The sequence below is a fragment of the Benincasa hispida genome, chromosome 5 (assembly GCF_009727055.1).
Source record: "Benincasa hispida cultivar B227 chromosome 5, ASM972705v1, whole genome shotgun sequence".
Classification (NCBI taxonomy): Eukaryota; Viridiplantae; Streptophyta; class Magnoliopsida; order Cucurbitales; family Cucurbitaceae; genus Benincasa; species Benincasa hispida.
In genome coordinates this window covers 6,860,853-6,932,941 of record NC_052353.1, presented here as the reverse complement: position 1 = coordinate 6,932,941, position 72,089 = coordinate 6,860,853, and the positions used below count along the sequence as shown (strand labels likewise).

At 38.8% G+C, this 72,089-nt stretch overlaps 3 protein-coding genes and 1 long non-coding RNA gene across 8 annotated transcripts; 2 read left to right on the top strand and 2 right to left on the bottom strand.

Annotated features, from left to right (window-relative positions):
- Positions 1-21,908: 21,908 nt before the first annotated feature.
- On the top strand, positions 21,909-24,451 carry LOC120077731 (chloroplast stem-loop binding protein of 41 kDa a, chloroplastic-like). The gene is given in 7 exon segments (XM_039031702.1): positions 21,909-22,402; positions 22,518-22,639; positions 23,260-23,280; positions 23,282-23,360; positions 23,491-23,629; positions 23,722-23,999; positions 24,141-24,451. Coding segments are annotated over 7 exon segments (1,203 nt in total). The 5' UTR covers positions 21,909-22,021; the 3' UTR covers positions 24,324-24,451.
- Positions 24,452-24,631: 180 nt separating this feature from the next.
- Positions 24,632-35,287, bottom strand: LOC120077732 (DAR GTPase 3, chloroplastic). Of its 5 annotated transcripts, none has more exons than XM_039031704.1 (10): positions 34,672-35,284; positions 34,074-34,247; positions 33,756-33,893; positions 33,546-33,662; positions 26,883-27,026; positions 26,713-26,799; positions 26,024-26,139; positions 25,639-25,820; positions 25,352-25,409; positions 24,632-25,085 (listed from the first exon to the last, which is right to left on the bottom strand). In XM_039031704.1, exons 2-10 carry the CDS (start codon positions 34,218-34,220, stop codon positions 24,962-24,964), a joined length of 1,113 nt encoding a protein of 370 aa, XP_038887632.1. In that variant the 5' UTR covers positions 34,221-34,247; positions 34,672-35,284; the 3' UTR covers positions 24,632-24,961. The 5 variants fall into 5 exon arrangements, 4 of the variants coding, with proteins under 4 accessions (XP_038887632.1, XP_038887631.1, XP_038887634.1 ...); XM_039031703.1 differs by having other exon boundaries at positions 24,646-25,085; positions 34,074-34,199; positions 34,672-35,286; XR_005481831.1 differs by having other exon boundaries at positions 24,995-25,085; positions 25,643-25,820; positions 34,074-34,199; positions 34,672-35,287.
- A 20,485-nt stretch (positions 35,288-55,772) lies between these two features.
- Positions 55,773-57,695, top strand: LOC120077184. Its single transcript, XM_039031088.1, has 3 exons — positions 55,773-55,872; positions 56,583-56,949; positions 57,287-57,695. Exons 1-3 carry the CDS (start codon positions 55,773-55,775, stop codon positions 57,693-57,695), a joined length of 876 nt encoding a protein of 291 aa, XP_038887016.1.
- Positions 57,696-61,491: 3,796 nt separating this feature from the next.
- LOC120077525 lies at positions 61,492-63,556 on the bottom strand. The gene is made up of 4 exons (XR_005481767.1): positions 62,866-63,556; positions 62,678-62,744; positions 62,518-62,574; positions 61,492-61,669 (listed from the first exon to the last, which is right to left on the bottom strand). It is a non-coding gene; the product is annotated as an uncharacterized LOC120077525 (long non-coding RNA).
- Positions 63,557-72,089: the final 8,533 nt, after the last annotated feature.

Below are 72,089 nucleotides of genomic sequence, written 5' to 3'. Positions count from 1 at the left end.
TTGGTTGGAATAAAATATTAAATTTGTTTTAAATCTATCTATAAGGGACCTTTTGTCTAAGGTGGGTTCTGGCTAAGCTGGGGTTCTTAAGTTGACGGAAACGTAACATCCCTACCTGGGAACCTACCTGGAAAGATGAATTAGATAGATTTTCAACAAGCATGCGACGATTTGGTCAAAGACTCCGTTAAAGAGTTTAATGGATGATGATCAAAAAGTTTTTTAACTATCCAAGGTAAAAGTTACTCTTGGAAAAACCTAAAAGTCACTTAGTTAAAATCCTTAACCGTGTTTTTTCCACTCACTGAGTATTTTATAACCTAGGGTTTAACTTGGAAAATAGTTAGTTTTGATATGTTTGTAATTCCACTCACGTTTCTCCTTGTATGTTCACACCGTGAGATTCATGTTTGGCCTCATGGTACCTTGGGAGCATCCCCCTTCAGATAGTGTTTGCATGAGTCAATATCAAGGTGGACGGAGAGAGTGTTTATAGTAAATGGGTGAAGGGTGTATGTCAACACGTCCTATGGCCTCTATCATTGGTTCACATTGTGAGATCATTCTGTACTCCCTCATGGTGCCCTGGAAGCGTCCCCATTCGGATGGATGTTGTGCAGTTGGTCAAGATCAAGATGTGTTGGGAATGTCCTAGAACTCGAAGTTCGTGTTAAACATTCTATTTTATCAATAACAATGACTTGTTGATTTTGCATCTTATTTTGAAAATCCAATAAATGCATCCTTAGCTATAGTCTGAATGTTGTAACTTTATGTAATGATATAAACAGGATCAAGTTGATACTATATAGCCTAAATGGTCTAATAAGTATATGGATGAAATTGGGTATCTCATCCTAGCAACACTATTGGATGCGGCCCACTCTGAAGTTGTTACAAGAAGTTGTAAGGTGCTACAAACGATGTCATCCAAAAATTATTCATGTTAAGACATGAGAGTGGGGGCATCCTATGCAATGAGTTTGCATATAGACTGGACCACGAAAATAGTCACTTTTCTTTATAACGATCGTTTACTGTTAAAACTAACTATTTCATTTATTATATAACCTAGGTTAACTCGATCTCAATCTTGAGCTAGCTATGAACTCCTATTTATTCGAGATTATCAAACGGTGAGAGTAGTCCAACAGCACTGCTCAATAAACTTACCATTTTGGGGATAAGACCGGATGAATAGTTGGGGACATAGCCTTGCAAGATGGAATTCACTCCTACCCTATTTAAGGTTAGCCGATAGGTTGTTCTCTTAAGTACTGACTCCAGGTCTTGAAAAATCGAGGCCCCGCCATCTTATGATAGAGAAAGGATTTGATTCATAGAGATTATGAATCGGAATTGTTCATTAGAGGATCAGTAGGAACTTAAGAAACCAGATGTATTCACAGGGGTAAAATGGTATTTTTAACCTAGTTGTGATACGAACAACCGGTGAAGGGTTGACTTACTGATTATGGTTATTATGTGGACATAATATATCTACAGTGAGGGGATTTGACCTATGGGCTATAGTGGAGTGTCCCATTAGTTAACGAACGGGGGTTAGATCGGACTAATGAGTTTAGCCGATTAATCTCGAATTGTTAGAGCCCATGATCTGTAGGTCTCCGAGGTCGCCCTACTAGCTCGTAAATGGATAAACTTTAGGTAGCTTAAAAAATTAATTTGAAACGTTCAAATTAAATGGAACAAAAGAATATATATTTAAATATGATTTAAATATATGAAGATGATTATTGTGCAAAAACTAATTTAGTATTTGATATTAAACTAATTTATGAAATTAATTTAAGAAAATAAATTTTCAATTAAAATGGTTTTAAAATCATTTCATGTTTTAAAAGAAAAGTAAAAATCATTTTGCATGTTGCACAAAATGGAGAATGATTTTTTTCCATTACATTCATCTTCATGCTCACACAAAGGCCCATATCTTTTCTTCATTGATTCTCCAAGCATGAGCTGCAAGCCATGCCCTTCACTTCATTGCATGTTCATCTGCAATATATAAAGAAGATTGGAATCATTTGAGATGACTTAATGTAGAATTTTTTAGAGAAAAATTACTATGAAAAGAAACTGTTCTTCTTATCGGCTGCCGTGAGTTCTTCATTGTTCTTCACCTTTTCAAGTTGTTCTTGAGTCCCACAACTCTGCCTAAACTCCAAGAGGATAGTAGGGAAGGCTTTGAGGTTGTTCACGGTGATATCAAGAGAAGACTGCTGCTATACACTAGGTTTCTTGGAAAGTTCATCAAAAGTATGATCTTAAAACCCTGTTTATAGAAAAGCATGCTTTAGTTTCTGCCAAAATTAGTGAATTTGAATGCTAATGGATCCTTGATACTTCCACTGCATGTTATTTAACTCTTTCAAGGTAAACTCCAGAAATGGACAGGGTCACTTTAGGTTTTTCCTCAGTTGGATTTTTTCCCTTCGGATTGGCTTTTTGGGATGGACCTCTAGGGCTTAAAATGGTGGGTCACACTTACGGGAGATTTTTAAGTTAGTTAATGATCTCTTGGCCAAATTAATGATGGCTAGTCGTTATAGGAATAAGAGTTGTTCTGGTATTAATGACTAGTTGAGAACTTCTCAATTCAGAGGAGGGATAACTAACCTCCCTTCGGCGGCTTTTGTCCTAAACCTTTGAAGCGTCATTGTGAAACTAGATGTCATACAGGGTTCATATTAGTTTTGCTAAAACCTTATTGGATGTTGTTTAGTTTTACAACGGGTATTTTCTAAAAACTAACATAGGTCAATGTGTTTCTCTTTTCAGAAACTCGTTAGTATTTCCGTTTAGTGCTTTTAAAATGACCGATTACTAAAACGACCTCGATCCAACTACTCTCCAAAAGAGGAGACAAGACAGTAAATATGATTTATTAGTCTTAGAGACATGTTTGGTAGAGAATGATGATTATGCCTGGATCCTTGATTCGGGTGCTACCAATCATGTTAATTCTTCTTACTCAGGATTCAGTTCCCACAAATGTTACCACAGGGAGAGATGACTCTTCGAGTCCACTGGTGAGGTTGTTTCACTATTGTTGTAGGCAGGCTGAAGTTATTTGTTGACAAGAAACTTTATCTATTACTAGATAATGTTTTTGTAGTTTTTCATATTAAGAGGAACTTAATCTCGGTTTCTTGTCTCATTGAACAAGGCTTTACTGTCTCCTTTTCTGAGAATAAAATATTTATTTTAAAGAATGGAATGGAGATTGTTTATGGTTCAATGGAAAGTAACTTATATGTACTAAGGCGGTTAGTCATAAAAGCCTTGTATAACACTAAAATGTTTAGTATGGCAACAACAGCTAAAAGATCAAAGGTTTCTCCTAAGGAAAATGCCCATCTTTGGCTTCTAAGATTAGGTCACATCAACCTCAATAGGATTGAGAAGTTGGTGAAAAGTGGACTTCTAAAGAGTTTAGAAGAAAACTCCTTGCCGATATGTAAATCATGCCTCGAAGGCAAGATGACTAAACGATCTTTTACTGGAAAAGGTTACAGAGCCAAGGAAGCCTTGGAGCTTGTACATTCAGACCTCTATGGTTCGATGAATATTAGAACTCATGGTGGGCATAAATATTTCATCTCTTTCTTAGATTATTATTCAAGGTTCGGGTATTTTTACCTAATGCAACATAAGTCTGAAGCCCTTGATAAGTTCAAGGAGTATGAGGCTGAAGTTGAAAACTTGTTAGGTAAGAAGATAAAAGCACTATGATCTGGTCGTGGTAGAGAGTATATGGACCTCCAATTCTAGACATAGAACATGGGATTGCGACCCTTGGTACACCTCAGCAAAATGATATATCAGAAAGGAGAAACAGAACTGTAATGACCCTACTTTCCTACTTATTTCTAGGATGCTACTTCATGCATGCATAGGCTTACCCGTACATTTTTATTTTAAACAATCAAATAAAAGAGTCAAAATTTTATCTAATAGTGCTCAAATGAGTAAAGATAAGAAAACATAATTAAAGAATAATAATAAATAAAATAAAATAAAAATTTACCATTTGGGGTACCCCTAAACCCAACTTCAAAATGAAAAACAATTAAATAGTCAAATAATAAAATTATGAATTTTTGCATGAGAGTTTAAAACGCCTAACTCCTAAATCAGACTCCAAAACATGATATTAAGTGCGGAAGCACTCAGTCGTCCTAATGGCCAGGTCACGGATCTCTCTTGTCATGCATCGGTCTATCATTACCCTTACCTGAAAAATAGGAAAAAAAAAGGGTGAGTATAGAAGTATACTCAGTAAACAGCCCATTACTGGTCCCACTCAGTGATTTGTTAGTCTTTCCATAGGACCAAAATGCACTAGGGATCATAAGCATAGGCATAAGGGGCGAACCCGAAGGCACGCTTTCATAAGTAGTGACACAAAAATCACGGGCATAAACATAAATGGTAAGCCCAAAAAGAACACCGTACATAAGCATAAGGTGTGGGCCCGAAGGCTTACAGCATGCAATGTGTATAGCCCAATAGTAACACTAACAGTCACTAAAATCTTATGGACATAAGCATACAATCATGAATCCTAGAACTAACAGTCATTAAAATCTCAGACAAACATAAGCATGCAATCAAGGCCATGAATCAGCATCAAACTTTATCACAATTACCCATATTTCAAACTTCAGCACAGTTACATACGTACAGTGACATAAAATTTTTCCTTTTGACTAGCAGGCTTATCAAGATCTTAGGGCAATACCAGCAGTAAACCACTTACCTTGAAATTATGTTGAACAGTTAGCAACCAAACTCCAATAATCAACCAAATCCCTCTTTGACTCGAGTCAGACGCTCAAATTGCCCTAGAATAAACCAATTTAATGTTAAACCTTATAAACACAACCTATTCCCCCAAATTGCACAAAAAAAAACTCCAAACTACTCACCCAAAAGAATGCCGACATAAACAGTACTACACTGAGCTCCAAGGACAGAATCCAAAACAGTCTTAAGCCAAGCTTTCAACACTAAATTCCAAAATCCAGTAAATACCAGCATTCACCAAACCAACTGCGGAAATGAGATTTAAAATAGGACAACCAATATAGCTTACCAAAAAGCGCCCAACCAAACCTTGATGCTGCTGGAAAGTACCGACAAAATGTCTTGAAATCTTGAATTGAGCAACAACGCACCCTGAATTAACTTAAATCAGACAAAAAATTTGTAGCCATTCAGAACCCATTAACTTAAAAACAAAAAAATTAAATCTCACCAAAAACCACGTTCTTGGCAGAACCGGAACGGTCGGCGACTGTCGGATGCAAAACAAAGACGGAAGAAAGACAATCGAAGAAACCCGACGCGGCTGGAAACGGCAGCGTGGCTGGAAGCAGACGAATTTCGCGTAGCTGGAAGAAAACGAAACTTTGCGCATCTGGAATGACCGGCACCTTGCGTGATTGGAAACCCACGATCGAGCGGTAGACGACGGCGAGACGCGTTGGGCTGAGGCGTGAGGAGGTGGTGGTGGAGACGAAGAAGAACGCGAGGCAGCAAGGAGGAAGAAGAAGAGAAAAAGAAAAAGAATTCTTATTTTTTTCCTTTTGCACGAAACCCGAGGTCCCCTAAATCTCATTTATAACATTAATTCGCTTCTCCTTTTCCTAAATTAACTATTAACTCTCTCTTTTTTAAAAAAAAAAAAATAAATGTACAAATATTTGAGGCGTCACACTTTTCCCCCCTTAATAAACTTTCGTCCTCGAAAGTTCTAATCCTAGAAAAGCTTTGGATGTAGTGCTCTCATCTCATCCTCTCGCTCCCAAGTTGCTTCCTCAAACTGATAAATCTGCCATAGAACCTTCACTAGTGGCACCTCTTTGCTGCGCAAAACTTTTACCTCTCTGGCCACAACTTGCGCAGGCTTTTCCTTGTAACTCAAGTTTTCATTCAGCTGCAAGGTCTCAAAGTCCACCACATGAGATGGGTCCATTAAATACTTCCTCAATATGGAGACATGAAAGACATTATGGACCGCAGAGAGAGATGATCGCAAGGCCATACGGTAAGCCACAAAACCGACTCGCTCCAAGATCTCAAATGACCCTACAAAATGCGAATTTAGCTTACTTTTCTTCTCGAATCTCAGAATACCCTTCATCGGTGCCACTTTTAGGAACACTTTGTCAACAACCTTGAACTTCAGATCTTTATGCCTAACATCTACATAACTTTTCTATCTACTTTGCGCTACTAGCATTCTAGCCCTGATCTTCTGCATGGCTTCATTTATCAACTCTACTAACTTAGTTCCCACCAGTTTCCTCTCCCCAATCTCTCCCTAACAAATAGAAGATCTGCAACCTCTGCCGTAAAGAGCTTCAAATGGCGACATGCCAATATATTACTATAAGCAAACTCTGCCAAATGCAAGTGGGAGTTTCAACCCCCTAAAAATTCCAACGCACAAGCGCGCAACATGTCCTCCAACGTCTGATTTAAACGTTTTGCTTGTCCATCAGTTTAGGGGTGAAAAGTTCTACTGAAGTTCAACCGTGGCCCTAAAACTACCTAGAGGCTCTTCCAAAAACTAGAAGTGAAACAAGGGTTCTATTATCTCCTTATGTATAGTTGAGCACAATTGATACTGGCACATCATGTAATCCTATTATCTTCTTATGTATAGTTGAGCCTACTTACTTACCACGTACGTGGGATTTCTTGGAATAAAATATGCCACCTTAGTGAGTCTGTCTATCACCACCCAAATCACTGAGAAACCTTTTGTTGTCCTGGGCAAACCCATAATAAAATCCATTGCCACGCTTTCCCATTTCCATTCTAGCACATCCAATGGTTGTAGCAAGCTTGCTACCTTTTTCCTTGGGGCCTTCACCTGCTGACAAACTAAATATCTGCTGGCATAGTCAGCTATCTCCCTTTTCATATTGGGCCACCAGTAATACTGCTTCACATCTTGGTACATTTTGGTACTACCTGGGTGCATCGAGAATGGAGAGTTATGAGCTTCAACCAACAATTCCCCTTTCAGGCCACCATCTGCTGGGACGTACAACCATCCCTGATACAAAAGACCCTTGTCCACCGACATAGAAAATTCATTTGTCTGACCCAACACTACCTGACCACATTTCTGAACCTGGTCTGGATCACCCTGCTGTGCAATAATAATCCTCTGCCTCAAAGTTGGTTGCACTGTCAACTGAGCTAGTTGCAAAGTGACTTCCCTCACTACCACAACGATCTCTGCTCCAGATCTTTACATATTTGAACCTGCTTAGTGATCAAGGCGGCCGAATGAGCGACCTTTCAACTGAGGGCATCAGCAACCACATTCGCCTTACCTAGGTGGTAGAGAATCTCACAGTCGTAATCCTTTACTAACTCGAGCCACCTACGCTGCCTTATGTTTAACTCTTTCTAGGTGAAAAAGTATTTCAGACTCTTATGGTCAGTGAAAACTTGGATCTTTTCCCCATACAAGTAGTGCCTCCAAATCTTCAGGGCAAACATCACTGCTGCCAATTCCAAGTCATATGGTTTTTCAACTAGCGGGAGGCATAGGCAACCACTCTACCATGTTGCATAAGCATGCAACCCAAAACATTCTTAAAAGCATCACTGTAGATCACGAAGTTCTCGGAGTCGTCTAGTACGGTGAGAACCAGGGCTGAAACCAACCTCTGCTTGAGGTCCTAAAAACTGTCCTCACAAGCTTTACTCCAGACAAACAAAGCTCCCTTCCTAGTTAGTTGAGTCAATGGTGTGGTCATGCTAGAGAAATTCTCTACAAATCTATGATAGTACCCAGCCAATCCCAGGAAGTTGTGCACCTCACTGACCATTGTAAGGCGGGATCAATTAGTAACGGTCTAAATCTTAGCTGAATCCACTGAAACCTTGTCCTTCGACACCATGTGCCTAAGAAAGAACACCTTTCGTAGCCAGAACTCGCATTTAGAAAACTTTGCATACAGTTTGTTTTCTCTCAGTGTTCCTAGGACCTTCTGAAGATGTTCCTTGTGTTCCGCCTCTTCATGGAGTAGACAACAATGTCATCAATGAAAATGATTACAAAGGTTTCCAAGAAGTCCCTAAACACCCTGTTCATCAAATCCATGAATACCGCTGGAACATTTGTCAGACCAAAAGACATCACAATGAACTCGTAATGCCTGTATTTAGATCGGAACGTAGTCTTTAGGATATCGTTGTCCCTGATCCTCAGCTGATGGCAACCTAACTGTAGGTTAATCTTGGAAAATATAGTAGCACCCTGTAGCTGGTCAAACAGGTCATCGATTCTAGGAAGCAGGTACTTGTTTTTTATGGTCACCTTATTCAACTCCCTGTAGTCTATGCATAAACGTACCCATCCTTTTTCTTCACAAACAATACTGGTGCACCCCACGGAGAAACACTGGGTCGTATAAACCCTTTATCAAGCAGTTCCTACAATTGAACCTTCAGTTCTTTCAATTCCACTAGAGCCATTCTGTATGGTGCTTTGGATATAGGAATAGTGTCTGGCTCCAGTTCGATCGTAAAATCAATCTCCCTTAGTGGAGGCAGTCCTGGAAGTTCTTCCAAAAATACATCGGGATAATCTCTCACAACTGGCTCAGAGGTTAATGTAGTCTCGGTTTCTCTTGTATCAACTACGCTAGCCAAGATGCTGCAGACACCTTGATTTATTAACCTATTGGCCTTCACTGCTGAAATCACCTTGGGCAAAACTACTGTCCCAACCTCCTTGAACTTAAAACTGGCTTCCCAAGTGGGGTTAAAAATCACCTCCTTACGAGAACAGTCTATACTAGCATGGTTGGTAGCTAACCAATCCATGCCCAGAATTACGTCGAAATCACGCATGTTTAACACTATCAGAGTCACATCAAGGGTGCGGTTCGCTATTTCCAACTGACACGCTCTTATCTTTTCACTTGCTATCATAATCTCTTCTGACGGTGTAGACATTGATAAAACATAACCCAAGGGTTCCAAAACTAACATAGCATGCTTTATGAATAATGAAGAAATGAAAGAGTGAGATGAGCAAGAGTCAAACAATGCCAAGGCATAGTGCCCCAAGATTGGGAGTGTACCTGTCACTACTGTTCCTGAGTACTCAGTTTTCCAATGACTGGTGGCATAAACCTGACCCTGCTGCTGCTTTCGGTTTGAATTACCCTGGTGCGAACTCAGAGGCTAACCCTCTACATTTTCGAAACCACTACTAGGGCATTGGTCCGCCGTATGCCCTATCTGCTTACATCTGAAACAAGTCCCTATGCCAATCAGACAGTGTCTCTAATGACGCTTTCCGCATGACTTGCACATCGACCTTTCCCTCTAAATTCCTCCTGAAGTAGTAGCCTGCCACTGGGTGTGCCCTACTGACCTGCTTGTACTCTAGATCTTCTGCGGAGGTCCCGGAACTCTATCCCTGAAGGACAGCCCATGCATGCTGCCGCTCGGAAGGTTGCGGCGTAGGTGGGAGACTCTAGAGCTTGCACAATGCCTTGCACCTCATTCCGAAGTCCTTACACAAACTTTTCATCCCTCTTTACTCGATAGACACTAGATCAGGGGCGAAGCAAGATAATTTGTCAAACTCCTACTCATACTCTTCTATTGTCATGGTCCCCTGCTTCAAGTTTATGAACTCAGCCTGCTTGTTGTACCTCATATGAGCAGAGAAGTACTTCTCATAAAACCGCTCCTTGAACTGATCCCACGTGGCTTGGCCTCCACTGGCTTCTATCATTCTTTCAGCCGAGCGCCACCAGCACTTGGCATTATCGATGAGAACGAAAGTGGCACGCTGCAGCTTCTACTCCTCTGGACACCTCATGTACTGAAAAATCCCCTTAATAGTGGACAACCACAATTCTGCATTTGTGGGGTCTTTCAGAGACCCGTTAAACGTCGTGGGATCATACTTCTTAAAATCTCGTAGGTATCCAGCCTCCAAAGAAGGGCTTTCCACGGTCCAACTCGTGGCCCTATCTTGATTCTAAAACTGCGCCCTCGGTAACGGGACTGACGAAGATGGCGCCTGCTGTGGATGTGCGTGATGAGCTATCTGCTCAGCCACCATGCCCCTTAGTTGTCCTAACCATGGCCTGCGTGACGACGTTCCCATAGCTACAACCATAGTCGTATATTCTATTGGAATTTCTGAGGATGACGGTTCTGGAGGGGGAAAGTCGAAGCTCGAGGCCTGCTCCTTGGTCTAACCTCTGCCAAGTTGACCCAGAAGGGGTCACGAGATGGTGGGTCCACACCTCTTGGCTTTACACCGTCGGGTTCTTGCAGGCCAGGGTCCCGCTCCCCAACTACTTTCTTGCTTCGACTGCCCCTTCCTCTAGTTTGTGGCGCCATACCTGGTAACCACACACAACGCTTTAATACACGCTAGCAGGGTAAACCATCAAACGACTGCACAACAGGTAAGATTTCATATAAATTTCCCTAAAGGACTTTAAACAATATACTTGGTGATGACGAAAGATCCATTTGTGGCCATAAGGAACAGATTGGACTCACGATGTTAGTCAGTCTACAAAACCTAAAACTTAGGCTCTGATACCAACTGTAACGACCCTACTTTCCTACTTATTTCTAGGATTCTACTTCATGCATGCATAGGCTTAACCATACATTTTTCTTTTAAACAATCAAATAAAAGAGTCGAAATTTTATTTAATAGTGCTCAAATGAGCAAAGATAAGAAAACATCATTAAATAATAATAATAATAAATAAACTAAAACAAAAAAAAATAAAATATGAAAAACAATTAAATAGTCAAATAATAAAATTAATGAATTTTTGCATGAGAGTTTAAAACGCCCAACTCCTAAACCAAACACCAAAACATGATATTAAGTGCAGAAGCAGTCAGCCATCCTAATGGTCAGGTCACGGATCTCGCTTATCATGCACCGGTCTATCATTACCCTTACCTAAAAAATAGGGAAAGAAAAGGGTAAGTATAAAAGTATACTCAGTAAGCGGCCTACTACTGGGCCCACTCAGTGATCTATTTGTCTTTCCATTGGACCAAAATGCACAAGGGCATCATAGACATAGGCTAGGCATAGGCATAGGCATAAAGGGTGAACCCAAAGGCACGCTTTCATAAGTAGTGACACAAAGGTCATAGGCATAAACACAAGTGATGATCCCAAAAAAGACACCGTACATAAGCATAGGATGTGGGCCCAAAGGCTCACAATATGCGATATGCATAGCCCAATGGTACAACTAACAGTCACTAAAATATTATGGACATAAGCATACAATCATGAATCCTAGAACTAACAGTCATTAAAATTTCAGACAGACATAACCATGTAATCAAGGCCATGAATCAGCATCAAACTTTATCACAATTACCCATACTTCAAATTTCAGCACAGTTACATACATACAGTGACATAAGAATTTTCCTTCTGACTAGCAATCTTATCAAGATCTTAGGGCAATATCGGCAGTAAACTACTTACCTCAAAATTATACTGAACAATTACCAACCAAACACAGATAATCAACCAAATCCCTTTTTGACTCGAGTCAGACACTCGAATTGCCCTAGAATAAACCAATTTAATGTTAAACCTTATAAACACAACCTATTCCCCCAAATTGCACCAAAAAAAACTTCAAACCACTCATCCAAAAGAATGCCGATGTAAACAAAACTACACTAAGCTCCAAGGACGGAATCCAAAACAATCCTAAGCCAAGCTGAAATGTTTCAACACTAAATTCCAAAATCCAGTAAACATCAGCATTCACCAAACTAACTGGGGAAACGAGATTTAAAACAGGACAACTAATATAGCTTACCAAAAGGTGCCCAAGCGAACCTTGATGCTACTGGACAGAACCAACAAAATGTCTTGAAATCCTTAATTGAGCAACAATGCACCCTAAATTAACTTAAATCATACAAAAAATCGATAACCATTCAGAACCCATTAACTTAAAAACCAAAAACTTAAATCTCACCAAAACCAGGTTCTTGGTAGAATTAGAGCGGCGAACGAGAAACGGAGATGGAAGAAAAATGATCGAAGAAATCCGGTGCGGCTGGAAATGACGGCACGGCTGGAAGCAGACAAAACTCTGCGCAGCTGGAACGATCGGCACCTTGCGCGACTGGAGACCCACGATCGAGCAGTGGACGACGGCGAGACGCGCTGAGCTGAGGCACGAGGAGGCGGCGGCAGAGACGTACTGTGAAGGGAGAACGTGAGGCAACAAGGAGGAAGAAGAAGAGAAAAAGAAAAAGAATTCTTCTTTCTTTTCCTTTTGCATGCAACTCGAGGTCCCCCAAATCTCATTTATAACCCTAATTCCTTTTCCTTTTCCTAAATCAACTATTAACTCTCTCTTTTTTTCTTTTTTCTTTTTTTTTTTTAATAAATGTACAAATCTTTGAGGAGTCACAAGAACCTTGATGGACATGGTTCGGTCTATGATGAGTTATGCTCATCTTCCAGACTCGTTTTGGGGTTTTACAATGCAGACTGCATGTTATATCTTGAACAACGTTCCCTCGAAAAATGTTTATGAAACACCTTTTGAGTTATGGAGAGGCTGTAAAAGTAGTTTACACCACTTCAAGATTTGGGGCTTTTCGGCACATGTGCTAGTGACTAATCCAAAAAAGTTGGAACCACGTTCGAAGGTTTGCCTTTTTGTAGGCTACCCCAAGGAAATGAGAGGTGGATACTTCTATGATCCGAGTGAGAACAAAGTGATTTTTTTTACAAATGTTATCTTCTTAGAAGAAGACCACATGAGGGATCATAGGCCACGAAGTAAGCTCGTTTTACCTGAGATCTCTAGTGAGACTAAGACTGCTGAGGGTTCAACAAGAGTTTTTGAACAGGCCGACAGATCAACAAGAGTTGTTGAGGTCGGCACGTCTAGTCAACCAGCTCAAGAGTTGAGACTGCCTCGACGTAGTGGGAGGATTATGAACCCACTGGATCACTACATGGGTTTGACTGAAGCCCAAAACATCATTATGAATTATGGGGTCGAGGATCCGTTGTCTTTTAAGAAAGTAATGGGGGATGTTGACAAAGATGAATAGGTTAAAGCCATGAACTAGAAAATGGAGTTTATGTACTTCAATAACGTATAGGAGCTTGTTGATCCATCTGATGGGGTAAAACCTATTGGATGTAAGTGGATCTTTAAGCGAAAGAGAGGTGTAGATGGATAGGTGCAAACCTTTAAGGTAGGACTCGTGGCAAAGGGTTATACCAAGATTGGGGGAGTTGACTATAAGGAAACTTTCTCACCTATTGTCATGCTCAAGTCTATCCAGATTCTCCTGTCCATAGCCACATTTTATGATTATGAAATATAGAAAATGGACGTCAAGACTGCCTTTCTTAATGGTAATCTTAAGGAGACCATCTATATGACTCAACCAGAGGGGTTCATAGTTTCAGATCAAGAGCAAAGGGTTTGCAAGCTTAATAAGTCCATTTATATGTTGAAACAAGCATCTAGATCTTAGAACATCAGATTTGACATTGTTTTCAAGTTGTTTGGCTTTGATCAGAACGTTGATGAGCCTTGTGTTTACAAGAAGATCATCAACAGCTCAGTAGCTTTCCTGGTACTGTATGTGGATGATATCCTACTCATTGGGAATGATGTAGGGTATCTGACTGACATTAAGAATTGACTAACTGCCCAGCTCCAAATGAAAGATTTGGGTGAGGCACAATATGTTCTAACGATCCAGATCATTCAGGATCGTAAGAACAAAGGATTAGCCCTGTCTTATGCATCGTACATTGATTAAATGTCGATCAGGTACAAGATGCAGGATTCTAAAAGGGGTTTATTACCCTTCAGGCATGGAATTGTTTTGTCTAAGGATCAATGTCCTAAGACACCTCAAGAGGTTGAGGAAATGAGACAGATTCCCTATGCTTCTGTTGTAGGAAGCTTGATGTATGCAATGTTGTGTACCAAACTTGACATTTGCTATGCAGTATTTTTTTTCAGTCGGTATCAGTCCAATCCAAGATTTAATCACTGGACGATGGTCAAGACGATCCTCAAGTATCTTCGGAGAACGAGGTACTACATGCTCGTGTATGGAGATAAGGATCTGATCCTTACAGGATACACAGACTCTGAACTTTCAGACCGATCGAGATTCTCATAAATAGACATCGGGGTCAGTTTTCACTCTGAATGGAGGGGTTGTAGTATGGCGAAGCATCAAGCAAGGATGCATCGTAGACTCCATTATAGAAGCAAAATACGTAGCCGCTTGTGAAGCAGCTAAGGAAGTTGTTTGGCTGAGGAAATTCCTTTCAGATTTGGAAGTTGTTCCAAATATGGATTTGCCTATCACGCTTGATTGGCGAGGTTGGTGGCAAATTCAAAGGAGCCTCAGAGTCATTGTCGGGGTAAGCACATCGAATGGAAATATCACCTGATCAGGGAGATTTTGCATCGCAGTGATGTAATAGTCACGAAGATCGCATCGGAGCACAACGTTGTTGATCCCTTTACAAAGGCCCCCATGGCTAAAGTGTTCGAGGTTCACCTGGAAAGTCTAGGTCTGCGGGAATGCGGCATCTTGTCTAGGGCAATTGGGAGATGATACTAGGGTATGCCCTAGTTTATTGTATATTGTACATTAGTCTCTCGAGTCATTAGGAGAAGTGGGAGATTATTGGGATTGGTATCCTAATTCTCTTGAAGTCTCGTTATTTGTAAAGATACACATTGTTTGATGAATAAAATAATTGTTGTTTCATTCTGGCATTTACTCATATCCAATAAACAAAGCTCCTTGGTTATCTTATATAAACTTAAGCATGTATAAGTGATATACAAGTGGATCATGCCTTAAATGATAACCTAAATAGATCTGTAGTATAAGGATTAAAGTGGGATACCTGATCCTAGTGACACTACGGATACGGCCCGCTTTGTAGAGATTTACAAGTGTTATAAACTACTACAGATGGTAGATCCTGACCACTCATGTGGAGGCGTACAAGCAGAGGTGTCCTATACAAAGAGTTTGTATAAGACCGGACCACGAGAGGACTAGACTCTGTATATAACGCCGTTGATACTAGAGACTTACATCTCACTTAAATGACCATAGGTGACACGACCTCAATTCTGAGTGTTTTAGGAACTCCTACCTTTGAGGGTGGTCCTTTGATTAGTATGGGTGAAAGTGGCCAGATTGCAACTTAACATGCCTACCTTTTTGGGGACTAGTCTGATCTGGGAGCTGGGAACTTAATTCACAAGATGGAATTCACTCCTTTCCTAAAGCAGAGATAAGTAGAGAGATTGCTCCCTTAAGGGCTGATTCCGGAGCTTGAACATAGTAGCCACAACTTCTCTTTGGAAGAGAGGACTCAATCATAGTAGGACCATGACTTATATTCATTAGAGGGATCAGTGGTACTTAATGAGTTAGATGTAACTACAGGGGCATAACGGTTATTGGTTGAGTTGTACTTACGAGCGATCTGTGAAAGGTTGTCGCACTACTGATTGGTCAAGATGGACACATAATATATCTGTGGTAAAGAGAGTTCAGCTATCGATCTTCAGTGGAGTGCCAGCAATTAACGGATGGTGGATCCCATGACTAAAGAGTTTAGTCAGTTATTCACGTACCGTTGGAGCTTCGAACTACAGGTCCATAAGGTCCCCTTGGTAGCTCAATGGATTTAGTTGAGGATCAGTTCTTGGTGTTGATTTGAAATGTTCAAATTGACAAGAGGTAATTTGATTATATATGATATAATCAGTATGATGTATGAGATAAATCTAGTGGACGATTAATGTAAATGAGATTTATATTAAGTACCATGGAATAGAAAAAGAACTATGGTTTATATATTTCATGAGATGAAATATTAAAACTCTAGGTTATAAATATAGTATGATAAGTTGGTTATCATTTATATTTATAATAATATGAATTATTGGATAATTAAATCTTTTTCTCTAATAACCAATTGAGTGGAAGGTTATTGGTGGTTTCATGGTAACCGTGAGATAAAAGAAAAATTGTTTTCCTATTTTAGTAAGTTTTACAAATGTTGATTTTAAGATTTCTCTCTCGGAAAAGGAATCTCATAAAAGTTGTCAAATAAATATGATTTACTAAGCGACAGCTTGAGCGAGCTAGACGATCGTGTAGTATTTTGTAAGCGACAGACACAAAACTAAGTGATGAGCTAAACGATCGCTTAGCTTTTGCTAAACAATTGGGCATCAATCTATACGATAGGTTTCAGCCATCTCCCACCTGCTCAATCGTTTACACGATTGTTGTTTCCTCCTTCGTCTGCCTCAAACCAAGTCCACACAGAGTCCATCCTCTGGATTCTCACACCGAGAATACCAAGATAGCCTTTTTGGTGGTTTCATACTCAACGCGATGTCGTCGAGGTTCTGTGGAGGCCATTCGTTTTGCTGGGGTGTTCGTGACCGAGGCGATCGCTGAGTTTGAGTGTGCGGAGTTCATGCTGTGTAGCGGTCGTGTTGTTCGAGCGTTCGTGAGCAAGGAGACAAATATACAATTGTGCGTAGAGATTTCTCTTCTTGATCACTTGTAGTTTCATGTTATAATTTCTGTAATAAATGCATAACCATTTGTTTCTGTTTTGACCGTAATTAGTAATGTTCATACATGATTGTAATTTGGAATGATCTTTTCCGCTGCTCATGAAAATCCTCGTATTCGATTTCCTTCAATTACAAGGAGTTGTAAAGTGTTACAAACGAAGTGATCTTGATTCGTTCATGTGGTATCATGAGGAGTGTGGGCGTCCTGTGTAATTAGTTTGCATAAGAACGGATCAAGAAATTAGTCACTCTTACTTTATAACATTGTTTACTGTTTAAGATTGACTATTTCATAACGATGACCTAGGTAACTTAACCTTAATCCTAAGCTAACTATGAACTCATGTTTATTTGAGATTATCCTTAAATTTTCATAGGTGAGGGTTAACTCAGCAGTGCCGGCGCAATAAGTCTCCTATTTCAGGGGTAAGACCAGGTAGATAGTTGGGGACATAGAATGCAAGATGAAATTTACTCTTACCCACTTTTAGGGATAGTAGAGAGGTTGTTCCTTTAAGTACTGATTCCGGGTCTTGAACAAGGGGTCTTACCCTCTCATTGGCCTGAGAAAGACCCGGTTTGATGATTGAATCACAAACCAATTGTTCATTAGAGGATCAGTGGGACTTAAGGAACAAGAAGTAATCTCAAGGATAAAACAACGTTTGACCCAACCATTATTATGAATAACCTGTGAAGAATTAATTTACTAATCATGGTTATATCGAGTGGACACAATATATCTACAATGAGGGGAGTGCAATTACTGGTTTTAGTGGAGTGACCCAGTAGTTAACGAATGAAAGTTAATTCAATGTAAAGAGTTTAGCCAGTTAATCTAGGATCGTTGGAGCCCATGATCTGTAGGTCCATTAGGTCCCCCTACTAGCTCACAAATAGATTACCTTAGAATAGCATGATAAGTTGATTTGAAATGTTCAAATTTGAATTAAGGGAATTAGTAATTATATGTGATACAATTACATATTTAATTTTGGAATTAAACGTAATTAGAGAATCAATTAATATATAAATATGATTTAAATATTAATTTCATGAATAGAGATTCATGGTGGTAGATTTATTGACAAATTAATTTAATATTTGATATTAAATTAATAGAGTTAATTAAATTGTTTAATTAATTATTAATTATTAATTTTATTAGAAAATTAATTATTGAATTATTTTTTTGTAAAATTAATAAAATTTTAATTTTAATTAAAGAATTAAAATTGAAAATTGACTTTGATTTTGATTTTGATTTTGAAATTAAAATTCAAAATTCAAAACGGAAAAAATTGAAAATTTGGAAAAACCCATAAAGTGGGATTTTTTCACTCAACTTCAAAGCACCTTAATCACCATAATCCACTAAGTAGGTGGTGTCTTCATAGGATGAAGACTTCAAAGCATGGGTTGATAGTTTAAAATACAAAAGGGATTCAGCTGAAAAGGACATGCAATTGCTGAATTGTTGAGTTTTTGAAAGTTGAAGAAGTTGTTCTTCAACAAGCGGAAAAACCAAAAAACCTCTCCTCCAATTTTCCTAAGTTCAAGCTTGTTTTGAATCCCACAATTCAATCTAAGACTCCTAGAGAATAGTAAGAAAGCTCTAGTGGTGGTCCACGACTTCAATTGGAGAAGATTGCAGCTCAAATTTGTGTTTTTGAAGAGGATCTTCAAAGGTATATGTTGAAACCCTCTTAATACCCTATGAACATGCTTATTTTGATGTCAAAATTGAAGAATTAGAATGCTTATGATCCTGTTTTCTTCTATTGCATGTTTCTGTAAACCAACATTAAATGTGTTCCATCTACAATTAAAACAGGGTGAATGCAGTCGTGTTTGAAATATTTATCTTACTGCAGATCATATTCAAATGCTGAACCAAGATTTTCAATTTGTAAGGCTTCATCAAATTTAGGTAACTTCTTGTAGGATTCTTTTGGTGACCCCCAAACAAGCACTAACGCTTCTTCTCTTGCCCTTCACACTTTGTCGTAACTTAAACTCACACCATACTCTTGTTTTATATCTTTCACAATGCCCTTCGGTCTATATGAATGACTAACGTCTTCAAACTTCGACTTTATTACATGTCCGAGAACCCAACTAGAAGTTTTTCTATGATCATTAGTCAAATATTTCATTTCTACATGTGTAGACATTGATGTACTTAGAGATCTTAAATATTTCACAATTTTTCAATTTAATGGCTCGAAGTCTCTATTTATATTCTTCAACTAAGCATATCACTTTGTATAATGTTGTTGTTGACTTCTTCACCCTAAATTGAAAGTTACCTCTAATTGCTAACATAGATAACCGCATCTTTAAATCCTTCTTAGATATAAAATGTCACCAACTTGTACAAGACTAACCTGGCATGAAGATTGGGCTACTAGATGGATGCGAAAAGTCACGACCCGTTGCATGTGACGAGCCTCCATAGTCTTCGATGGTGGGTATTAATCTTGGGTTCTTCTCGATCATCCTTCTCCCTCCAAGACCAATCATTGAAATATTAACATTGATCTACATCATCCCCTAAGTTATGAGTCGCCAAATTACTAGGTGATGAAGTAAGTGATGGGTTAAAATATGTGGGGTAAAATGGGCTATCCGACTCCATCTTGTAATGTACTGACTTAGATGTTGAAGGGATTTCTTCAGTTCGTCGGATATATGAATTGTTTGGATGAAATCCTTGATTACTTGAATATTTTGGAAGCATAGATATGTAAAGAGGTATTACTGAGACCTCTTCCCATGTGAGGAATGTATGTAGATCTTCATCATTTAGAATTACAAATGCAAGGGTTTTGGATCTCAATTGAAGTATACATCTTATAACAAGATTATACTCATCTGAAATTATACCACTTATCCTATAAACTTCTGTCAAGAATTCATTATACGTCAACAAGGTGTACATGCATCTATCCTCAACGCATTGCCATATTTTTATATCAAGAGATGGATCAATCCTTCATCCATCTTCACTCATCATACTCGTTCATTACCATTTTCCTTCATCATCATAAGAACATTTAGTATCAAAATATGAGGCAAACAAGTTTTTGGCGCCATTGTCAAGGATTCTAGCAACGTAGCTAACCGGAGTTCGACTTTTGTATCATATTGCAGAAACTTTTGTATCATATTGTAGAAACTTTCAATCAAAGGAGTATTACAAGTTGAGCTTGAACTTGTGAACGTTTTATGAGCAGAGAGAACACTCTTAAACTCTCATACGACCCTGAAATTGAAATAATCTTCAAACAAAGAAAAAGATCAAATTGATGTCGAACGTTAAGCCAACAAAACCAACAACAACAAATGGTAAATGACCAAATTAATCAGTGGCTAAATAGCTAGCTAATGCTGCACTAAACCCGATTCTAATTGCAAACAACAGCACGCATCCAATGCATGAGTATGTGTCACCAGTGTTATATGACTTCTCACCTAAGATCATCTACCCAGTGCTTGACGGGACATGGATCGAAATGAAATCAATCATGCTTCAAATGCTACAGACAACAGGGTAGTTTTTGTAATTAATTTTGGATGAATTAATTTTTAGTGAATAAATTTTTGTGGTGGAGACTGTTTGGTGAATTAATTTGGTAGGTTGGTTGTTGAAATTGAGAGTGAGAATTTAATAAGGAACATAAGAGTAATTGTACAACCAAAATTTCTCATGCTTAAATCATTTTCATCATCAAGGGGGTTAAACTTTTTTTTTCCCAAAAATAGATCAAAAATACAAAACAAAACTTCAAAAAGATTATTTTTGTCAATTTTCCAAGAAGAAGCAGCTTTTTACTCGGCTCCTTTACCATAACTTATTTAAATCAAAATAAGTCGGACAACTCATTTGGTAAAAAAAAAGTTTAAGAGAGAAGCTAACCATTTTTATCATAATTTAACCATCTTCTCTCTTTAATTAATATGGTCGTCTGCATTATTATTTTTAAAATAATAAGATACAGGAAAATTTGGATACTCCCTTGGATGCACTTATCTCGATGCATTTTTTTTTTATTATTTTTTTTTTTTGGTAGAGATGTGGGGAGCGGCCTCCTTTTATTAGGTTTAAAATATCTTTGTCATTTTAAATTGATTTCAATTGAAAATATAAACAAAATGTAAATATCGATCAATATTTTTAGAAAAATTATAGAAAATAAAATATGCAAAAGAATATTTAATTGGGAAATAAATTAAACAAGTTAATATTTATTATTTATAATATATTAACTTAGTGATATTTTGATTTTTTTTTTATGTTTTATTAAATTATTTGTTGGGCTATAAATTTGGTTTCTATGGTTTAGAGAAAATTAAAATTTAGTCCTTACTTATAAGAACAACGGACCTCCACCCTCGTGACTTTGCTTTTGGAACCATCCCAAAAGATCTCATACCAATGGATATAATTATTCTTACTTATGTATCCATGATTATTCCCTTACTTAACTAATGTTGGGTTTTGTTCGCTCTCTTAACACTTATGATTTATAATTGGAATTTAGTTCCCACGGTTTGTTAAACATTCCGAATAGTTCTATTTATGAGAATTTTATCAAACTATTGGGACTATATATAGGGTTTTATCTAATCATCGGGACTAAATTATAATTTCTAAAACCATTGAAACTAAATTCTAACTTTATTCAAATCTTAGGAACTAAATTTATAATTTAACCTTGATTTTTTTATGATATAATAAAAATATTAATTCACTCCTCATTTTGATGTCAAATTCATGAAAATCTAGAATGGTTTATAAAACCGTCGACATGACAAAAATTTTAATGCCATGAATTCTAACTTAAATTAACTAATTTACGCAATGGTTAATAGTATACTACCTCTTTACCAATAAGTATACATTTCATGCTCATTATCATTGTTGTTTATTATCATTAGAAAATAATAGATCTTTTTCATCCCCTAATGTAAAATATGATGATTTGAACTTTCGATTTGGTTAATTTTTCAAAATTTTCTTTAAGAAAACAAATAATTTACTGTCACAAATCACAGGCAGAATTTAGAAAATGAGATTTCCCCCCCTTTTCTAACAAAATGCTCCACTGTCAAAATTTTAATGGCAGTGATCCAAAATCAAATTCTTAATATTCAAAATTCCAAACAGAAATTTTGACAAAATTTAATTTGATAAAACATGAATAAAATAAAGGAGCTAGCTTGAAACTTGCAAAGTGATATATTGGGCATGGCAAAATCATTGGCCGTGATCATATATCATCTATCTGGTAAACTAAAAGAGCAGGTTCTCATCTCACCACAGTCCACCTCAAAAATTCTTTGCTTCCATGGCTGCTCTTGCTTCCTCATCTTCCCTCTTCTCTTCTAAGCCCTCCATCCATCTTCCATCTTCCCTTTCTCCTTCTTTTCCTCCTCTCTCACTCTCTCCAATCTCTCACCCTTCTCCTCTTTCATCTTCTCTCTCCATTTCCCATTCGTTTCTCTCTTACCCTTCCTCTTTTAGACCCTCCAATGTCTGCTCCTTCAGTGTCAGGGCTAACTCTCTTGACAAGAAGGTCTTGATCGTCAACACAAACAGTGGTGGACATGCAGTCATTGGCTTCTATTTTGCTAAACAGCTTCTGGGTTCTGGCCATGAGGTCACAATTCTCACTGTCGGTGAAGAGAGTTCTGATAAGATGAAGAAACCCCCATTCAACAGATTCTCGGTTAGTGGTTAAAAGCTTCTCCTTTTGAAGGAGTTTTGTTCTGATATGGGGAACTCAAAATGAGTGGTGGTTAATTATCCCTTATCTGTGTGTTTTCTTTTGGGATGTTGTTTAGGAAATTGTGAGTGGTGGAGGCAAGACAGTATGGGGAGATCCAGCAGAAATTGGGAAGGTTGTGGCAGGAGCATCATTTGATGTGGTATTAGATAACAATGGCAAGGACATAGATACTGTGAGGTTTGTCACTTCATCATTTGCTGCTAAATCTGAATTTCTACTACTTTTTCTCATGCTTTCTGGTGGATTTTTTTTTTAAATTATATTTTTACAGTTCAGAATTTGATAGGTTTCTTGTTTTGTTGATATTGTTATGAAATCGATAAACAGAGAATGTAGAAAACGTAAAATAATAGAGAATCGACACACATTTTTACATGATTCACTAACAGTATGTTAATTACGACCACGAGAACAATTTTATTAGAGAAATGTTACAAAATATAAAATAGTAACACCTCTAAAGTTGGAGAGTTTATATAGCGTACTTTTTTAAATCCTAAGATTATAATCTAAACCGTAAATAATTAAATATGCAAAATATGAATTCAACTTAGGTTTCAAGGCATTCTGACATATATTAATCCACCTTTTAAGCATGACAATAAACATAAGTTTGCTTTTAAAAACAAAATCTCTTTGTGTATGGGGGATGGAATTCATATGCCTGAAAAACCAAATCATGAAGATTACGTTTTTTTTCCAGAGATTTCGATAAGTAAGGAGAGTTAAGCCTTAAATCAACTAGAATCATGCTAAAATTCTATCTAAGCTGCCATTTGACCTATATTTTGACATAGGCCTGTTATTGATTGGGCAAAGAGATGGTGTTAAGCAGTTTCTATTTATCAGCAGTGCTGGAATTTATAAGCCAACTGATGAGCCTCCCCATGTTGAAGGGGTAAACGTTACAGTTTCAATGTGATTCTATCACCATACATAATAAATAGATTTAGATTTAGATACATTTTCTCAGCCAAAAAGGCAGACACTTACAGAATGCTAATAATTCTAAACCATTACTATGACAGGATCCTGTTAAAGTCAATGCTGGTCATGTTGGCGTTGAAAAATATATTGCAGAGGTTTTCGGCAGCTGGGCTATCTTCCGTCCACAGTACATGATTGGATCTGGCAACAACAAAGATTGTGAAGAATGGTTCTTTGACCGTAAGAGAACATCGCTTTACAAACCTATAAAGTATTTAGACATTTCTAACTTTGATTAATGAGCTCATGGACTTGATAAATCCGCAATGCAGGAATCGTCCAGAATAGACGAGTTCCAATTCCAGGCTCCGGTATGCAGCTAACAAACATTGCACATGTCCGAGACTTGTCTTCTATGTTGACACTGGCTGTAGAGAAACCAGATGAAGCACACTCTAACATATTCAACTGTGTAAGCGATCGCGCCGTGACTCTTGATGGAATGGCCAAGCTATGTGCTCAAGCAGCAGGCTGCCTGGTTGACATTGTGCATTTTGATCCAAAAGCAGTTGGGGTTGATGCAAAGAAAGCTTTTCCTTTTAGGAATATGGTAAGTAAAATGGAATAGTTTCTTTGGGGTTTTGGGGTAAACATAGAAGATTCAGAATTTTGAGATGAGTGAAGATAAAAGTATACTCTAAAAAGAGTTTATTGTCAACTCTAAGACATTCGTACCTTTTGTTTTCTACAGCATTTCCATGCGGAGCCAAGGGCAGCCCAGGATATTTTAGGGTGGAAAAGTACCACAAATCTTCCTGAAGATTTGAAGGAGCGATTTGAAGAGTATGTGAAGATTGGTAGAGACAAAAAGCCTATAAAGTTTGAGTTAGATGATAAGATACTTGAGTCCCTAAAAGTTCCAGTAGCTGCTTGACCATTCTTCGGATAATTGTGCAGAACAATACTGTCCATATTACAGTACTTTAGCATATGTATTCTCATTTATTATTCTTCTACCAACTTACCCAAATGAAGTGATTCAAAGGTGAAGTTTTGTTGCCACATTTCTTATTTTTGCATTTACAGGAGAAACTAAAGAAAGTAGTACATCCCTTGCATATTCCCTGGCTCTCCTTCACTCTGCCAAACAAATGTGGAAGATGTACCAATTCTGATTCATTTCTAGTAAAATATATCCATCTTTTTTTCCAGAATTATAAAACGCGTATACAATATACAATGTGCAACACAGGAACAGCTGCAAAGAGATATATAGTTAAGCACTACAGAATTTATTTGGGATACAAATGTAGGTTAACCAAAAAGATAGTTTTAATTACACGAGTAATATAAAAACATATATTACATGATTAAAATGGCTTCACATATTAGTGACACTCCTTGCCATTCATGATCAAGGACCTCCAGTTTTGTGGTTCCCGCAACTCCGCAAGTTGAAAGCAATAAGCATCATGAATCTGCTTCTAATTCTCCACCAGGTGGCCTTTAGCATTTATAAAAGTTGTATAAGAGAAAAGCTGAAATTCTCCAAGAAACAATCATCCAACAGTATTATCTGGGAGGCCTCTCCAAAGCAGTCCAACCAAACTTTCCTTTGCGAAAATCTGATAAGATGCGGAAAGCTGCTTGATGACTGTCCCCGTTGAACAGTTGGAGTGCTAACTTTTGAATAAATCTGTCACCATCAATTTACTAGGAATTATTTATTGTTAGACTGCAAATATGTACTCGTTTTTCATACAGATAGAGTATTGAGTCGAAAATTCCATCCACAGGCAAAAGAAAGAACTTAAACTTAACCCAAGGTTGAGACAAGGTGGAAGGAGAGTAAAGAGAGGTAGAGATTTTCTTATCTAGTAATCAGGATCCTTCAAGCGTAAAATAATAATAATAATACTAATCTAGAAATGAAAAATTATTGACCAACATATGATAACGTACATGTGACCACATTGACCGCTTGCATCAACTTTGTATCGCTTTTGAAGTGATTCTATACCTGAAGATTTGCAAAAGCTAGTGTCACACATCAACAGTTATAAACAGACCGTTGTAGCAGGTAAAAGTGAACATCCTGAAACGTGACAGTTTTCCATCAAGCAATGAGTCAACTCAGTGAACATAAATGATTTGACTACCACGCAATAGTGCAGGAAATATTTCAGTCCCACCAAGAGAGATACTTGTACTCTTTAAATTTTCATGAGATCAAAATATTTGCATGGTACCTACTGACGGAAGCTTGGTAAGAATCTGTACAAGGATGGCAGCAACATCAGCAGCATTGTAGGACCTCTCTCCAATGTCATCGCAGATAGCAAGCTTTATTGCAGCTGTCTGGTCACTAATCCGCATTGGTATAATACCAGGAGAATCAAGCAACTCAAGATCTTTGCCAAAACGGACCCACCTTTTACAAGAGAATGGCAATAAGGAGACGGTTTAATCAAAGAACTCACTGAATCCTACTCGGAAGAAAATTCCATGCCATCTCTCAAAAAGCAATGAAAATGGCTTTACAACGGATCATCTCCCTCATTCCCAGCTTTTACATCTTAGTCAATATTATTGAGATAAACAAAAATAAAATTAAAAAAATTGGGGGTATCATACTTCAATTCTCTGGTGACACCTGGTCTTGGAGCTGCTGGACACATTCGTCGTTTCAGCAAGCGGTTGATCAGAGACGATTTTCCAACATTAGGATATCCAACTATTCCAGCACGAACCTATACAATAATCACTAAGGTTGGTTAGGGCACGTCCTGAAAATACTTCTGACCTACTATTAACTTTTTTTTTTTTTTAATGAAATAAAACTTTTAATTGATATAATAAAAAAATGCTAATTTTCAAAATAAAATGTCACATGAAACAAGAAACAAGTACAAGATAATTAAACACCTAGATTGAGAAAATAGAAGCGCTCCAATTCAGACAAATATCTTCAATAGAAAAATTAGCAAATAATTTAGAAAATAAAAGCGCTCTAATTCTGATTTACTATTAACTATTAAGGATAAACCCAATACAGCCCCATAATTTTCACTTATTGCTAAAGCACAGAAAAATATTAAATAGCGGCCACATGGTGCCTTAAGCAGTTATCCAAATAATCTTCTTCAATGATTCACTCAGGCTCAAGGCTAAATGTCTTTTGATGCTTCTATACGTCTGTTTATATTAAAATAGAACAAAAATCATTTATGATGTGCAGATGATTTGGCATAGAAAGAATTCTAGACATAAAAACCTTAAAAACAAGCTTAAGCATTAGAATTTAGTGAACTCATGTAACTAACCGCGCGAGGAAGTAGTCCTTTTGCTCTACGTTTGACATTGACATCTGCCGCTAATGTCTTGGCCAACCGCCCTAGCTTCATTGTGCCCTACAGTTGCCACATGAGAACATTATCGACTATTACAATGTCAAACTCCAAATGTTCAGAAAGAAAATCGCTTGTTTAGATACCATTCCAAGTTGCCCATTCGAAAATACTACTTTTATTCCCTGTCTCGTAAAATAAGCTGCCCAAGCATTCCGATCTGCTGAAGATATCATATCTTCTCTATTCAATACCAATATTCTTCTCCTATTACCAAGCCATGCATCCATCTAATCATGAAAATGATGAATAAATTATAAATAAAAGAAAAGATTATGGTCAGATAATCTTTGAGTGATGAAATAAAAAGCACTTCAGCCTTTAGTAAAAATATCAGTGTAGCATACACTAAAATGCAACGAGTTAAAGCAACTCTAATAGTTGTTGAACTATATCTACAATTTTGTTAAATTTCACTGCAGTCCCTGTTATCGTGCTAATTGTGTGTATCTTTACCCCTTTTCCTTATTACTTTGTTGTATATATCTTCTAAGCAGTTCACACATTGTTATACATTGCTTTAAATGCATTCTTTTACTCTCAGACAATGTGTGCGGAGAGCTTTTTCTCTTTTTCATAACAACTCATTTCTTTGTCTTCTCTTTATAGTACACACGTACTAGAGCTTCAGGTATTCTAGAAGCTTCAAACAAAGTGTCTTCCTCCAGCATAGTGTTCCATCTAGCACCTCTTCCTTCGATTGCCACCGAAAAGCTCTAAAAGCACGACTATAGTAATAATACAGAGAAGCCCTCCCTCTCTTTCAAGCTCTTTATCAAATCTCCCTCCCGCAGCACCTCTTGTTCAACGCGCTGCTATCCTAATTGCACTTTAACTTTACCATTCCCAACGAACAACCCTCTTTGATCCGCACAAAAACTGTTGAAAAATGCTGTTTTAGCCTTAAGGGCATTTTTGTCTTTTACTTGATGTCTACAGTTTTAGGGTTTCTGACGTGTGGCTATTTATATTTGTGGTTGGATATTGTGTAAGATGTATCAAAATTAATAAAAATTCTCTATCGTGGTTTTTTCTCCCTGACCTAGGGTTTTCCACGTAAATTCAGTTTTCTTTCTTCTACCCTTTATTTTTCAATATGGTACAAAGCAAGCTGATGAAACCTTAGCTGGCATAGAAGAAATTCAATCATCAACCTTAGGTGATGAGACTCCGGCGGAAAATTCACATAATGCTGAAATTAGGGTTGTTATCAATCATTACCTTCGGTCCCTTCTTGGCCCAATGCAGATTCATCCACAGACGTTTGGAGCAAAAGTAGCTGCCCAGCCTTGGTTTGTCCTCCGCCGTGCCCTAGCCAGTCGGCTTCTCGTTCGCGCAGCACCAACCAGTGCCAAGAATTCCAGTCGGCCCCATCCCTTCGATCGTGCAGCAATATCAACTTGGACAGTCGATCAGGCGGTCTCCTTCTCACCCGATCATTCAAGCTTCGCCGATCGGGGTTTTGACAGCCGATCAGCCGGTCGTTCAAGCCCCGCCGGCGCTGGGATCAGCCGCCAACTCTATAGCAATTCCCGGCGGCTTCCAGGTTTCAGCGCTGCCTCCTTCAACCTACCCAGCCACGTATCTGCCTGGTTCATCAAGCCAACCGCTGGTTCAACCGATCCAATCTTTTGTCCAGCTGGTTCATGCTTCTTCCATGCCTGCCAAAACATCTTTTTCAGGGGCCTATGGGGAGAAGCATCCCATGCCTACTCTGTTTCAAGTCGAGTCAGTGGGTTATGGCGGGACCATTGGATTTCAACAACAGTTGGCTAATTTGCAGCAACAGATTTCCGCACTCGGGGCAGCCTTAAGATCCACGGCAAGTCATCCAACTGATTCCCATTCAGATTTGTATTCTGGCCTTCTGTTATGTTCGGAAACCCCGGTAGCTACTTACCCTATTTTACCTATTACGAATATTATGTCTTGTTCTGTGGGAAACTCTGCAGCGATAACCATCGGAGAAAAACTTAATGGCCAGAATTATTTCTCTTTATCTCAATCTGTTAGAATGATCCTTGAAGGACGGCATAAGTTTGGGTATCTGACTGGGAGATACCAAGACCGAACCCTGGGGACCCTCAGGAGCGTATATGGAAGGGGGAGAATTCCCTCCTCCGCTCAATTCTGATAAACAACATAGAACCTCAAATTGGAAAGCCTCTGCTCAGGATATTTGGGAAGCTGTCCAGAAACTGTCTTCGAAAAGACAGAGCGCTTTACGACTTTATATATTGCAGAAACAAGTACATGAGTGCAAGCAAGGGATCATGGATGTAATGTCCTGTTTCAATAAACTGTCACTATTATGGCAAGAAATGGACCTGTGTCGTGAAGTTGTCTGGAATTGCCTAGTTGACAAAGTCCCAGTATTCGAAGATTGAGGAAGTTGATCGTGCCTATGATTTCCTGGCTGGCTTGAACTTGAGATTTGACACTGTCCGGAGCCGGATTTTGGGACAAAGACCGAAGTCGTCCCTAATGGAGGTGTGCTCGAAGTCAGATTAGAAGAGGATAGAACAAGTGCTATGAATGGTACAGTTGCTTCTAATATGGACTTTGTTGCGTTTGGGGTCAAGTCCTCTGGATCCGAGAGTGCCAAGTAGAATGGAAAATCTCCTCCAGTCTGTGAGCACTGGAAGAAACCGTGGCACACAAAATACCAATGCTAGAAATTACACGGTTGTCCACCAAATGGCAAGCGGCGCCCTCCGAATGACAAGTCTAAATCCAGTCGAGCCCTCGTTAGGTGAAAGTTGTTGATGGTGCTCCTCAATGCCAACTAGTTCTGTTGATCCAGGTACAATTGGGATCGGAAATATTGTTCAATCAGATACTCCTCAGCCCTTTAGTTTCTTTATTGAGGGGGATGAATCGTGGATTCTTGACTCGAGAGCAACTGATCATTTAACTGGATCATCTGATCAATTCATCTCCTATTATCCAAGCGTTGGAAATGAGAGAATACGAATCGCAGATGGGTCCTTTGCTCCTGTTGCTTGGAAATGTCACTTGTCTTTAATTCAGGGGCTGGTTTTATAGAATGTTTTGCATGTATCGAAGATCTCTTACAATTTGCTATCAATAAGTAAAATAACCTGAGATTTGAACTGCAAAGTTGTTTTCTCACTAGATGATATTTTGTTTCTCACTAGATGATGTTTTGTTTCAGGACCTGAGCTCGGGGAGGACGATTGACACTGCCCGACATGATAGGGAGCTCTATTTCCTTTTTGATGATGCTTCTTCTAGGAGTTTGTCTAGGACTAGCTTGTTATCTCCTCTTACTGTTTATGAGACTAACTATTTATTATGGCACTTTCGTCTTGGACATCCAAGCTTTCAATATATGAAATACTTGTTTCCCCATTTAGTTTGTAATGTGAATGTGTCTTCTTTATCTTGTAATGTTTGTATTCGTGCAAAGCAGCCCAGGGTCTCTTTTACTTCTCAACCTTATAAACCTTCCAACCTTTCCATTTGATACATAGTGATGTTTGGGGTCCATCTAATGTCACGACTGTGTTCGGTAAACGGTTCACCTTTATTGACGATCACACCCGTCTTACATGGGTGTTTCTCCTTACTGACAAATCTGAAGTGACGACGATGTTCCAACAATTCTACACTATCGTTCGAAACTCAGTTCAAAACTAAAATCGCCATTCTTCGAAGTGACAATGGATGAGAGTTTGTTAATCAGTCCCTTCGTGAGTTTTTGACTTCGAAGGGCATCGTCCATCAGAATTCCTGTGCTTATACCTCTCAGCAAAATGGGGTGGCTAAGTGGAAAACCACCACCTCATTGAAGTAGCCCGATCTCTCTTGATCCCTGCGTCCTTACTTTCGTATCTATGGGGGGATGCTATACTTAGTGCAGCTCATCTCATCAATCGAATGCCCTCCCGTATGCTTAAATTCCAAATACTCCTCGAGTGTTTTAAAGAGTCATTTTCGTCACTCGTCTTTTCCCGAATGTTCCCCTTAAGCTGTTTGGATGTACCGTCTTTGTTCATAGTCATGGTCCTCACCAGAGTAAGTTTGTTCCTCGGGCCCAAAAGTGTGTGTTTGTTGGGTATCCCATTCATCAACGGAGCTACAAGTGTTTTCAGCCTTCCTCTCGGAAGTACTTTGTCACCATGGATGCTACTTTTCTTGAAGACAAACCCTTTTTTCCCGTTAGTCCTCTTCAGGGGGAGACCGCTAATGAAGAGGCTAACACATCCACCTATTCTGTTCCTATAGATCTTTTTCTTGAGCCTATCCCTAAAACAAATGACCCTGTCCTTCCTACGAAACAGGTGCCCTGGATAACCTACTACAGAAAGAATCTTAGAAAGGAAATAGTTCCCCTTGTTGCTCCACCGGAAGTTGTCCAAGAGTCAGAACCGGAACCAGCTCAAGGTACCTCTGTTCCTGATGGTAATGAGTGTGTTGGGGGTGATGTGGTTGAAGGTGATGTAATGGACTCTGACGAAGTCAAGATTGGTGATGATAATGAGTTATTAGGTGATATACAGGAAACTGAAAACGTGCAACAGTCTAGTCAGATAAACAGGTTGAAGAAACTGGTGAGTATGATGCTACCCTTGATTTGCCAATTGCCTCACGAAAAGGAACTAGGTCCTGTACCAAACATTCTATGAAAAGCTTCTTATCCTACAGTAATTTATCTTCGAGATTTAAGGCCTTTACTACCAACCTGGATACTGTGATGATACCAGGCGATGTGCATAAGGCCATGGAAGTTCCTGAATGGCGAGCCGCGATTATGGAGGAAATGCATGCACTTGAGACAAATAGAACTTGAGATCTGATCGTTCTTCCTAAAGGCCATAAAACCGTGGGTGCAAGTGGGTGTTCACTGTCAAATACAAATCTGATGGGACTGTCGATAGATACAAGGCCAGGCTGGTTACAAAAAGGTTTACTCAGACATATGGGGTGGATTACTCAGAAATCTACTCTCTAGTGGCAAAACTTAACACGATTTGAGTTCTTCTCTCAGTTGCTGTTAACAAAGACTGGCCCTTACATCAGCTGGATGTAAAAAATGCTTTTCTGAATGGTAAGTTAGAAGAAGAGGTCTATATGAGCCCCCCCCAGGTTTTGATGCACGGTTTGATAATCGAGTTTGCAAATTAAAGAAATCTCTATGTGGCCTAAAGTAGTCTCCTAGAGCTTGGTTCGAGAGATTCACTACTTTCGTTAAGTCTCAGGGATTTGTTCAGGGGCATTCTAATCATACCTTGTTCACTAAGAGATCGACATCAGGGAAGGTGGTTGTTCTGATTGTCTATGTTGATGATATCATCTTGTCAGGCGACGATTCAGTTGAGATTGACAGGTTGAAACAGAGGATGGCAGATGAGTTTGAGAACAAAGATCTTGGCAACTTGAGATATTTTCTTGGGATGGAAGTAGCAAGATCAAAAGAAGAGATCTCCGTTTCTCAGAGGAAGTACACTCTGAACTTGTTGAAAGAAACAAGAATGACTGGGTGCAAAACCTGTAGACACGCCCGTGGAAGTTAATAGCAATCTGGTAGAGTCTGTCAAAGATGTCCCCATAAACAAAGAAAGGTATCAACGTCTTGTGGGGAAATTGATTTATCTTTCGCATACAAGACTTAATATATCATATGCAAGCTCCTTATGAGAGACACATGGAGGCTGTTACATGGATTCTGAGATATTTGAAGTCTACTCCTAGAAAAGGCTTAGTGTTCAAGAAGCATGACAAAAGATGCATTGAGGCCTACACAGACTCAGACTGGGCAGGTTCTGTTACAGATAGAAAGTCCACTTCGGGATACTGTACGTTTGTGTGGGGAAATTTGGTTACCTGGCGGAGTAAGAAGCAAGGTGTCGTTGCTAGAAGTAGCGCTGAAGCTGAATATAGAGCTATGAGCCTAGGAATTTGTGAAGAAATTTGATTGAAAAAGGTTTTGACGGATCTTCATCATGAAAGCCATGGTCCCATGAAACTTTACTACGATAATAAGGCTACCATTAATATCGCCAACAATCCTGTCCAACACGATAGAACCAAACATGTGGAGATTGACCGGCACTTCATCAAAGAGAAACTAGCAAAATTTGTATTCCCTATGTTCCGTCGAGTCAACAAATTGTTGATGTTCTCACTAAATGATTACCAAGACAGATTTTCAACACCTGTGTTAGCAAGTTGGGTCTTATTGATATCTACGCCCCAATTTGAGGGGGAGTGTTGAAAAATGTTGTTTTAGCCCTAAGAGCATTTTTGTCTTTTACTTGGTGTCTACAATTTTAGGGTTTCTAACGTGTGGTTATTTATATCTGTGGTTGGGTACTGTGTAAGATGTATCAAAATTAATAAAAATTCTCTATCATGGTTTTTTCTCCCTGACCTAGGGTTTTCCACGTAAATTCGGTTTTCTTTCTTCTACCCTTTATTTTTCAATAAAAACCACAGCCATTATCTACTAAACTACCCAGGCCCCCTCCCCCACACCCACCAATTTTCCTTTTCCTAACCTCACTCAGACCTTAGCCCAAAAACTTACAGCCTTCAGATTTTTCGTTACTTCTATGACAATATAGTGAGGGTAGTAATAGTTATGAATGTATACTAATCCAATTAAGAACTGAGAACAGTCATGTCCAATCTCCTAAACACTTCAATAATATAAACACATTAAAAAGAAATGGTGAATCAAGAGTATAATGAATGGAATGAACAAAATAAGAACTTGGATGCAAAACCTGTGGGTGACTTGTAGACAAGGGTATTCTAGCATCTCGAACTTCTATCACAACATCCATCAGCTTTAGTTGATGCTTCAGCTCTTTTTCTGTTTTTGCTATATGGCCAGGATACCACTACCGAGTTGCCAGCAAAAAATGTATATGTTCTTTAGCATATGCATCAACAAACTTGCCTTATTTTCTATACCAGAAAGAATTTTAGCATACCTGAACAGGACGCAATGTATTTGTCCAGTAATAAAGATCAGCTTCAAAATCAACCCAATCTCCCTCAAGTAGGTCGCTGTTAGATGTACCTTTGGGGCTCAAATCTCCAAAGAAATTTGATGTTTTTCCACCTACAATCTAAAACATTGTGCAATTTCACAACTTGGTTCAATTACTACTAAAAATAAGTTCTCTAAAAAAACAAGAACAATTGTGTAAGGCGTAAGCAGTATAAGAGAATGAAACTAAAGAAAAAGATAGCACCCAAAATTTATGGAATGAATTGAAAAATGAGAAGGCGATTTGAATGTGTGTTACCTGAATTGTGGGGTGCGACGAAGAAAGAGAAGTTGAAGGCGAGAGAGACGATGGGGATGGTCCGCTTCGGCAGTAAAAAAGGTGGGGCGAGATTGCAGGAGCGGTGGGGAGGCAGAGCCCTGAGAGCTGAATATGAAGAAGACTCATTGCTTGCAGTTGCAGTGAGTGTCAATGCTTAACCATACGAAGACCATTCGAGTATTTTAGAACAAATTAGTTGTACAAGCGCAGATAAGGTATGAAAGTTACAAGCTCGACTATATCTCAACTAGCAGTAGCTCAATGCAATTTTGATATAGATTAACTCCTTAGCCTCATCACTAAACAATTTCACTTATTTTCTCAATTTTTTCCTCGATTCGTTGTACAAACAAGGCAAAGAGGGAGTTTTTGGTAAAATAATATTTCTTCGCTAATAAGTTTTTAAGTTTTTAAAATTCATATATCCTATGCATCATAATCCAGACTGAATGCCTCCCGTCAGGCAGGAGCCTTTATAAAAGGAATTTTGCTAAAGTTAAAACTTCATTTAATAGAAGATACAATTGAAAATTCGATTCGACGGAAATAGAATGAGAGAAATTTTACTTAATACAACCTTGATCAGAGAGGACAACTCCACTGGCATTAACGGCAGTCGCAATGTCGACACGCTCAGCTATCAACAAATAAGCGCGGTCTCCGACCACCGACTTCAATTTACAAGCGGCTTCGTAGAGTTTACCGCCACCGCCTTCGCCGCTATTGAGCACCACGATACCAACCCACTTGGACACCGCCCTGTCGATCAAATCCAAAGCATCACCACCGCTCAAAACCTCTGCTGCATCTAATTGGGGCACCACACAGGGCACTTTAATCTCCAGGCGCTTGAACCCACTTGGGAAAAGAGTTCTAGGCTGTGGCTTTTCTGGGGTTTTAGGAATCGATTCGCTGGATTGAAATGGGTTCTGTGAAACTGAGTTTATGGGAAAACGGTGGTGCCGACGAAGGGAGGTCTTAAGAAGAGGAGTGTGAATTTGGAAGAAAGGAGTTAGATTTGAGGAAGAGAGGAGAGGAATGAATGAGGAAGACGGGAATGGTGGTGGAGGACTCTCATTTCCATGGGAATTGGAATGTGAAGCTTTCAGCTTGAGCTTTTGCGTATTAGCAAAACTTGATACCTTCAAACCAAAAAGAATATCATCTTATCCTTTTTCAAGTGGCAAAGCTACGCGCCCATTGAACACAAAAGATTACATTGTATTGTATGTATGGATGTTCTCCTATTTTTAATTAATTTTTATTTTATTTCGATACTGTCTTTTCATTTAATTTTGTTTAATAAAAGCTCCGTTATGTTGGGTTGCATGCCTTAAAACTCGCAGTTTGTAATTTTAAACATTTTCTATTATCAATAAAGATGTTATTGACATTTATTCAATAAAACTGTGATTAAACATGTAAATTGCACTTGTAAAGACTAAATCTAATAAACTAAAAATCTATGGTTATTATATGAATACTTGAACTTTATGTAGCAACATAAAGATGGATCAAGTTCGAGTAAATAGCCAAAACAGTCTATAATATATGAATAAGGTTGGGTGTTTTATTCTGGTAATACTATTGGATGCGACCCACTCTGTAGTTGTTATAATTTGTTGTAAAGTGCTATAAACGAAGTGATCCTGATTCATTCATGTAGTGACATGAGGAGCGAGGGCGTCCTATGCAATGAGTTTGCATAAGATCGGACCAAGAAATAAGTCACTCTTACTTTATAACGTTGTTTACTGTTTAAGACTGATTGTCGATGACCTAGGTAACTCAACCTTAATCCTGAGATAATTATGAACTCCTGTTTATTCGGGATTATTCTTAGATTTGCGTAGGTAAGGGTTGGCTCAATAGCGTCGGCTCAATAAGCCTCTTATTTCAGAGGTAAGGTAGATAGTTGGGGACATAGAGTGCAAGACAGAATTCACACCTACCCAATTTAGGGATACTAGAAAGGTTGTTCTTTTAAATACTGAAGTCAGGTCTTGAACAAAGGGCCACATCCTCTCATTGGTCCAAAAGGGACTTGGTTTAGTGATTAGATCGTAAAACAATTGTTCATTAAAGAATTAGTGGGACTTAAGGAGCAAGATGTAATTTTTGGGAAAAAACAACATTTGACCCAACCGATATTACGAACAACATGTGTGTAACGACCCAAATTTCCCACCCGCTTGCCCGCGCAGGACAGCATCACTCGTCACTCAGCTTCCATTTCCTTTAGTTGTGCCCTGCCGAGTTCACCAGCCATCAGCCCAATCCAAGCGTCGTCCACCAGTCCTGACACGGATAGTTCCGGTTGTCACTGGATCGGGATTGGTTCTGTCCGACCTTCCAGTTTGGGAGTGAGTTTCTGGTTCTTTTGGTAACCCTTTTTCATCAGTTGTTTTGGGCCAAAGCTATCCTTACCCCCGAAATTTTCTTCTTTTGGTGATTGATTTCAGAATCTAGTAGTGGTGAAGGAAGCTGCCAGGTAAAGGGAAAGTTCGTTGGGGCAGTTCGGTATCCTTAGGTAAGTGAATGCAGTTTCAATGCTTTTGTAGGTTGGGTTATGCTACTGTGTTTTATGTCAAACTGTTGTTATAATTGTGTGGCCAGGTTGAACGGTTCATCTGGAGTGTTGGGAGATCGTTCGAGTGTGTGGGTTTTGTTGTTTTCGTGCTTGTTTTGGATTTTCCTCGTTGTGTCAAACTTAAGTAAGCGGTTTACTAACGGTTTGCCCTTGAACTTAAGCATGCTTACCTTTGGTTCTGTTTGGAATGAAATATCTTGTATGTCTGTATATGGATGGATGAATCGTGAGCAGTTATGTAATCTTAGCATGATTTATGATGTTGGATGAATGTTTGTGTCTGTATGAGATTACAGTGACTATTAGTGTTGCCATTGGGCTATGCACATCGCATGTTGTGAGCCTTCGGGCCCACACCCTATGCTTATGTACGGTATCCTTTTGGGACCACCACTTATGTTTATGATTGTGCCCTTTGGGTTCACTACTTATGAAAGTGTGCCTTCGGGTTCGCCCATTATGCCTATGCCTATGCCTACGCCTACGCCTATGATGCCCTTGTGCACTTCTGTCCCAATGGAAAGGCTAACAAATCACTGAGTGGATCCAGTAGTGGGCCGCTTATTGAGTATACTTTTATACTCATCATTCTCCTTTCATGTTTTTTTTTTCAGGTAAGGGTAAAGATAGATCGGTGATGCGTTATTTTATTAAGTGGAGAATATGGATGATATGCGTTGATGGAATTACGTTGTGCACTCAAGTTACCCCAGCGAAATTCAAGTGTAAATTCCTCTGAGTTTCCTGGTAAGTCCAGGGTCGATCACAGGGACTTGTGAAAATAGTTTGCGTTAATAATTTTCTTATGAAACTTTGCAGTAACCGGTAAAATAAATAAGGTGGTTGGTATGTTGGTTGCGTTGATTGAAAATAAATTAAAAAAAAATGCGGCGGATTTGAGAAACGAAAGTTGCGTTGATAGATGCAATGAGTATGCGATGAATGAGTTGAGAAGATCTTTAGCTAACGTTACTTGAGAATGCGTCAGACTATGTGATCATGTTACTACCATGCATAGCAAGTCATTTTCCAATGTAAATGCGATACTCTTAAATCTAGGATGCGAGTGTTGCATGCAAAATGTCCATAGAGCTTATTCCTAAGTCTTTACTCTTGTCCTATGCGTTGATGCAAATGCATGAAAGGAAGGTGACCGCATACAATCATATCTTATTGCTAAGATGCCTGCGATGTGTTGATAACAAATAGTGCTCATCCCTACGCCTATCTTTCGTTTATGCGTTCTAATCTGGTTTTCCCAAACCTAGATTCTGACCTGACCTTCCCAAGTCTAGATCCTATCCTTAGACTACCCTTCCAAGTATCTCTAATAGACGAATGAAGCATATATAAACAAGATAATCACAAAGAATGAAGATTCCCTCGTTGTGCTAGCTAAATGCTTTTCAACCCATTCAACTAATTTAGCTACTCATGCGTGAATCACATAGAGTGAACAGATATAGAGAAAGAAATTCCATTCTTATAAATAAGTTAAGTACAAATGCTAATGGAAGTTTAAGGTAGAGAGCCTAGTAGCAATTCTTTGCTGACCAAGGCTTTTTACACTAGAATCACTATTCTGAACTAAAGATATTCCCGCTTCCACAGGAGTCGGCCCTTTCTCTGTCTTGGAGCTTCCGATGCTTTCCCAAGCTCACCGAAACGATCTACCGACACACCTTCTTCCTCACATCCACCTTAAAATGAAAGAAGACTATGGACAGAGACGCGAACTTGTAAAATAATGAAATAATCGACTGCTTAACCCCTTCTCTGAAGAATGAACTTGGTATTTATAGGGCATCAAAGGTGAAAGGCGGCTTCTCTCTCCTGGTTGTACAGATGGGACAACTTTAATTCCTGACTAATGTGTCGGATAATTGTCACCGATAAAGCTAGATGTACTTTGTGACAGTTATCGGCTGTCAACTTAATTTGGATCCGTCTGTCGTCAGCTTTCTGTCCCATCGATCTTAATTGTCCTTTCGTCTAGATGCGTCCACCATGTTGCAGTGATTCTTCTTGGGTGAATGTTTGCGAGCACGTTCAAGTAAAGTCTTACGGTGAAGTTGCGCTCGACCAATGTATTCCTATGATCGCATTCTTTGCATTGCGTTAACGCATTATTCTGCACAAAAATATAAAGATCAACTGCTCTAATGCATTGGACGCATGCGACCAAAATATTATAGAATTTATGCTTAATGGACGCAATTTAATATATTTCAGCAACGCAATCCAACATTGTTTAAGGATTTAGCACTGTGATAACGTGCATTTCTGCCCGTTATCACACCCTCAAATTTAAACAATGCTTGTTCTCAAGCATAAACTAAGGATTTCTTTAGCAAGTTAGCCGCAAAGTTCTTTCCTTAGATTTCTCAATGATACTTCGTTCAAATCCTATATGCAAGAATTTTCTTAAGTCTTATTCAAATCTCTTCCTAAAATACTTCTAAGACTTAGGGATTGCAAACTTATCTTTCAAAAGGATTTTACTTAATTCTAGAACATCGTATGATTTATTTTGGCTTGCCCCCACGGGTATCATGCAATCCAACTACGAGCAATGCACTCTTTCTCAAACTAAACTCATACCAACTTGGCAGTGGAATTGCGGTCATTTATTTATGCGTTGATCCTTGTGACTTACTTTTGTTTTGGCTTGCCCCCACGTGTGTTATGCGGACATTAAACTACGGGTAAGTGCCTTTCACAACTTAAATCTTATCAATATGGGTTCCCCATTTCGTTGACAGTGGAGTTGTTAATTTTTTTTTCTTTTTTGTAAGAAAAAACAGAAAATAGCAAGGTTGAAAATAAATACCTCGCCCCCAAATCTAAAATATAGCAATGTCCTCATCGCCAAAAGAAATTAAAATAAGTCATGTGATAGTCATAGAATGCGTTGTAAAGAGAGTTTGAAAGAAAGCTAGCAACTCCTAACTTCTAGAAATATTTCATGAGGTGACTATCTGAATATTTAAGTTGACTCTAGTATAGACGAAAGAGATAGAAGCATATTTTTCATCATTGAAATCATACTTGGTGAAGAACAACATGCGGTAAACTACTAAATTTATCTACTCGGCAAATGATTACGGTAATCAGGGAGGATGCGGTGATAAAACTTTGAAAATTAAAATGCAATATGATAGCGCAAAATTTGAAATAAAGATAAGGAAGAGTACACCCCCAAACTTTACGCTGTCGCCCGCATTGAGTATTGATACATCCATCCCTACGGCGATCTTTGCTTCTGTGGATTGCGGTGATGGAATCAGAATGTTTGCTTCTTCTTGTAGTATCTCTGCAATCCTGTGCCTTAATCCTTGTAAATAGACAAAGAAATGGTCAAATGATTTCAAAACAAAACAACAAATTTTTTTTTTAGAGAAAGATAAGTAAAACACAAATAGTAGTCACGTGACAAAGATTTAAATGTTCAAGAGTTGAGTAAAGGATAGTCTGGGTTTTTCAACTTTACGGAGGCTGTTTCTGGCTGAAAATCTCCTCCGCAATATGCTTTAATTCGTTGTCCATTAACTTTAAATGTTCAACTATTGTCCTGAGTGATTAGTTCCACTGCACTATGTGGAAATACCTCTTTGATGATGAAGGGACTGGACCAGCCTAATTTTAATTTTCCTCGGAAGAGCCGCATTGACATACCTCGCACTAGATTACCCTCTTAACCTGGACGGAATGGTGACTGCAGCAGTTACCAACCCTTTTACTGGCACTTATTACCTATTACCTGTTAAATAATACTCAAACCCTGAATATATACATATTAACTCAGAACTTAATACATTTACAACACAAGGTTTCGCAGCATTGTTTACACATGGATATTACAACCTAGTGAGCCTCATCAAGAGTACTAGTCACTAGACAGACACATGTGTACTAACTAATACAGGTCTTCAATTACGCTTCCTTCAACCTGTTTCTTTGAGTGGCAGAGCAGCAGCAGAATAGTCCTTTGGGAACTGACCACTACCTGAAAAAGAAAAACATTCGAAAACGTGAGCTAGAAGCCCAATGAGTGACTTAATAAAAATATAAATCTCATGCTTAAAATCGAAAGCTTGAGAATATAATACTGAAACTAGAGCATACCAAGCAAATGTGTACATAAAACCTTTAAAACCACCTTAACATCATTACTTCTCAGTTGAGAACAAGCATGCATCGCTCTAGCTCCCAACGTCTATTATCGGCTAAGAGACCCATACCTCCACCTCTCATTCAGACTTGTCTACGTGCTCATGGAGTTTTCTATGTACCGTCAACACCTTAAGTACATTTACTCAGATTCCTTCCTTACCTTTGGTATCCGGCTCACTCAAGCTATCAAGTTCTCGAAAAGCATTTAAAGAATAGTTCTCAAATATAGCATAGGAAACTCTTTAGGATACCTTCCATACCTTCAGTATCCCTTTCAGTATATCTAGGAATACTAACGCATATACTTTGACAATCGTAGGTATTTAAAGCATAGTACATCAAGCTTCATACGACCTTAGCTCTAACCCTAACGCATGCTTCCTACTTTGCAAAATAAGTTGGCTTAAATCATGTTGAACTAGATTGTAAAACTATTAGCATGCATTAGATATGGAAAACATACTTGGAAAAACTCATACATTAGTAACATCATGCATGGATAAACATTCATAGGCATTAGCAATTCCATACTATCCTTCTAGCCTAGAAGAAGATATGACTACCTTTATCCTTAGTTGAGAGTGAACTATCAAATCTAACTTTCAATGCCAACCTTAGTCGGGGAGAACCCTTTTGCTCAATCCCTCGACGTCGTATTACCTACGTGCACATGGTTATAACTGAGTACCGTCATACCTTAGGTACTTGACTAGGATACCTTCTCATTGTCCTTCAGTATCCTTAGGACACCTTCTCATTGTCCTTCAATATCCGTCATATAACTAGTCATAAACATCTAGTTGAAAGGATACCTTCTCATTGTCCTTCAATATCCTTAGGATACCTTCTCATTGTCCTTCAGTATCCGTCATATAACTAGTCATAAACATTTAGATGAACACTAAAGCTTAGTGCTCAAATCATCATACTAGTTCATCCATCATATTGGTTCATAAAAATGGAGTTACTTAAACATACTGAAAGTATTTAAACAAGATAACATATCTAAATCATGTCAATTCCATGGAAAACATGCTTTACTTAGCATGAGAAACAGTTTCACAAATATGTTGCTTGGCACATCATTTAAACACTTAGCATGAGAAATATTTTCAAAGAAATCATAGTTTCTAAACCATTAAAATAGTAAGTCATCATATGGTCACTCACAGCTCATTGGCCTCTTAATGGATTATACGTCTCTCCTAGCTCCTCTTGGCCTGAAAGGACATAATTCCCGGTTAAACTACTTAGAATTCTTAATAAAATACCTCAATCAATTCATTTATTAATAGAAGTTTCATCAACAAAGACAACTTTATTAGCGAGATCCCCATGAGCGAGGTCAGCGAGATCCTCTAAAGCGATATCAGCGAGATCCTCTAGAGCGATACTAGCGAGATCCTCTAGAACGAGATCGACGAGATCCTCTAGAGCGATACCAGCGAGATCCTCTAGAGCGAGATCAGCGATACCACCGATACTCACCTTACCAGCGATTCTCAGCCTAATTTCTAACGAGATTCCCTTCTAGAGCAAGATCCTTATCACAAAATTAGGGAGATTTCCTTTATTAGCGAGATCCTCATCACCAAAATCTCGCTATAATCTCCACGGTGAGCTGTTTGCTTGTTCCTCCCAAGCAGCTGTTTGCTTATATACATATTCTCTGTTACAAATTTAAAAATTCATAACTCAAAATCCAGACGTCTTTTAAAAAAACTTCCTTCTACAAACATGTTTAGAATTGAGTTATCAACATTACCTTAAAATTTAAGCTTAAAATTCCTCACCGTTTAATATAGAGATTCAAAACTTCATCGTTGGCCTCAATTCAAGCAACTGCCTGCTTGTTCAACAATTTCTAATTCAAACTACAAAATTATATAACTCGATTTCCAGGCCTCATCCTAAAAAGTTCCATTCTACAAAGTTGTTCATAACTGAGTTAAATATTACCTCAAATTTTTAGCTCAAAACGCTTCGTAATTCGTCTTGAAGTTTCAATTCTTCACTGATGGCCTAAATTCACTTGAGAAACGAACCCATCATTTTTATTTTGCCCCTTCGGTCTTATTCCGACGAGTTTTCCTTCCAGCAGCCCAGCCATAGAAAATAGACATACAGAGCTTTCGAATGCCACTGAAATTACACAAATAGCCTAAGTAATTTGTCCAAACCAACCCAATGAATTCGACCTTCTTGTTTATATTACCGCCCAAAATCCAGCATGAATCCTCCTTGTGCCACTTGGCTCACTATTGGTGATGAATGCTAGAATTTAGCAAAACTCCTTTTTCTAACTTCACTCACAATATTATTTCAGCACTACACCTTATTAGATGGCATGGTCTCATTCATATGCTTATTATGCATTCCATCATTAAACATGACCTTCCTTAGCCTTGTCAAGTTTTGTTCTACTTTTACACTTAGCTACCCAAGAGCCTATTTCTTCTTGCTTCCTTCTTCTACCCTTCCTAAGGCATGGCTTCATTTAGCTCATTAGAAGACATAACTTTACTTACTCTTACTTGAAGTAATTAGGGTTTGGGTTTTACAAATTCTTCCCCCCTAAAAGAATATTCGTCCTCGAAATTTGCTTGGACTTACTTATAACTAGAGTTTCATAACATTCTTTGATCGTAAACTTTACAACCTTCTTCTTTTCTTTCTTCTTCCCCCTTTTTACTATGCTCTCGCTGTGCTACTCTGATATTAACTTTGTTCATATTAAATAATACTAGTATGTATGAACAACTTGATCATCATAGTTCACTGCCTTGCCGAGTTTTGTCCTACTTTTACAATTAGCTACCTAAGAGCCTATTTCTTCTTGCTTCCTTCTTTTACCCTTCCGAAGGCATGGCTTCATTTAGCTCATTAGAAAAAATAACATTACTTACTCTTACTTGAAGTAATTAGGGTTTGGGTTTTATATGCAATCTTGAGTTGAAGAGTAAGACCTTCTGCCCGATTTAGAAGTTTCTAGCGCATATGCGTTTATCATGCCAACACTTGGTGTGCTCTTTATAAATCTTCGAATTCTCATATGCGTTGATCTTCCATTCTTCTACCTCGACCAGCTGCAGTTTTCGTGCTTCTCCTACTTTCTTTAGATAAAAATTTAGTTTCTTGACCGCCCACAATGCTTTATATTCCAGCTCCAAGGGTAAGTGACACGCTTTTTCGAATACCAATGCATAAGGGGACATACCTATAGGTGTTTTAAATGCGATCCGGTATGCCCATAATGCTTTATCAAGCTTCATTGCCCAATCCTTTCGTGATGGTTTGACTACCTTCTCAAGTATCAATTTAATTTCCCAATTGGACACTTCAGCTTGGCCATTTGTATGCGGATGGTATGCGGTGGCCACTTTATGGAGGATATTGTACTTACACAACAGCTCCTTTATATTGTGGTTGACAACGTGTGGTCCTTCATTACTTATGATGGCATGGGGAGTGCCAAAATGCGTGAAAATATTTTTCTTCAGGAACTGGGAGACTACTACCGCATCAGTTGCGGCGCATGCAATTGCCTCTACCAGCTTAGAGACATAGTCAACGGCTAATAGAATATAGTGCTTACCGTTTGAAGGAGGGAATGGTCCCATGAAATAAATCCTCCATAGTTCCAGCTTCAAGATAGTATTCATCGACATTACATTCTTCCATGAAATGTTACCAGTGCGCTAACACCGATCACATTTCATTGTGTAGCCAGCAACATCCTTAAATAACGAAGGCCAGAAGAATCCACTTTGTAAACTTTGGTTTCAGTACGTTGTCCACCAAAGTTCCCTCCATATGGCGAATCGTGGCATTGCGATAATATGCGTTGTTGCACAACATCTGGAACGCATAATCGAATGATTTGGTCTGCACCTCTTTTATACAGATTCGACTCATCCCAGTAATAGTGTCTACATTCACTTTTTAGCTTCTTCTATTGATGGTAGGTGTAATCTTTAGGAAATTGTTCACAGACAAATAATTAACGATGTCTGCATACCAAGACAGTTCTTCTATGCGAAACAGTTGCTCGTCCGGGAACACGACACTCACTTCAAATTCATTATGGTCAACCTCAGGATTTTCCAGTCTGAACAAGTGATCTGCAACTTGATTCTCTGTCCCCTTTCGATCAATTATCTCGATATCAAATTCTTGAAGGAGGAGAACCCATTTGATCAATCTTGGCTTTACGTCTTTCTTTGTCATCAAATATTTGATTGTCGAGTGATCAGTATGAATGAGTACCTTGGTTCCCAACAAGTATGCCCAAAATTTTTTCAATGCAAAGATCATAGTCAGAAGCTCTTTTTCAGTGGTGGTATAATTAATTTGAGCAGGGTTCAGAGTTTTACTCGTATATGCGATGAGGTGCAAAATTGTTTTCTTATTTTGCACAAATGTGGCTCTCATCGCATACCCGCTTGCGTCGCACATGATTTCGAACGGCAGTGTCCAATCCGGAGTAATTAAGATGGGTGTGGTAATTAGCGTATCCTTTAAAATTTGAAATACGTTGAGGCAATTGTTGTCAAATTCAAACTTTCTGTCTGCCTCTAGTAATGTACTCAATGGTCTTGTTATCTTAGAAAAGTCTTTGACGAATCTTCTGTAGAATCCAGCATGCCCCAAGAAGCTTCGTACTGCCTTCACGTTGGTTGGAGGTGGAAGCTTTTCAATTGCGTCACTCATTGCTTTGTCCACCTCCAACCCTTCTCGAGTGACCTTGTGTCCCAACACTATACCCTCTGTCACCATGAAGTGACATTTTTCCCAGTTGAGCAATAGGTTTGTCTCTTCACATCTTTTTAGAATTTTCTCCAGATTGGCCAGGAAGACTTCATAAGTGTTCCCATAAATGAAGAAGTCATCCATAAATATTTCTACTGAGTCCTCAAGATAATTTGAAAAGATCACCATCATGCACCTCTGGAACGTGCTTGACGCATTGCAGAGGTCGAACGGCTTGCGATGAAAAGCGAATGTCCCATATGGGCAAGTGAATGTGGTCTTGTCTTGGTCTTCAAGAGCTATCATGATCTGGTTGTACCCAGCGTATCCATCCAAGAAACAGTAAAAATCATTCCTTGTTAATCTATCCAACATTTGATCGATGAATGACAGAGGGAAGTGATCTTTCTTTGTGGCCACATTCAATTTGCGATAGTTCATACATATGCACCGTTCAGTGATGGTCCTCTGCGGTATTAATTCATTGTTCTCATTGGGGACTACCGTCATTCCGCCTTTCTTCGGCACATATTGCATGGGGCTGACCCATGTGCTATCTGCAATGGGATAGATAATGCCTGCATCCAGCCACTTGATAATCTCTTTTTTGACGACCTCTTTCATCGTAGGGTTAAGTCTGCGTTGATTCTCAATGGTTGCTTTGCGGTTTTCCTCAAGACGAATGTGGTGCATGCAGTATGCGGGGCTAATTCCTCTGATATCAGCGAGCGTCTAGCCGATTGCTCGCACATGCTTTTTGAAAATGCTCATTAACGGATTCTCTTGATCCGCATTAAGTGCAGAGGAAATTATCACTGGCAGCTTTTCATTCTACCCCAGAAATGTGTACTTCAGATGTGTTGGTAGGGTTTTTAGTTCAAGGGTTGGTGGCTCCATGAGAGAAGGTTGCATTATTTTTCTTTCTTCCTTCGGCTCTTCTTCTTGTGTTGCGATCGGTTCTTCATCCTTGTTTGTTTTTGCTAAGATCACATTGCAAGCAGCTACGGATGCGTCGACATCCTCTTCTTCATACTCTTCATCAGACTTTTCTTTTTCAATCAAATTCATGTCATCATCAGAATCTTGCAAGTCTTCCTCATCAAGAAATTTCATGGCACGAATTATATTAAATTTGAGCTTCTGTTCGTTTATGCTCAAAGTGATCTCGCCCTTGTGCACATCAATTTGAGCACGATCCATTGATAGGAAAGGTCGCCCCAAAACGATGGGCACATCTTTATCGGCCTCATAATCTAAGATGATAAAGTCAGCTGGTAAAATAAATTTATCAATCGTGATCAGCATGTCCTTCACCTTACCCTCTGGGATGAACCAGGGTTCTGTCGGCCAGTTAAAGAAGTCATGGATGTGGCCACAAGTTGCCCCACATTCAGTTGTCGAAAGATTGACAGCAGTATCAAATTTATGCTGGCCCCCAAGTCACACAAGGCTTGCCAAATATAGAGTCCTCCTATGGAGCAAGGAATAGTGAAGCTCCTAAGATCACTCATCTTCAGTGGGATAATAGATTTGGAACCTTGCGTTAGTGCCACCATGGAAAATTTTCAAAGCGCCTCTTTTCTTGGTTACCACATCCTTCAGAAACTTGGCATAGGCAGGACATTTCCTCAATCGCTTCACTGAAAGGAATATTAACATGTAATTGTTTTAACATAGATAAGAAGCATTGGTACTGTACCTCTTCGTTTTTCTTCTTTCTTAGCCTCTAAAGGAAAGGTGGTAACTGGACTTTCACAGTTTCTCGTTTCATTTGACATTGAGGTTGACGCAACCTCAAGTTCTACTGCTTCATTTTCTTTTTTTCTTCTTCTTACATTGCTGCAATCTCAGGTTCAACTGCGATGGAGGTTGATCTGTTCTGCTCCTTCTTTTCTCTCTCTTTACAGTCTTTCCACTACGCAATGTCACAACCTGACATTGCTCCTTACCTGAACCCCTGGGTTGCATGGAAGATCAATTGAAACTTGTTAGCGCCTTTTGCGGTCTACTTTTAGCTCATTTGCAATCTGGCCCATTTGCAATTCAAGATTGTGGATGGACGTAGCCCTGATTTTTGAAGCACCGCCTCATTTTTCTCTATATATTACTTCAATAGGCCTTCTTAGGGAAGAAGATTGCGTGGTTGTTGTGAGCTACTTGCTTGGTTACTCTGTTGACTGTTGCTGCATTGAAAGAACCCTGGTGGCCCTTCTTTTTGTGCCACAGATTGAAAATTTTGTTGTTGATTCTTCCAAGCAAAGTTTGGGTGGTTTTTCCACCCAGGGTTATAAGTGTTGGAAAAGAGGGTTGTTCTTTACAAAATATACAGACTGTGGGTTTTGTGGACAATCCACCATCGCATGACCATCACCGCAAGTCGCACACCTTGCGATGTTTTAACTTATTGCATTGATTTGCCCATCTTGCGGTGTTGGGCTGCTGATCGTCATTCCTTGAATCAAATTCATCATTGCGGTCATTTGGTTTTGCAATGAGACAATAATACCATTATTTGCGTCAGAATCTTTGAGTCTTAATCTCTAGTCGCTTCCCCTTCAGTCTTTATGATTCTTGGAGATGCGATCCAGGATATTCTTCGCCTCATCATAAGTCTTGTCAAGTAGACCACCAGCTGCTGCCGCATTGGCAGTGGACTGCGAAGCAGGATTCAAACCGTGGTAGAAAATTTTCATTTGAAGGCAGTCTGGCAGCCCATTATGCGGAGAATCTCGGGCCAACCTTTTAAACCTCACTCAGGCATCGCTGAGCGATTCATCCATATCTTGTTCAAAATTTTTAATAAGCTTCCTCCGTCTCGCATTCTTGGTAGGTGGGAAATACTTCTTCATAAACTTCTCCACCACTTGCTCCCAAGAAGTGATCTCTCCTGGTTCGAGAGATAAGCCCATTTCCTAGCCTGATCACAGAGAGAAAATGGGAACAACGTTAGTCGAACCTCCTCAACAGAGATATTCGGGACTACAAAAGTATTGCAGATTTCAATAAAACTTCGAAGATGGGCGTGCGGATCCTCGCCACGCCTTCCTCCGAATTGTTTTGCAACCTGGATCATCTGCAATATCACCGGTTTCATTTCAAATCTACTTTCGTCTAAGGCAGGCCTCATGATTCTCGGAGAGAAATCATAGGGGTTTAGCGATGCATAGTCCTTAATGAGCCTATTGCGATCGTTTGCCAATAGAATCGGATTTTCCATGACATTATTGTTGTTTGGTGCTTCATTCCTAGGCTACTCCGCCATCTCTTCTTTATCAAATTGTGGTTGCTGTTGGCGGTCTCATAGTCTCCTTTGAAATGTTATCTCAATCTCCGGGTCGTAGTTCGCTAGAGATTGAGAGTTTTGCAAAGAATTCACAAAAATTACCGTTAACAACTATTTTGTCGTAGTCCCCGGCAACAGCGCCAAAAATTTGATGCATTATTTTATTAAGTGGGGAATATGGTTGATACACGTTGATGGAATTATGTTGTGCACTCAAGTTTCCCCAGCGGAATTCAAGTGTAAATTCCTCTGAGTTTCCTGGTAAGTCCAGGGTCGATCACAAGGACTTGTGAAAATAGTTTGCGTTGGTAATTTTCTTATAAAACTTTGCGGTAACCGATAAAATAAATGAGGTGGTTGGTTTGTTGGTTGCGTTGATTGAAAATAAATAAAATAAATGCGGTGGATTTGAGAAACGAAAGTTGCGTTGATAGATGCAATGAGTATGCGATGAACGAGTTGAGAAGATCTTTAGTTAGCATTACTTGGGAATGCGTCAGACTATGTGATCATGTTACTACCATGCATAGCAAGTCATTTTCCAATGTAAATGCAATGCTCCTAAATCTAGGACGCAAGTGTTGCATGCAAAATGTCCATAGAGCTTATTCCTAAGTCTCTACTCTTGTCCTATGCGTTGATGCAAATACGTGAAAGCAAGGTGTATATAATCATATCTTATTGCTAAGATGCATGCAATGTGTTGATAACAAATAGTGCTCATCCCTAAGTGCCTATCTCTCGTTTATGCGTTCTAATCTGGTTTTTCCAAACCTAGATTCTGACCTGACATTTCCAAGTCTAGATCCTGTCCTTAGACTACCCTCCCGAGTATCTCTAATAGACGAATGAAGCATACGTAAACAAGATATTCGCAAAGAATGAAGATTCCCTCGTTGTGCTAGCTAAATGCTTCTCAACCCATTCAACTAATTTAGCTACTCATGCGTGAATCATAGAGAGTGAATAGATATAGAGAAAGAAATTCCATTCTTATAAATAAGTTAAGTACAAATGCTAATGGAAGTTTAAGATAGAGAGCCTAGTAGCAATTCCTTGCTGACCGAGGCTTTTTACACTGGAATCTCTATTCTAAACTAAAGATATTCCCACTTCCGCAGGAGTCGATGTAATGACCCGACCCCCTAGGACTTAGGTTAGGTCGTTACTAAAATAAATACATGCATAGGATTTGAAACGACGCTCAGTAATGTTGAAATAAATGCTAGATAGACAAGAGAAGTTCAAAAGAAATTTATTAAATGAAATTTTTTAAAACAATAATAAGGTACCCATAATTCGTAAAGACTATTAAAATACAAAAGTAACAATCCTTCATAATAAGTTTCAAACAGTAAAACTAGAAATTTAGGGTAAAATAAGAATTCTAAATTTCATGATGCGGAAGCGTAAAAACTAGTCCCAGTGGCTCGATCATGAATTTCGTTGCGTCATCGTCGGTGCATCTCTATCCTTACCTGAAACAACAACATAAGAAAGAATGATTATGAAATACTCAATAAGTAGCCCCACCACTGGGGTCAGGCTAGGCATCTATGTCCTCTAGATACCCGCATATGGCACATAATAACAGACAAGAGACTGAGTCCCATCCTATTGTAGTTAAGTATACACACAAACTGGTGAATCCCAAAGGAAACACAAAACTGGTGAATCCCGAAGGAAACACAAACTGGTGAATCCCGAAGGAAACACAAAACTGGTGAATCCCAAAAGAACACAAACTGGTGAATCCTGAAGGAAACACAAACTGGTGAATTCCGAAGGAAACACAACCTGGTGAATTCCGAAGGAAACACAACCTGGTGAATTCCGAAGGAAACACAACCTGGTGAATCCCAAAGGAAACACAAAACTGGTGAATCCCGAAGGAAACACAAACCGGTGAATCCCGAAGGAAACATAAACTGGTGAGCATCTAACTAATCAATAAGGATATTCACACAGTCTTAACGTGCTAAGATTCAACATTGTACAGTTCTAAAACATACATAAAAATCTTTGATACCATGGCTTCATCACATACACATAATTCTTAATAACATATTATACATCATCCATGTATAACTTACATCTTAAATCCAAAACATGCAAGTATGCCTCAACACCAGCAAATCAGACATCGACATATGAAAACACATACTATTACATACTAATGATCAAGTACTTAGGTGTGTATGTTAACAAATCAGAATTCGTGCCAGAACATACATTGATGCTAACATTTACCAAAACATACACTTATCATGCTAGCATACAACTAAAGCCTGGCCCGTGGGCAGTTCTAGTGGTAAGATTACTTACCTCAAATAAAGTCCAAAAGTTAAGTCAAGCGAACAAACTCCTTTCTAGCTTTCCACAACTTTTGAATGAGATCCTAGAACATGGACAAAAATCACTCTTAACCTTTAAGCCCAATTTTTAAACACTAAATCATTCCCAAATTACCAGCCCAACTTACCCAAAAGTGATTTGACTAAGATCACCTCAAAGTTCTAACACCAAAATTTTATTGGAATCAAACTCAAGTCGTTCGCGTCTAAATTCAAAATTTCTCCAAAACTTGAATCTAAAGTCCAAAGTGTAGTTTGTTCCAAATTGTCTTCAATCTCTCAAATAAATGCCTTAATCTAAGCAATTCAATAATAATGGTTAGAACCTCAAACAAATTCCAGCAACAACATTTTAATTCAATCCTTCCAATGCTTAATATACTTACCAAAATGTTGCTTGGTCCAAAATTAGTTTCAAACTCAAATCCGTTTACGAACCCAACTTAATTCTGCGCAATGCCTGACAACACACTTTGACCTTAAAATTCCTTCAATGCTTGAATCTATGGCCCAAACATAATGGGTGTTAACAATTTTAGCCAAAAACCAACTGAGTAACCAAAATCTTCAAGAAAAATTCTAAAAGACTCATATCTTACCCCAAACATCACCACAAGCTAAAATCCGACAAACAGCAGCGAAGGGAGGCAGTGACCGACGGAGATCGACGGCTGGGCTGGTGGCGTGCAAATAGTCAGTAGTGGAATTAAACGGATCGAGCGGCTCTCGACGGAATGTAGCGGAAGCCTTCAAATCTAGGCTCTCGGCGGAACGCAGCGGACGAGGTGTCTGCTCTGACCAGTTGGCGCGTTGAGGGGGCTTCGAATCGTCGACTGCTCGTCGGCGTCAGGTTCGACAAAAAACTGAGCTGTCGCCAACGGCTAGGTTTTCTCAAAGGGGGGGCGTGCGGTGAGGTTGAAGAAGAAGATTTTAAGTTTTGTTTATANNNATAAAACAAAAATGAAAAAGGAAATAAAATAAACTTTATTTTATTCCTTTTCTTATTCCACTTTATACCATTTAAATTTCTTTCCTTTTCCAAGAAAAATAAATTCTTGCCATAAATTTCCAAATTGAGTTTGACAATTGAAAAGAATTTGAATAATTTCCACGCCAACACTTAAATCCTTGCACTTATACTTTAATTCAAAAATTCCAAACGTGCCCTTCCACTAAGGATAATTACTAAAAAGGGAAAAATTAAATTATTATTAAATAAAAAGGCGCGGGATGTTACAGTCGACCCTCTCTCTGTCTTGGAGCTTCCAGTGCTTTCCCAAGCTCGCCGGAACGATCTACGGAACACCTTCTTCCTCGCATCCGCCTTAAAATGAAAGAAGACTATGGACAGAGACGCGAACTTGTAAAATAATGAAATAATCGACTGCTTAGCCCCTTCTCTGAAGAATGAACTTGGTATTTATAGGGCATCAAAGGTGAAAGGCGACGTCTCTCTCTTGGCTGTACAAATGGGATAGATTTAATTCCTTGATTTTATATATTATTTTATTTAACTGTTATTTATTCTAAAGAATGGTTAGGGGTACCCCGAACAGTAATTTTTTTTAGTTTTCTCTTCTTTGCTTATTTGAGCATTATTTAATTAAATAAAATTTGTATCTCTTTTATTTAATTATTCTTTGAGAAAATGTATTGTCAAGCCTATGCATGCATAAAGTAGCGTCCTAGAAACATACGAGAAATTTTGGTCGTTACAGTTGGTATCAGAGCCTAAGTTTTAGGTTTTGTAGACTGACTTTCATCGTGAGTCCAAACTGTTCCTTATGGCCACGAATGGATCTTTCGTCATTGGCATGTATGTCGTTTAAAGTTCTTTAGGGAAATATGTATGAAATCTTACCTATTATGCAGTCGTTTGATGGTTTACCCTGTTAGCATTTATTAAAGCGTTACGTGTGGTTATCAGGCATGGCACCACGAACTAGAGAAAGGGGCAGTCGAGGTAAGAAAGTTGTTGGGGAGCGGGACCCTGACATACAAGAATCTGAGGTGCAGAGCCAAGAAGTGTGGGACCTGCCACCTCGTGACCCTTTTGGGTTAACTTGGCAGAAGGTTAGACCAAGAAGCGGGCCACGAACTTCGACTATGCCCCTGCCAGGACTGTCATCCTCTGAAATTCCAGTAGAGTATATGGCCATGGCTGAAACTATTAGAAATGTCGTCACACAAGCCGTGGTAGGGCAGTTAAGGGATATGGTGGCTGAGCAAATAGCTCAGCATGCACAGTCGCAACAGGCGTCATCCTCGTCAATCCCGTTACCATAAGTTCAGAATCAAGATGGGGCCATGAACCAGACTGTGCCAGGCCCTTCCTTGGAGGCCGGATATCTATGGGACTTCAAGAAGTATGATCCCCCGATTTTTCAGTACATGAGGTGTCCAGAGAAGCAGAAGCTATAGTGTGCCACTTTTGTTCTCATCGATAATGCCAAGCGTTAGTGGCACTCAGCTGAGAGAATGATAGAAGTCAATGAGGGCCAAGCCACATGGAACCAGTTTAAGGAGCGGTTTTACGAGAAGTACTTCTCTACTCACGTGAGGTACAACAAGCAGACTGAGTTTATGAATTTGAAGGAGGATACCATGACAGTAGAGGAGTATAAGGAGGAGTTTGACAGGTTATCTTGCTTCGCCTTTGATCTGGCGTCTACTGAAGCAAAGAGGGCTGAAAAATTTGTGCAAGGGCTTCAGGACGGGGTGCGAGGTATTGTGAAAGTCTAAAGCCTCCCACATATGCTGTAGCATTCCGAGCCGCAACACGTGTAGGCTGTCCTTCAGGGATAGAGTTCCTGAAGTCCTTGACGGAGGAACCTACCTCAGGCCAGAAGAGAAGAGCTAAGCAAAAAGCTCCGGGACCTTCGCAAAAGGTTCAGAATACAAATAGGTCGTTAGAGCACGCCCAACACAAGCTACGGCTTCAGGAGAAGTTTGGAGGGAGAGACCAGTGTGCAAGTCATATGGGAAGCGTCATTGGGGACGTTGTCTGATTGGCATGGGGAATTGTTTCATATGTAAGCAGACAGGTCATACGGCGGGCCAATGCCTAGTAATGGTTCTGGAAGTGTAGGGGGTCAGCCCCCAAGTTTGCATCAGGGTAGTTCAAACTGACAGCAGCAATAGGGTTGGGTCTATGCCACCAGTCGTTGGGAAGCTGAGCATTTGAGAATGGTAATGACAGGTACGCTCCTAATCTTGGGGCACTATGCCTTGCATTATTTGACTTTAGCTCATCTCACTCTTTCATTTTGTCGTTGTTCGTAAAGCATGCTATGTTAGTTTTAGAACCCTTGGGTTATGTTTTATCAGTATTTACACCATCAGGGGAAATTATGATAGCAAGTGAAAAGATAAAAGTGTGTCAGTTAGAAATAGTGAATCACACTCTTGATGTGACTCTAATAGTGTTAGACATGCATGACTTTGATGTAATTCCAGACATGGATTGGTTGGTTGCCAACCATGCTAGTATAGACTGTTCTCGTAAGGAGGTGATTTTTAACCCCCCTAGGGAGGTCAGTTTTAAGTTCAAGAGGGCCAGGACGGTAGTTTTACCCAAGGTGATTTCAGCAGTAAAGGCCAAGAGGTTGATTAACCAAGGTGTCTAGAGTATCTTAGCTAGCATAGTTAACACAAGAGAAATCGAGATTGCTCTAACCTCTGAGCCAGTTATGAGAGAATATCCCGATGTGCTTCCAGAAGAACTTCCAGGGTTTCCTCCACCAAGGGAGATTGATTTTGCGATTGAGTTGGAGCCGGGCACTATTTTCATATCCAAAGCTCAGTACATAATGGCTCCGGCCGAATTGAAAGAATTGAAGGTCCAGTTGCAGGAACTGCTTGATAAAGGGTTCATACGACCCAGTGTTTCTCCGTGGGGTGCACCAGTGTTGTTTGTGAAGAAAAAGGATGGATCGTTACATTTGTGCATAGACTACAGGGAGTTGAATAAAGTGACAATCAAGAACAAGTACCCGCTTCCTAGGATAGATGACCTATTTGACTAGCTACAGGGTGCTACTGTATTTTCGAAGATTGACCTACGGTCAGGTTACCATCAATTGAGGATAAGAGACAGTGATATCTCGAAGACTGCGTTCCACTCCAGATACGGACATTACGAGTTCATTGTAATGTCTTTTGGTCTAACCAATGCTCCAACGGTATTCATGGATTTGATGAACTGGGTGTTCAGGGATTTCCTGGACACCTTTGTAATTGTTTTCATTGATGACATCTTGGTCTATTCCAAGATAGAGGTGGAACACGAGGAACATCTTCGGAAAGTCCTAGGAATGCTGAGGGAAAACAAAATGTATGCAAATTTTTCTAAGTGCAAACTACGAAAGATGTCCTTTCTTGAGCACGTGGTGTCGAAGGATGGGGTTTCAATGGATCCAGCTAAGATTGAGGCTATTACAAATTGACCCCGCCCTACAATGATCAGCGAGGTGTGCAGTTTCCTGGGGTTGGCTGGGTACTATCGTAGGTTTGTAGAGAATTTCTCTAGCATGGCCACACCAGTTCTCATGGTACCAGATGGGTCTAGGAATTTCGTGATCTACAGTGATGCTTCTAAGAAGGGTTTGGGTTGTGTGTTTATGCAGCATGGTAGAGTAGTCGTCTATACCTCCTGTCAATTGAAAAACCATGAGTGAAACTATCCTACTCACGACTTGGAACTAGCAGCGGTAGTGTTTGCTCTAAAGATCTGGAGGCACTACTTGTGTGGGGAAAGGATCCAGGTTTTCACCAACCACAAGAGTCTGAAATACTTTTTCACCCAGAAAGAGTTGAATATGAGGTAGCGCAGGTGGCTCGAGTTGGTAAAGGATTACGATTGTGAGATCCTCTACCACCCAGGTAAGGCGAATGTGGTGGCTGATGCCCTCAATCAGAAGACCGCTAATTCGCCGCCTTGATCACTAGGCAGGTTCAGTTGTGTAAGGATCTGAAACGAGCTAAGATTGTGGTGGCAGTGGGGGAAGTCACTTCGCAGCTAGCCCAATTGACAGTACGACCAACCTTGAGGCAGAGGATTATTGTAGCACAACAGGGTGATCTGGACTTTGTGCAAAAGTGTCTTCAGGTAGGGTCAGGCCAAGCCAGTGGATTTTTCGTATAAGTGGACCAGGGCCTCCTGTATTAGAGGCGATTATGCGTACCTGTAGATGATGGCCTGAAAAGGGAATTGTTGATAGAAGCTCACAACTCCCCATTCTCGATGCATTTAGGCAGTACCAAAATGTACCAAGATTTAAAGCGGCATTGCTAAAAGGGAGATAGCTGACTATGTCAGCAAATGTTTAGTCTGTCAATAGGTGAAGGCCCTAAGGTAGAAGATAGCAGGCTTGCTACAGTCAATGGATGTGTCAGAATGGAAGTGGAAGAACGTGTCCATGGATTTTATTACGAGTTTGCACAGTACAGCGAAGAGATTTGGGTTCTGATAGACCGACTCACCAAGGTGGCGCATTTCATTCGAGGGAAGCCCACGTACGCGGTGAGTAAGTGGACTCAGTTATATATAAAGGAGATAGTAAGATTGCATGGGGTGCCAGTGTCAATTGTGTCCGACAGGGACCCTCGTTTCACCTTCAGTTTTTGGAAGAGCCTCCAGGCAGGCCTTAAGGATGCGGTTAAACTTCAATACAGGCTTCCAGCCCTAGACGGATGGGCAAACAAAATGTTTGAATCAGACGTTTGGAGGACATGTTGCGCGCTTGTGCATTGAAGTTCTCAAGAAGTTAGAACCCCCACTTGAATTTGGCAGAGTTTGCTTATAATAATAGCTATCAGGCCACCATTAGCATGTCGCCATTTGAAGCTCTTTACGGAAGAGGTTGCAGGTCACCTGTTTGCTAGGGTGAGATTGGGGAGAGGAAACTGATGGGAACTGAGTTAGTAGAGTTGACAAATGAAGCCATGCAGAAAATCAGGGCTCAAATGCTAGCAGCACAAAGTAGACAAAAAAGTTACGCTAATGTCAGGCATAAAGATCTTGAGTTCGAGGCAAATGACAAAGTGTTCCTGAAAGTGGCGCCAATGAAGGTGTCCTGAGATTCGAAAAGAAGGGTAAGCTAAGTCCGTGTTTTGTAGGGTCATTTAAGATCTTAGAGCGAGTCGGCCCTGTGGCTTACCGTTTGGCTTTGCCACCGTCTCTCTCCGCAGTTCATCATGTTTTTCATGTCTCCATGCTGAGGAAGTATTTAACGGACTCGTCTAATATGGTGAACTTTGAGCCCTTGCAGCTGAATGAAAACTTAAGTTACGAAGAGAAGCCTACGCAAATTATGGTCAGGGAGGTGAAATTTTTGCGCAATAGGGAGGTGCCGCTGATGAAGGTGTTGTGGCAAAACCATCAGCTTGAGGAAGCAACTTGGGAGCGAGAGGACGAGATGAGAACACTGCATCTAGAGCTCTTCCAGGACTAGAACTATCAAGGACAAAAGTTTCTTAAGGAGGGAAGGTTGTAACGTCCCGAAATCTAGGTAAGATTTAAATTAATTCGTGGAATTCATCGTTTCTTTTAATTGAAGGCCAAAATTTAGGAATTAAATATTTTATTAGTGGTTTGAGTTTTTTGGGAAAAAGAATTGGGTCTTGTTATTTTTCTTTATTTATTTTTGGTTATATTCATTTATTTTACGTTTTTCCTTTTCCTAAAAAGAAGTAGGGTTAAAGGTTCAGTTATTTTTAAAAAGGGGGACCTCGGGAAGCATGCACTAGAGAAAAAAAAAAAAAAGAAATCTTCTCCTTCTCCTTCTCCCAGCCAATGCCACCTCTCCAAGTTTTTTTCCCAATCGGTCTTCTTCTTCTAGCCATGCGAGGAGCCTGCCGTAGGTCTCAACCACTCACAGCCACGCTTCAGTTTCGTTCAACGTTCACCGCAGGTCCAGCCACTCACAACCGTGCTTCGGTTTCATTCGACGTCTACCATAAGTCCAACCACGCCTCCGTTTGTTTGACGATCGTCGGGCGTCAGGCCACTCCCTCCCCTTAGTTTCGTACATCCCACTGTAGGTCCTAGCCGCTTGCCCGCACAGGACAGCGTCGCTTGTCACTCGGCATTCGTCTCCTCTAGTCGCGCCCTGTCAAGTTCGCCAGCCGCAAATCCAATCGAAGCGCCATCCACTAGTCTTGAAGCGGACAGTTTCGATTGTCGCCCGATCAGGGTTGGTTCCGTCCGACCTTCCAGTTTGGGGGTGAGTTTTTGTCATCAATTGTTTTGGGCCAAAGCTATCCTTACCCTTGAAATTTTCTTCTTTTGGTGGTTAATTTCATAATCTAGTAGTGGTGAAGGAAGCTGCCAGGCAAAATGAAAGTCCGTTGGGGCAGTTCGGTATCCTTAGGTAAGTGGATGCAATTTCAATGCTTTTGTAGGTTGGGTTATGCTACTATATTTTGTGTCAAACTGTTGTTATAATTGTGTGGCCAGGTTGGACAGTTCATTTGGAGTGTTGGGAGATCGTTCGAGTGTGTGGGTTTCATTGTTTTCATGCTCATTTTGGATTTTCCTCGTTGTGTCAAACTTATGTTTATGATTGTGCCCTCTGGGGTCACTACTTATGAAAACATGCCTCAGGTTCGCCCTTTATGCCTATGCCTATGCTTGCGCCTATGATGCCCTTGTGCACTTCTGTCCCAATGGAAAGGCTAATAGATCACTGAGTGGGCCCAGTAGTGGACCGCTTACTGAGTATACTTTTATACTCATCATTCTTCTTTCATGTTTTTTTTAGGTAAGGGTAAAGATAGACCAGCGCATGATAAGAAAGATCTTTCATCTGGCCATTTGGATGGATTATATATTCCGCACTTAGGTTTCATGTACTAGTGTCTGGTTTAGGAGTTAGGCATTTTGAAGTCTTATGAAATATTTCTTGATTTTATTTATTATTTTATTTAAAAGTTATTTATTCTAAAGAATGGTTAGGGGTACCCCGAACGATATTTTTTTTTAAAGTTTTCTCTTCTTTGCTTATTTGAGCATTATTTAATTAAATAAAAAATTAATCTCTTTTATTTAATTATTCTTTGAGAAAAGTATTGCCAAGCCTATGCATGCATTAAGTAACGTCTTAGAAACATACTAGAAACTTGGATCGTTACAATGTGAAGGGTCGACTTACTGATTATGGTTAAATCAAGTAGACAAAAATATATCTACAGTGAGAATAGTGCAATTACTAGGCTATAGTTGTGTGTCTTGGTAATATTGATTAATTTGGTTTAAAGAGTTTAGCCAATTACTCTCAAATTGTTAGAGTTCATAATCTATAGGTTCATAAGGTCCCTCTACTCAAATTAGGGTTTGGATAATTATATTCGATATAATTAAACGTTCAATTTTGTTGAAATTAAACGTAATCAGAGAGTTTAAAATATTTAAATGTTGATTTAAATATTAATTACATAAATAAGATTCATATATGAAATAGGTGTTTTATTAATTTAATATTTGATATTAAATTATTAATTAATTAATTAATTAATTTTGTTTAGTTAATTATTTGATTTAAATAAATTTCAATTTGAGAGATTGAATTTTACATTATATTTAATTTAACTGTAAATTAAATATTGAAAATTGAAAATTGGATTTACTGGCTTTAATGGGAAAATCAAATTCAAAACAAGTTTGAAGTGGATTATTCCACATTTGAACACCTATCCTATTTGGTTGGTGGCCTTTGATATGTCAATCAACATTCTCTCTCAATGGTTGCATGTATTTGATACATAAAAGAGCTGAAATTTCAAAAATGAAAGTGAAGAGGTTGCTGGAATTTATGAAATTCTGCAGATATTCTCACTCTCTATGAAAACCCTCTTTGTTCCATGCTCAGTTCTCTTCTATTCTGAGTTCTACCGCTCAAATCTAAGTTGGATAATAGTAGAGAAGATCTCTCGATAGTTCACTGTTGATTTGGAGGTCAAATTTGTGGGGAAAAGCTTGGATTTAGTGGATTTCTTCAAAGGTATAAGTTATTGAAACCCTCTTCTTTGTATTTTTATGCATACTTTTAGAACTCAAATTAAATGATGAAAATATGAATTTTTTGAAACTATATGATTATTATAATTCTAATTTAATTAATGTTGTAAGACACCTGTGTTTGAAGAACAAATAGATTGGAAAGTAGAATAATCTACTATGAGGTCAAGGGAAAATCAAAAGTACCGATGGGCTCATTGTCCCTACATAGAACCAAAATTGTTAGAACAAATCAGACGTGCATACGTATCGGATGTTCGAAATGTAATGGAAAGCACTTTGGACCCTGTCTGACTCCCTCAAGGAATTGTGTCGAATGTGGAAAAAGGGGACATCTTCAAAAGAACTGCATGCTCTACCAAAAGAAAAATAAGGACAAACAGAAACAGGTAAGTAGAAGTGATCTACCCCAAAGAGATACATTTCTAGATAAACAACCCCATGGATTCCAAATGATGAAGAAGCTAGGGATACATATGAAGAAAATTCAAATAAAGGAAGGACCTAGTCACAAAGCGAGTGATGTTATGTTATTGACTGACGATGATTCTAAGGACAAGATGGAGAATTTGTCGAAAGAAGATACAAACCTTCAAAACACTTTTTGTTTCTTTTGCTTACAACCAAGACATTCCTTGAAAGAATGTGTTTGGAAACTAGAAGAAACATATGGAATAACACGAAAAGGAAAAGACAAAATAGAAAAGTGATAAAGAAATAATGAATGAAAACTTATAAGTATGTATATAAAATGTAACATATTGAAATAAAAGGTGTGTAAAAGGTAGTTGTTAAGAATAATGAAATTTCTAGAGTTTAATCTTATCTTGACTAATCTTGTATAGAAAACATGTTGAGGAATGGACGACGAAGAAACCAATCCAGCACCTGTAGATCAAGTAGAGGTAATGAAAGTGAAGCCAGATATTCTCAAGAACAAGTTATGTCAGAAGAACACTATCTGGATAGGTTTGCACAACGGTTGACGAAGAATTTAGGTGCCATGCAAATAAATCCTAAAAAAAATTGGGATTGAACGACTTAAATCCCTAGGAGCAGGTATGTAACGACCTGACCCCTTAAGACTCAAGTTAGGCCGTTACTAAATACATGCATGCATGGAACTTAGAACGACACCCTTTTATGGTGAAATAAATGCTAAATATATAAGGTAAATTCAAAAGTCCTTCATTAAATTCAAATATTAAAAACAAACAATAGGGTACCCATAAATCATAAATGATAATAAATAAGTCTGAAAACAATTCTCAGTAAGTTTCAAACATCAAAACTGAAAATTGAAAAAAACATGAAAAGAAATATAAATCTCATGAGAGGAAGCATAAAACTGGTCCCAGTAGCTCGATCACGAATTGCGCTAATCAATCGCCGATGCATCTCTACCCTTACCTGAAACAACAACATGAGAAAGGATGAGTATAAAATACTCAGTAAGAAACTCCACTACTAGGGTCAGGCTAGACATCTATGTCCTCTAGATGTCTACCTCTGGTAGAACATATAAACTGCTCTAGTCCTCATGAGACACATACATACATGAAAATCTGATTTCTATCCTACTGTAGTTGAGTATGATCATTATCTCTAATAAGTCCCGTAGGACCCACAACCTCTGGTGAATCCTGAAGGAAACATAACCTATGGTGAATCCTGAAGGAAACACAACCTATGGTGAATCCCGAAGAAAACACAACCTTTGGTGAATCCTGAAGGAAACACAACCTTTGGTGAATCCCGAAGGAAACACAAATCCTAGCGAGGAAACACAAACCCTAGCGAATCCCGAAGAAAACACAACCCCTGGTGAATCCCGAAGGAAACACAACCTTTGGTGAATCCTGAAGGAAACACAATATCTGGTGAATCCCAAAGGAAACACAACATCTAGTGGGCATCTAACTAATCAGTAAGGACACTATCATAGTCTCAACATCACAAGTATCATAACATGGTCCTATAACATACATATACACCTCAACATCATGGCTCTACAACATACATACATGCCTCAATATCCTTATATCAAATATAACCTCATGGAATTAAGTATCATCTCATGCTAGCATGCAAGTATCTACGTGCACAAATAAATCTTTCAGATCCTCATACAAGAACATACATCAGTCATACTATACTATCCTTCTATCACACTATTGTTCTGTTATAATATTCATCTATCATGCTAGCATATATCTAGTGTCTGGCCCGTGGACAGTTCCAGTAGTAAGATTACTTACCTCTAATCGCAAACTCTAGAAACTAGCAAACTCAACCTCTTCCTTGCCCAACGAAATCTTGAATCAAACCAAAGTAACAAACAAGTAAATACGAAATTTCAATCTCTAAGCACAGTTTCAAAATCACCAATCCTAAACCAAAAGCTTCTCAACAACTTACCAAAAACCCACAGGATCAAACTTAAATCACCCAAAACAAAGACTCCAGGAAACCTCAAGATCCAAACCTAACATCCAAACATCATGACAATTTATTTTAGGCCGCAATCCATGGTTCAATCAAACTTAAATCGAGTCATTCATAAATGTACAACATGCTCAACAACCCACATGAGTTTAGAGCCTTACCCTTCACCAAGATTCATCGACTACACCTTAATCGGTTGGACGACAACTTCAACAACCTAAAATTTTGTCCTAACATCCAAAATATGACGAATACCAATAAATCAAGGTCAAACTCTAGTGATTGTTCAAAATCCTCAAGAAATCCAATCAAAACAAAGTGGACCCGACGAGGTAGGGACGACGGCAACCGGCAATGGTGCGGCTGGATCTGGTGAGATGAAGCAGATCTGGGCTGGACGGATCTGGTCAGTGGCGGTAGACCCATGATTGACGGATCTGACGCATGACTAACAGACAAGACAACGCCCTCGACTGGGCAGTGCAATAGTGAACGGAGGACTGTTGCTCGGGTTGGCACTCGTGAATGGAAAAGCGAGGAGGCGCGGGCTTCGACTGGGTGAGGGAGTGGCTGGCGCTGAAGTCAGAGCTGGTGAAATTCGGATCTGGCGCGGCGGGGGCTAACAGCGCCGGTGGCTTCAAAACGCAGACGAAGAGTGGCGCACTGCTTCGGATGGACGCGCAGCGGTCTGAGGCGTCGATTGGGAGCGGTGCGACGTCGACTCTTCATAACCGGAAGAAGAAGACTGGAGGCTGATTAAGGCTTGACAGCGAGGAAGAAAAATTTTGAGGGAGGAGGGTGTCGACGACTGGAAGAAGAAGGGAAGGGAACAGAAAGAAAAAGGAAAATAAAATAAAATAATATATATTTATTTTATTTTATTCTTTTCCTATTCCACTTTGTTCTATTAAATTTCTTTCCTTCCAAAATGAAATTAATTCCTGTCATTAATTTTCAAATTGAATAATTTCAACGTCAATAATTAAATTCCTGCAATTACACTTAAGTCTAAAAATTCCAAAAAGCCCTTAAATTATAAAAATGACTGAAATTACATAAATAATAAAATTTCGGGGTGTTACAAGGTACCTTTGAGGGAACTACAGATCCAACAGATGCTGAAGCCTAGATTACCTAGATTGAAAAATGCTTCAAAGTTATGGGTTGTCTAGAAGATCAAAAGGTAACTCTAGCAACCTTTTTATTCCAAAGATGAGACGAAGATTGGTGGAGAATAATAGAGAATAGAAGAAGAGAAGATAATGAACCAACATGGATAGAATTTTGCAAAGCTTTTTATGAAAAATTCTATCCATGTTCATTTCATGATGCGAAATGAAATAAATTTCTATACCTTACACAAGAAAACTTAATAGTAACTGAATATGAACAAAAGTATACTGAACTGTCACGATATGCCCTAAATGTTATTAAAGATAAAAACGAGTATTGTAAGAGATTGGAAGTAGGGCTAAGACAAGAGATTTGGACTCGATAACTGCAAGTGTCGCTTGGGAAGAATTCTCAAGGTTGGTGGAAGCAATAATGAGAGTAGAAAAGAGTTTGACGATGGGGGAAAATGGAGAAGGAGGTGGCTCAACAAGAAAACAAATAGGAAAGGAAGGAAACGGGAAGTTTGTTCCAGGAGTAGCAAACAAAGGAACATTTAGAAAGAAAGGTGCTTCACGATTTGTTTCAGGAAGCACTAGTCAATGCTACTCCAAAATCAGTTGCTAGTTATACTAGGAGACCTTGGTGCTCCAAATGTAATAGGTATAACTGAGGGTAATCGTGCTCGGAGAAAACAAATGTCTTTTATAACCATGGACAAACTAGACACTTCATAAGGGAATGTCCACAAATGGCATCTGGGAATGAAAAGACCACTTCCCAGACGAATAATCAAGAGATTGGACCATCGGTGGAAGATAGAAAACAACCGGAGGAATTAAAGAAGAAGGGAATAGTTGAACCACCTCGACACAAGGGAAGTTGTATACCATGACCCAATTAGAACAAGAACTGGGAAGTAGGGATAAAACCCCAGAATTGTAAAATGTTATGTAAAAATCTCGTAAGCTTTTATGGTTGAATATTAAAACTTTTCTTATGTCTTAAGTAAAATTTCGAGGACAAAGTTTTTTTGAGGGTCGACTTGTGATATCTCGACTTTGGTAAGATACAGAGCTTAAGAATAAATTTATATTTGAAGCTGAAGGGTAAAATTTTGGCTAAGTAAAACTCTATTCATAGAATAGGATACTAAGAAGGACTATAATATAGTAAGCAATAAATTATGGCACAAGGAAAACATCTTGAACCCAAGGGATGGGCACATGGTTGGGCACTAGAAAGCACAGATACTTCTAATTATGCATAGAATCAGTATTAGATACGGATACGTCCAGATATGTGGTAGATATGTGTCCGATACGTGATTTGAAATATCTAATTTTTTTATCTTTATTTTTAATTTTCAGATACATGAAGGGGATATATGGGTCAATTTTTTTCAAATTTAAGCCCAACTCACAACCTATTTTATTTTAGTGCATGTTTAGAGATTTTAAAATCACTCGGTAACACATTTTTAATTATACAAAATTAATTTAGTTTTCAATTTTACACTTTTAAATGCAATTTTCATATCATCAAAATTAATTTTGAAGAATTAAATATGTTTCACAGATTTTGAAAATAACAAAAGTGATTTCAACCATTTTAAAATCACTTCCAAACATAAAAGTCCACTTAAATTGAGCAATCCAAAAAAAATAAATTAAAAATGATAAAACATAAATAAAAAAAAATTTAAAAACCTGAAATATAATTAAATCTCCATTCTTCCCTTCTTTCTCACAATTTAAATCATGATTCACATCCCTTCATCCTCAACTTCATTCTTCAATCTTCATCTTCATCTTCTACTTCCTTCCTACCATCTATTCTAGTTGCTCAACAATCACTCGACATTAATGGATTTTTTTTTTCAGGTTTTCACTCTCTTCTTGAATCTATTTTAATCTAACTTAAATAAGTATTATAGCAATTAATTAGACATATATATATATATATATATATATATGTATAACGTATCTTCAACATATTTGTATCTTAGTTTTTTAGAAATTAACGTATCACCGTATTGTATCGTATCTGTATCATGTATCCATATCTGTGTTCTTGCTTCTTAGGTTGGGCACAAAAAAGGGTTTACAAGACACCTTTATTGGACAATTTGAACTCCATGGGAGGGAAGAAAATCACCTTGAATGCATAAAAGTTATCTTGGGGACTATGCTATGAATGGAGGAGAGCATGCTATAAACATAGGGAATTGTGTTATGAACTTTGAGAACCCCAAGATGGTCTAGGAAAGGAAGGAGGCAATCAAGTACTAAGAGAGTGTAGAGTAAGGGATTGAGCTTAGAAGGGTCATTTTGAGTAAAAGTCTTTTGTAGGAAGGAAAGGAAGATTTGGGTGCATACTAGGATAAAAGGTGAAGTTAAGCGCATACTAGGGTAGAGGAAACCTACATGGGCGCATACTTGGACGAAGTTGATGCATGGGGGAGTCATTTGGGGATGTCTGAAGACGAGTGAATACTTAAGGAAAATATTGGTTAGATGTTGGGAGATCATGTGATGAGTCTTGCACCACCGAGAGAAGAATTTGAGATGGATGCATGGTCAATGAAGGATGGACCCATGGAAATGTTAGAAGTAAAAACTTGGCTAAGTGATGGACAACATAGGACACAAAAACTAAAGAAACCCTAAGAAAAACTAATGAAGGGTGCATAAGAGAGGAGATGGACGCATAGCAAGCCTTATTGAGCACTTTGGAGATAATCAAGGGAAGACATCATGTAATGAAAAACAAGTTGGATCCAAGAATGAGGAATAAGAGGGAATTGTACGCAAAGGAGGAACCATGCACCCAAGAGGGAGGTCATGCTCCTATGGTGTGTATGTTCATGAGTTGGTTACAAGGAAGAAAGGAAGATGGCTCAGCCGAGTGAAATTTTGGTTAATCCGTGTAGGAGGTGGAAGAAGGGATGCAATGTGGAGCATGCAAAATGAGAGATGGCCACATCAAAAAGAGGCATACGTTGGACATGTTGCATTGAGGACACGACATGTTATCATGCAAGCTAGTGGTGGCAAGGAAGTAGGAGATGGTTCTCTATGGTGATGACACTCAGAACTTTCAAGAGGTGAAGGTGTCATGCGTTGATGGCATGATGACATGACAAGGATGGAGGGTTGAAGCCTATAAATACCCTCAGAGACTTTTAATTCATCCCACAACTTAAAATCCCTTAGAAAAGAAAGTGATTGGAGGAAATTTGGAGTGATCCATGAGTTGAGGGGACCATCCATGTGCCCATCTATGCATCCATGCTATTTAAGGGAGTTCCCATGCGCCCAACTGTGTGGCAGAGTCAAACCTTATGCCCAATTGTGCTGTGGAAGTCAATCTTACGATCGACAGCTGCCTTTGTCCAATTTAAAAATTTGGTTTGAGTCTTTTAGAGTTGGTAAGCTAAATTTAGGGTTAAAGGGATGCTTTAAGAATATGTTAACCCAAAACACAAGATTCTAAGTTGATATTTGGGATAATACAGGCAAGAAAAGAAGACACAGGAGATTAAGGAACCCTTTTTCCCGGTGAATTGTGAGTGGGTCTTCTTAATCTACCTTGATGAATTAATATATTTATATGGATACATATATATATGCACGATTTTGAAAGCTTTGGTGTGATCGAGAAATATGTTATCTTCATTGATTTCATGTTGTTTTGACAATTTTCCTAGAATTATGTGGATGCATGTTTATTGTAATTTGAATTGGAAACTAGAACTCTACCTGAGATATTATTAGCATATCTCGTGGATGACTGACTGGGATTGTCAGTATAATCTGGCTAGGATTGTCAACGTACCCGAGTATGTTTAGTGGGAAATTGTCGACATGCGCACATTCGGCGGATTGTATTGGGTACTGGAATTGTTTCCTTGGAATTATGTTTGGCTGAATTATTGTATTTCTGGAGAACATATGATCATGCCAATATCGTCTTAGTTTCCAAACTGAGGTCATGCATACTGTGTTTGGTTATCTGGGAAATTGTATTCCCAAAAATGATTTTCAACAACAAATCTATTTTTATACTAAACATGCCACTCACTAAGCTTTCCTGGCTCATGTTTTCCAAATGTTTTATTCCCCTCCTCCTTCCTCCCCCCTCCCCCCTCCCCTCTCCTAGGTAACCCAAGAGTTGAATTCCAGGGTGTTGCTCAGATCAAAGTCTGCCACACTGTAGCCACATTTCTAGGTTAGGTTCTACTCTTGATGAATTCTATAGTCTCGAAGTAGAGTTACCTAAGCTGAGTCTAGAGTTGTATAAATATTATAATGCTTTGATATATAATACATTAACCAAAGAGTTGTTATTATTTCATACTTGGTTAAAGGGTTGTTTGTAATATAGACCCAAGACGAATAGTAGTTATTATGATAGAGTTTGAGATGGGTTTGGTAAGTGCAAGGTGATGAATAACAGGTGTTACAAAAGGGTAATGCATGTTATCTTCACATCTTCTTTAGAGTGAAAGAGGTAAGCTCAAGAGAAGGTGTGACATCGAGTATTGTTTATCGAGTAGTGTCGAGTAATCATGTAACGAGTAACGAGCAACGAGTAAAATATATCGAGTATCAAGTATATATCTGAAAGTCTTTACTTTACATAATGAACAATGTAATGTAAAGTATTAAATTATAAAGTATTTATCAGAATGTTATACAATCTTTGACATCGATTGTGTCTAGGTCCCTTAAGTTTTCGTATTTTTCCATTTGTTGCGTTTAGACGTATCAAGTGGTTTGTTGCACTTTTGTCTATTATGTTCCGGTTGGCCACACCGTTCATATTTTTTTAATGTGACATGTTCTCCAGCAAACGATATCCTGTTTACCTTCGTCTACCAACCTATACCACTCTTTTCAGTGGGAGTATTTTTACCTCAATATACCCTAGTGGCTTTTTCCCATTTGGATACATGACCAAGCGGGTCTATTGACCCCATGTATGCTAGCAGTAGAGAATCAACACTATAGAATTTACTGCATAAAGTAAATGCACTGATATTGTGCTCTCTAGCTGTAGCAATGGCGTGCGAACACAAAATCTCCAAATACTGAAATTGTATGCAACTACATTCTCGAGTGTTAAGGCTGATGATACCATCTAATCTACCATTTTTAATATGAAATCTATAGCAATCGATTGGATTTATTCGGTATCGCTTAGCTTTGTCACACTCTAAACCCATTATTTCCTCTGGATACTTTGAATGTGTCGATGTATTATTAGACCACATTGTTTGCCTCTCAGGAAATAAACCTTGAAGTAGACCTTTTATGTATTCTAGCAATGAAATTATTGGCTACACTCGGGCTTCTTTGGTAATAGCATTTAAGCATTTAGCACTATTGTTGGTCATGTTATCATATCAATTCTCGGACTAGTAACACCGTGACCATCACTGAATATCAGCATCCTCTAAAAATCTTGTAAGGGAATCGTTGTTGTAGTTCACTATTTGGACCCAATGGCCCTTGAACTCTGATTCTCGATACGCTCTGCAAGCATCATGAAATAATTTTCTAACGGACTCGTCCTTGAAGTATTTCTCAACGTTCCTTTTCAAATGGTAGGTATAAAGTATGTGGTAAGAATTGAAGAATATGACATCAACAGCATTAGTTATACTCTGTCCATGGTTAGAAACGAATACGAGGTTAGAGCATTCTCCAATTGCTATTTTAAGGTTCATCATGAACAACTTCAAGGCTCGGTCATTCTCACTATCAACAATTGCATATGCCATGGGTACAGTTCGTCGTTACCATCCATTGCAACACCAACTAGCATTGTTCCCTTATACTTACCCTTTAGATGAGTATCGTCCACAATGATCACAGGCGGAAAACTCTTAAAACCTATTAAACTCTTACCTAATACCATGAACATGTATTTGAAATATTTTGATTCTTTAAGCTCTATCTCAAATACAATTATAGGATATTCTATCTTCATAGCCTCACCATATGCATACAAGTTGGCATATGATTCCTTTGGCATCCCCCTTGCAAGAGTAAAATTAGTTTCTCTCGCACGCAATGCCTTGTCGTAACTAATGTTGACAACCTACTAATGCCGCATATCCTCAATAATATGGTGCGGTTTGTCCCTTCGACCAACGCCGTGTTGGGTTTGATGCCCTAAATCTCGCAGGGTCCAATAGTTTGTAAACATGTATATGAACAAACACTTGTGATGTAATAATATGAGATATTTTCCTTACTATAGCCTTTGATATATGAGATATTTTGTTGCATTAACCACAAACCAATAAACTAAAATCCTTGGTTATCGTTGTAACTTAAGCATGTATGTGATGACATACAAGTGGATCGTGCTTTAAGTGATAACTAAATGGTCTGTAGTATATGGATAAAGGAGGGAAATCTTATCCTGTTGACGTTACGATTGTGGCCTGCTCTGTAAATATTACAAGTATTGTAAAGTGCTACAAATGGTCTGATCCTAACCATTCATGTATTAGACATGCGGGCGGAGATACTCTATACAAAAGAGTTTGTATAAGACAAGACCACGAAATATTTAGTCTCGTTATATAACGTTGTTCATGATAGAGACTTTCATTTCACTAGGATGACCATAGGTAACATGTTCTTAATCTTGAGTGAGTTGGAAACTCCTGCCTATGAGAGCGGTCCTTTGATTTGTAGGGGTGCGAGTGGCCAGATCGCCGACTCAAACCTACCAATTTGGGAATTCATCTGATTGAGTAGCTAGGAACTTAGCTACACAAGACGGAACTCACTCCTTCCCTGATTTAGGGGTAAGAAGATAAATTGCTCCCTTTAAGGTTGATTCTAGAATTTGAACAATATGGCACCACACCTTCTCTTGGCCTGATAAGGATTTACTCATAATAGAACTATGATGTATTGTTCATTAGAGGAATTAGTGGTACTTAATGAGTTAGATGTAATTATAGGGGCAAAATGGTAAATTGGCTCGATTGTACTTACGAACGATTTGTGCAAGTTCATCGTACTGTTGATTGGTTATATCTAATAGACACAGAAATATATGTAGTGTGAAGAGTGCAGTTGTCGGTCTTCAATGGAATGCCCAACAATTAACAGATAGTGGATATCGTGATTAAAGAGTTTAATCAGTTATTCACATATCGTTGGAGCTTCAAGCTACAGGTCCATAAGGTCCCCTTGGTAGCTCAATGGATTCATGTTGAGAATAAGTTTTTGGGTTAGTTTGAAGTGTTCAAATTAACAAGAGGAAATTTGATTATATATGATATAATTAAATTGCATCAATTATATGAGATATTATTGACTTAATGTATTATATACATTAATTGGAGGAATTATTATTAAATGTTATAAGGGAGAAAAAGAACTATGGTTTATATATTGCATGAGATGTGATATTCAAACTACAGGTTATGAATATATTGATTATATTTTTAATTAAATCAATTATAGGATAATTGGTCACAATTTTTTCTCCCATAACCAACTTAGTGGGAAGTTTTGATCAGTTATGGTAACTGATGATTAAAATGAAAATCGTTATCATTTTTACACAAGGCGATCATTAAGCGATTGTGAATCGTGCAATCAAAAGAAAGAGCTATATGATAGCTTGAGAGCATATACGATCGTGTAAGAGTTTTCTATACGATACTTACTTGTTTTCTAAACGATCAAGTACAAAGTCTATACGAAAGACTATTGTCATCTCCCATTTACTCGATCATCTACACACGATCTATCAAATTCCTCCTACCCTCTAGCAAATCCAACAGAGCCCACAACTCTTGGATTCTTACATCGAGAATACCAAAGTAGCCTTTTGGTGGTGTCTTCTTATTGTTCGAGGGATGAGTGTAGATTTGTTCTTGTTCGAGTAGATTGCTGAGGAGATTACTGTTCGAGTGTAGATTCGTTCGTGTTAGTGAATGATCGTGCAGTAAGTTCAGGGGAACGAGAAGAATATTTCTTCAAGGGTAAGTTCTCTTAAACCTTAGTACTTTCCCTTTTGAAGCATGTTGTAATTTAGAGTTTTTTGCATAACTGTTACTGTTTGATGGTAAATGTGTATGTTCTGTCACAATGGGGTTTGGAACGATCTCGCTTCCACTCACGGGTCTCTTTGTTAAGAGTTCCTTCAATTGGTATCAGAGTCGGGTTATTCTGATAGTCCAAATTCCATTGATGCATCGAATTACATTTATGGTCTTGGTGGGTTTTATGTAGTCTGCAATACG

Bases quoted from the DNA above. Each gene is read 5' to 3' on its own strand.
- LOC120077732 (XM_039031703.1), bottom strand. From the start codon at position 34,701: ATGCCAGTGGAGTTGTCCTCTCTGATCAAG. The intron at 27,027-33,545 runs GTTTTGCATCCA...TTTCATGATTAG, and splicing joins TGTCTACAAGTCACCCACAG to ATGGATGCATGGCTTGGTAA. The intron at 25,410-25,638 runs GTACCATGCAAA...GCAAATCTTCAG, and splicing joins TACCAAGCTTCCGTCAGTAG to GTATAGAATCACTTCAAAAG.
- LOC120077184 (XM_039031088.1), top strand. From the start codon at position 55,773: ATGGCCACACCAGTTCTCATGGTACCAGATGGGTCTAGGAATTTCGTG. The intron at 55,873-56,582 runs GTAGAGTAGTCG...GTCTGTCAATAG, and splicing joins TTGTGTGTTTATGCAGCATG to GTGAAGGCCCTAAGGTAGAA. The intron at 56,950-57,286 runs GTTTGAATCAGA...CAAATGACAAAG, and splicing joins GACGGATGGGCAAACAAAAT to TGTTCCTGAAAGTGGCGCCA.